A 72,089-nucleotide genomic window follows, 5' to 3' on the forward strand; every position below is an offset into this window, starting at 1 on the left:
GAGCAGCGAATTTCTACTTAACCACCTGCTATCATGAGAGACATCAGGGCTGCATGTTTTGAGCCCAGTACTGAGCCTGAAAAGTGTTTGCAACCCCACTTACAAGTAAAACTTGCTAAAATGTGCCTGGCTGCTCTTCACTGAAAAGCTCATTCTACGTACATTTTTCGCATATGTTTGCTCCTGCTGGATCAGCCGAGCAGCGAATTTCTACTAACCACCTGCTATCATGAGAGACATCAGGGCTGCATCTTTTGAGCCCAGTATTGAGTATGGGAAAGCGTTTCCAACCCCCCTTACAAGTAAAACTTGCTAAAATGTGCCAGGCTGCTCTTCACTGAAAATCTCATTCTACGAACATTTTAGCATACGTTTGCTCCTGCAGGGTCAGCCGAGCAGCGAATTTCTACTTAACCACCTGCTATCATGAGAGACATCAGGGCTGCATCTTTTGAGCCCAGTACTGAGCCTAAAAAGCGTTTCCATCCCCACTTACAAGTAAAACTTGCTAAAATGTGCCTGGCTGCTCTTCACTGAAAAACTCATTCTACGAACATTTTTCGCATACGTTTGCTCCTGCTGGTTCAACCGAGCAGCGAATTTCTACTTAACCACCTCCTATCATGAGAGACATCAGGACTGCATGTTTTGAGCCCAGTACTGAGCCTGAAAAGCATTTCCAACCCCACTTACAAGTAAAACTTGCTAAAAATGTGCCTGGCTGCTCTTCACTGAAAAGCTCATTCTACGTACATTTTTCGCATATGTTTGCTCCTGCTGGATCAGCCGAGCAGCAAATTTCTACTTAACCACCTGCTATCATGAGAGACATCAGGGCTGCATCTTTTGAGCCCAGTATTGAGCCTGAAAAGCGTTTCCAACCCCACTTACAAGTAAAACTTGCTAAAATGTGCCTGGCTGCTATTCACTGAAAAACTCATTCTAAGAACATTTTTCGCATACGTTTGCTCCTGTTGGTTCAACCGAGCAGCGAATTTCTACTTAACCACCTCCTATCATGAGAGACATCAGGACTGCATGTTTTGAGCCCAGTACTGAGCCTGAAAAGCGTTTCCAACCCCACTTACAAGTAAAACTTGCTAAAAATGTGCCTGGCTGCTGTTCACTGAAAAGCTCATTCTACGTACATTTTTGGCATATGTTTGCTCCTGCTGGATCAGCCGAGCAGCGAATTTCTACTTAACCACCTGCTATCATGAGAGACATCAGGGCTGCATCTTTTGAGCCCAGTATTGAGTATGGAAAAGCGTTTCCAACCCCCCTTACAAGTAAAACTTGCTCAAATGTGCCAGGCTGCTCTTCACTGAAAATCTCATTCTACGAACATTTTTAGCATACGTTTGATCCTGCAGGGTCAGCCGAGCAGCGAATTTCTACTTAACCACCTGCTATCATGAGAGACATCAGGGCTGCATCTTTTGAGCCCAGTACTGAGCCTGAAAAGCGTTTCCAACCCCACTTACAAGTAAAACTTGCTAAAATGTGCCTGGCTGCTCTTCACTGAAAAGCTCATTCTACAAACATTTTTAGCATACGTTTGCTCCTGCAGGGTCAGCCGAGCAGCGAATTTCTACTTAACCACCTGCTATCATGAGAGACATCAGGGCTGCATATTTTGAGCCCAGTATTGAGCCTGAAAAGCGTTTCCAACCCCACTTACAAGTAAAACTTGCTAAAATGTGCCTGGCTGCTCTTCACTGAAAAAGCTCATTCTACGAACATTTTTAGCATACGTTTGCTCCTGCCGGGTCAGCTGAGCAGCGAATTTCTACTTAACCACCTGCTATCATGAGAGACATCAGGGCTGCATCTTTTGAGCCCAGTATTGAGCCTGAAAAGCGTTTCCAACCCCACTTACAAGTAAAACTTGCTAAAATGTGCCTGGCTGCTCTTCACTGAAAATCTCATTCTACGAACATTTTTAGCATATGTTTGCTCCTGCAGGGTCAGCCGAGCAGCGAATTTCTACGTAACCACCTGCTATCATGAGAGACATCAGGGCTGCATCTTTTGAGCCCAGTATTGAGCCTGAAAAGCGTTTCCAACCCCACTTACAAGTAAAACTTGCTAAAATGTGCCTGGCTGCTCTTCACTGAAAATCTCATTCTACGAGCATTTTTAGCATACTTTTGATCCTGCAGGGTCAGCCGAGCAGCGAATTTCTACTTAACCACCTGCTATCATGAGAGACATCAGGGCTGCATCTTTTGAGCCCAGTACTGAGCCTGAAAAGCGTTTCCAACCCCACTTACAAGTAAAATTTGCTAAAATGTGCCTGGCTGCTCTTCACTGAAAAAGCTCATTCTACGTACATTTTTCGCATATGTTTGCTCCTGCTGGATCAGCTGAAAAGCGAATTTCTACTTAACCACCTGCTATCATAAGAGACATCAGGGCTGCATCTTTTGAGCCCAGTATTGAGCCTGAAAAGCGTTTCCAACCCCACTTACAAGTAAAACTTGCTAAAATGTGCCTGGCTGCTCTTCACTGAAAATCTCATTCTACGAACATTTTTAGCATACGTTTGCTCCTGCAGGGTCAGCCGAGCAGCGAATTTCTACTTAACCACCTGCTATCATGAGAGACATCAGGGCTGCATCTTTTGAGCCCAGTATTGAGCCTGAAAAGCGTTTCCAACCCCACTTACAAGTAAAACTTGCTAAAATGTGCAAGGCTGCTCTTCACTGAAAATCTCATTCTACGAACATTTTTAGCATACTTTTGCTCCTGCAGGGTCAGCCGAGCAGCGAATTTCTACTTAACCACCTGCTATCATGAGAGACATCAGGGCTGCATCTTTTGAGCCCAGTACTGAGCATGAAAAGTGTTTCCAACCCCACATACAAGTAAAATTTGCTAAAATGTGCCTGGCTGCTCTTCCCTGAAAAGCTCATTCTACGAACATTTTTAGCATACGTTTGCTCCTGCTGGATCAGCCGAGCAGCGAATTTCTACTTAACCACCTGCTATCATGAGAGACATCAGGGCTGTATCTTTTGAGCCCAGTATTGAGTATGGAAAAGCGTTTCCAACCCCCCTTACAAGTAAAACTTGCTAAAATGTGCCGGGCTGCTCTTCACTGAAAATCTCATTCTATGAACATTTTTGGCATACGTTTGCTCCTGCAGGGTCAGCCGAGCAGCGAATTCTACTTAACCACCTGCTATCATGAGAAACATCAGGGCTGCATCTTTTTAGCCCAGTACTGAGCCTGAAAAGCATTTCCAACCCCACTTACAAGTAAAACTTGCTAAAATGTGCCTGGCTGCTCTTCACTGAAAAGCTCATTCTACGTGCATTTTTCGCATATGTTTGCTCCTGCTGGATCAGCCGAGCAGCGAATTTCTACTTAACCACCTGCTATCATGAGAGACATCAGGGCTGCATCTTTTGAGCCCAGTATTGAGCCTGAAAAGCGTTTCCAACACCACTTACAAGTAAAACTTGCTAAAATGTGCCTGGCTGCTCTTCACTGAAAATCTCATTCTACGAACTTTTTTAGCATATGTTTGCTCCTGCAGGGTCAGCCGAGCAGCAAATTTCTACTTAACCACATGCTATCATGAGAGACATCAGGGCTGCATCTTTTGAGCCAAGTATTGATCCTGAAAAGCGTTTCCAACCCCACTTACAAGTAAAACTTGCTAAAATGTGCCTGGCTGCTCTTCACTGAAAATCTCATTCTACGAACATTTTTAGCATACATTTGGTCCTGCTGGGTCAGCCGAGCAGCGAATTTCTACTTAACCACCTGCTATCATGAGAGACATCAGGGCTGCATCTTTTGAGCCCAGTACTGAGCCTGAAAAGCGTTTCCAACCCCACATACAAGTAAAACTTGCTAAAATGTGCCTGGCTGCTCTTCACTGAAAAGCTCATTCTACGAACATTTTTAGCATACGTTTGCTCCTGCTGGATCAGCCGAGCAGTGAATTTCTACTTAACCACCTGCTATCATGAGAGACATCAGGGCTGTATCTTTTGAGCCCAGTATTGAGTATGGAAAAGCGTTTCCAACCCCCCTTACAAGTAAAAATTGCTAAAATGTGCCGGGCTGCTCTTCACTGAAAATCTCATTCTACGAACATTTTTGGCATACGTTTGCTCCTGCAGGGTCAGCCGAGCAGCGAATTCTACTTAACCACCTGCTATCATGAGAGACATCAGGGCTGCATCTTTTGAGCCCAGTACTGAGCCTGAAAAGCATTTCCAACCCCACTTACAAGTAAAACTTGCTAAAATGTGCCTGGCTGCTCTTCACTGAAAAGCTCATTCTACGAACATTTTTAGCATACGTTTGCTCCTGCAGGGTCAGCCGAGCAGCGAATTTCTACTTAACCACCTGCTATCATGAGAGACATCAGGGCTGCATGTTTTGAGCCCAGTATTGAGCCTGAAAAGCGTTTCTAACCCCACTTACAAGTAAAACTTGCTAAAATGTGCCTGGCTGCTCTTCACTGAAAATCTCATTCTACGAACATTTTTAGCATACGTTTGCTCCTGCAGGGTCAGATGAGCAGCGAATTTCTACTTACCACCTGCTATCATGAGAGACATTAGGGCTGCATATTTTGAGCCCAGTACTGAGCCTGAAAAGCGTTTCCAACCCCACTTACAAGTAAAACTTTCTAAAATGTGCCTGGCTGCTCTTCACTGAAAATCTCATTCTACGAAAATTTTTAGCATACGTTTGCTCCTGCAGGGTCAGCCGAGCAGCGAATTTCTACTTAACCACCTGCTATCATGAGAGACATCAGGGCTGCATCTTTTGAGCCCAGTACTGAGCCTGAAAAGCGTTTCCACCCCCTCTTACAAGTAAAACTTGCTAAAATGTGCCTGGCTGCTCTTCACTGAAAAGCTCATTTTACGAACATTTTTAGCATACGTTTGCTCCTGCAGGGTCAGCCGAGCAGCGAATTTCTACTTAACCACCTGCTATCATGAGAGACATCAGGGCTGCATCTTTTGAGCCCAGTACTGAGCCTAAAAAGCGTTTCCAACCCCACTTACAAGTAAAACTTGCTAAAATGTGCCTGGCTGCTCTTCACTGAAAATCTCATTCTACGAACATTTTTGGCATACGTTTGCTCCTGCTGGATCAGCCGAGCAACGAATTTCTACTTAACCACCTGCTATCATGAGAGACATCAGGGCTGCATGTTTTGAGCCCAGTATTGAGCCTGAAAAGCGTTTCCAACCCCACTTACAAGTAAAACTTGCTAAAATGTGCCTGGCTGCTCTTCACTGAAAAAGCTCATTCTACGAACATTTTTAGCATACGTTTGCTCCTGCCGGGTCAGCTGAGCAGCGAATTTCTACTTAACCACCTGCTATCATGAGAGACATCAGGGCTGCATCTTTTGAGCCCAGTATTGAGCCTGAAAAGCGTTTCCAACCCCACTTACAAGTAAAACTTGCTAAAATGTGCCTGGCTGCTCTTCACTGAAAATCTCATTCTACGAACATTTTTAGCATACGTTTGCTCCTGCAGGGTCAGCCGAGCAGCGAATTTCTACGTAACCACCTGCTATCATGAGAGACATCAGGGCTGCATCTTTTGAGCCCAGTACTGAGCCTAAAAAGCGTTTCCAACCCCACTTACAAGTAAAACTTGCTAAAATGTGCCTGGCTGCTCTTCACTGAAAAAGCTCATTCTACGAACATTTTTAGCATACGTTTGCTCCTGCCGGGTCAGCCGAGCAGCGAATTTCTACTTAACCACCTGCTATCATGAGAGACATCAGGGCTGCATCTTTTGAGCCCAGTACTGAGCCTGAAAAGCGTTTCCAACCCCACTTACAAGTAAAACTTGCTAAAATGTGCCTGGCTGCTCTTCACTGAAAATCTCATTCTACGAACATTTTTAGCATACGTTTGCTCCTGCAGGGTCAGATGAGCAGCGAATTTCTACTTACCACCTGCTATCATGAGAGACATTAGGGCTGCATATTTTGAGCCCAGTACTGAGCCTGAAAAGCGTTTCCAACCCCACTTACAAGTAAAACTTGCTAAAATGTGCCTGGCTGCTCTTCACTGAAAATCTCATTCTACGAACATTTTTAGCATACGTTTGCTCCTGCAGGGTCAGCCGAGCAGCGAATTTCTACTTAACCACCTGCTATCATGAGAGACATCAGGGCTGCATGTTTTGAGCCCAGTACTGAGCCTGAAAAGCGTTTCCACCCCCTCTTACAAGTAAAACTTGCTAAAATGTGCCTGGCTGCTCTTCACTGAAAAGCTCATTTTACGAACATTTTTAGCATACGTTTGCTCCTGCAGGGTCAGCCGAGCAGCGAATTTCTACTTAACCACCTGCTATCATGAGAGACATCAGGGCTGCATCTTTTGAGCCCAGTACTGAGCCTAAAAAGCGTTTCCAACCCCACTTACAAGTAAAACTTGCTAAAATGTGCCTGGCTGCTCTTCACTGAAAATCTCATTCTACGAACATTTTTGGCATACGTTTGCTCCTGCTGGATCAGCCGAGCAATGAATTTCTACTTAACCACCTGCTATCATGAGAGACATCAGGGCTGCATGTTTTGAGCCCAGTATTGAGCCTGAAAAGCGTTTCCAACCCCACTTACAAGTAAAACTTGCTAAAATGTGCCTGGCTGCTCTTCACTGAAAAAGCTCATTCTACGAACATTTTTAGCATACGTTTGCTCCTGCCGGGTCAGCTGAGCAGCGAATTTCTACTTAACCACCTGCTATCATGAGAGACATCAGGGCTGCATCTTTTGAGCCCAGTATTGAGCCTGAAAAGCGTGTCCAACCCCACTTACAAGTAAAACTTGCTAAAATGTGCCTGGCTGCTCTTCACTGAAAATCTCATTCTACGAACATTTTTAGCATATGTTTGCTCCTGCAGGGTCAGCCGAGCAGCGAATTTCTACGTAACCACCTGCTATCATGAGAGACATCAGGGCTGCATCTTTTGAGCCCAGTATTGAGCCTGAAAAGCGTTTCCAACCCCACTTACAAGTAAAACTTGCTAAAATGTGCCTGGCTGCTCTTCACTGAAAATCTCATTCTACGAGCATTTTTAGCATACTTTTAATCCTGCAGGGTCAGCCGAGCAGCGAATTTCTACTTAACCACCTGCTATCATGAGAGACATCAGGGCTGCATCTTTTGAGCCCAGTACTGAGCCTGAAAAGCGTTTCCAACCCCACTTACAAGTAAAATTTGCTAAAATGTGCCTGGCTGCTCTTCACTGAAAAAGCTCATTCTACGTACATTTTTCGCATATGTTTGCTCCTGCTGGATCAGCTGAAAAGCGAATTTCTACTTAACCACCTGCTATCATAAGAGACATCAGGGCTGCATCTTTTGAGCCCAGTATTGAGCCTGAAAAGCGTTTCCAACCCCACTTACAAGTAAAACTTGCTAAAATGTGCCTGGCTGCTCTTCACTGAAAATCTCATTCTACGAACATTTTTAGCATACGTTTGCTCCTGCAGGGTCAGCCGAGCAGCGAATTTCTACTTAACCACCTGCTATCATGAGAGACATCAGGGCTGCATCTTTTGAGCCCAGTATTGAGCCTGAAAAGCGTTTCCAACCCCACTTACAAGTAAAACTTGCTAAAATGTGCAAGGCTGCTCTTCACTGAAAATCTCATTCTACGAACATTTTTAGCATACTTTTGCTCCTGCAGGGTCAGCCGAGCAGCGAATTTCTACTTAACCACCTGCTATCATGAGAGACATCAGGGCTGTATCTTTTGAGCCCAGTATTGAGTATGGAAAAGCGTTTCCAACCCCCCTTACAAGTAAAACTTGCTAAAATGTGCCGGGCTGCTCTTCACTGAAAATCTCATTCTATGAACATTTTTGGCATACGTTTGCTCCTGCAGGGTCAGCCGAGCAGCGAATTCTACTTAACCACCTGCTATCATGAGAGACATCAGGGCTGCATCTTTTTTGCCCAGTACTGAGCCTGAAAAGCATTTCCAACCCCACTTACAAGTAAAACTTGCTAAAATGTGCCTGGCTGCTCTTCACTGAAAAGCTCATTCTACGTGCATTTTTCGCATATGTTTGCTCCTGCTGGATCAGCCGAGCAGCGAATTTCTACTTAACCACCTGCTATCATGAGAGACATCAGGGCTGCATCTTTTGAGCCCAGTATTGAGTATGGGTTTCCAACCCCACTTACAAGTAAAACTTGCTAAAATGTGCCTGGCTGCTCTTCACTGAAAAACTCATTCTACGAACATTTTTCGCATACGTTTGCTCCTGCAGGGTCAGCCGAGCAGCGAATTTCTACTTAACCACCTGCTATCATGAGAGACATCAGGGCTGCATATTTTGAGCCCAGTACTGAGCCTGAAAAGCGTTTCCAACCCCACTTACAAGTAAAACTTGCTAAAATGTGCCTGGCTGCTCTTCACTGAAAATCTCATTCTACGAACATTTTTAGCATACGTTTGCTCCTGCAGGGTCAGCCGAGCAGCGAATTTCTACTTAACCACCTGCTATCATGAGAGACATCAGGGCTGCATCTTTTGAGCCCAGTACTGAGCCTGAAAAGCGTTTCCACCCCCTCTTACAAGTAAAACTTGCTAAAATGTGCCTGGCTGCTCTTCACTGAAAAGCTCATTTTACGAACATTTTTAGCATACGTATGCTCCTGCAGGGTCAGCCGAGCGGCGAATTTCTACTTAACCACCTGCTATCATGAGAGACATCAGGGCTGCATCTTTTGAGCCCAGTACTGAGCCTAAAAAGCGTTTCCAACCCCACTTACAAGTAAAACTTGCTAAAATGTGCCTGGCTGCTCTTCACTGAAAATCTCATTCTACGAACATTTTTGGCATACGTTTGCTCCTGCTGGATCAGCCGAGCAACGAATTTCTACTTAACCACCTGCTATCATGAGAGACATCAGGGCTGCATGTTTTGAGCCCAGTATTGAGCCTGAAAAGCGTTTCCAACCCCACTTACAAGTAAAACTTGCTAAAATGTGCCTGGCTGCTCTTCACTGAAAAAGCTCATTCTACGAACATTTTTAGCATACGTTTGCTCCTGCCGGGTCAGCTGAGCAGCGAATTTCTACTTAACCACCTGCTATCATGAGAGACATCAGGGCTGCATCTTTTGAGCCCAGTATTGAGCCTGAAAAGCGTTTCCAACCCCACTTACAAGTAAAACTTGCTAAAATGTGCCTGGCTGCTCTTCACTGAAAATCTCATTCTACGAACTTTATTAGCATATGTTTGCTCCTGCAGGGTCAGCCGAGCAGCGAATTTCTACTTAACCACATGCTATCATGAGAGACATCAGGGCTGCATCTTTTGAGCCAAGTATTGATCCTGAAAAGCGTTTCCAACCCCACTTACAAGTAAAACTTGCTAAAATGTGCCAGGCTGCTCTTCACTGAAAATCTCATTCTACGAACATTTTTAGCATACGTTTGGTCCTGCTGGGTCAGCCGAGCAGCGAATTTCTACTTAACCACCTGCTATCATGAGAGACATCAGGGCTGTATCTTTTGAGCCCAGTATTGAGTATGGAAAAGCGTTTCCAACCCCCCTTACAAGTAAAACTTGCTAAAATGTGCCGCCTGCTCTTCACTGAAAATCTCATTCTACGAACATTTTTGGCATACGTTTGCTCCTGCAGGGTCAGCCGAGCAGCGAATTCTACTTAACCACCTGCTATCATGAGAGACATCAGGGCTGCATCTTTTGAGCCCAGTACTGAGCCTGAAAAGCATTTCAAACCCCACTTACAAGTAAAACTTGCTTAAATGTGCCTGGCTGCTCTTCACTGAAAAGCTCATTCTACGAACATTTTTAGCATACGTTTGCTCCTGCAGGGTCAGCCGAGCAGCGAATTTCTACTTAACCACCTGCTATCATGAGAGACATCAGGGCTGCATGTTTTGAGCCCAGTACTGAGCCTAAAAAGCGTTTCCAACCCCACTTACAAGTAAAACTTGCTAAAATGTGCCTGGCTGCTCTTCACTGAAAATCTCATTCTACGAACATTTTTGGCATACGTTTGCTCCTGCTGGATCAGCCGAGCAACGAATTTCTACTTAACCACCTGCTATCATGAGAGACATCAGGGCTGCATGTTTTGAGCCCAGTATTGAGCCTGAAAAGCGTTTCCAACCCCACTTACAAGTAAAACTTGCTAAAATGTGCCTGGCTGCTCTTCACTGAAAAGCTCATTTTACGAACATTTTTAGCATACGTTTGCTCCTGCAGGGTCAGCCGAGCAGCGAATTTCTACTTAACCACCTGCTATCATGAGAGACATCAGGGCTGCATCTTTTGAGCCCAGTACTGAGCCTAAAAAGCGTTTCCAACCCCACTTACAAGTAAAACTTGCTAAAATGTGCCTGGCTGCTCTTCACTGAAAATCTCATTCTACGAACATTTTTGGCATACGTTTGCTCCTGCTGGATCAGCCGAGCAACGAATTTCTACTTAACCACCTGCTATCATGAGAGACATCAGGGCTGCATGTTTTGAGCCCAGTATTGAGCCTGAAAAGCGTTTCCAACCCCACTTACAAGTAAAACTTGCTAAAATGTGCCTGGCTGCTCTTCACTGAAAAAGCTCATTCTACGAACATTTTTAGCATACGTTTGCTCCTGCCGGGTCAGCTGAGCAGCGAATTTCTACTTAACCACCTGCTATCATGAGAGACATCAGGGCTGCATCTTTTGAGCCCAGTATTGAGCCTGAAAAGCGTTTCCAACCCCACTTACAAGTAAAACTTGCTAAAATGTGCCTGGCTGCTCTTCACTGAAAATCTCATTCTACGAACATTTTTAGCATATGTTTGCTCCTGCAGGGTCAGCCGAGCAGCGAATTTCTACTTAACCACCTGCTATCATGAGAGACATCAGGGCTGCATCTTTTGAGCCCAGTACTGAGCCTAAAAAGCGTTTCCAACCCCACTTACAAGTAAAACTTGCTAAAATGTGCCTGGCTGCTCTTCACTGAAAATCTCATTCTACGAACATTTTTGGCATACGTTTGCTCCTGCTGGATCAGCCGAGCAACGAATTTCTACTTAACCACCTGCTATCATGAGAGACATCAGGGCTGCATGTTTTGAGCCCAGTATTGAGCCTGAAAAGCGTTTCGAACCCCACTTACAAGTAAAACTTGCTAAAATGTGCCTGGCTGCTCTTCACTGAAAAAGCTCATTCTACGAACATTTTTAGCATACGTTTGCTCCTGCCGGGTCAGCTGAGCAGCGAATTTCTAAGTAACCACCTGCTATCATGAGAGACATCAGGGCTGCATCTTTTGAGCCCAGTATTGAGCCTGAAAAGCGTTTCCAACCCCACTTACAAGTAAAACTTGCTAAAATGTGCCTGGCTGCTCTGCACTGAAAATCTCATTCTACGAACATTTTTAGCATACGTTTGCTCCTGCAGGGTCAGCCGAGCAGCGAATTTCTACTTAACCACCTGCTATCATGAGAGACATCAGGGCTGCATGTTTTGAGCCCAGTATTGAGCCTGAAAAGCGTTTCCAACCCCACTTACAAGTAAAACTTGCTAAAATGTGCCTGGCTGCTCTTCACTGAAAAACCTCATTCTACGAACATTTTTAGCATACGTTTGCTCCTGCCGGGTCAGCTGAGCAGCGAATTTCTACTTAACCACCTGCTATCATGAGAGACATCAGGGCTGCATCTTTTTTGCCCAGTATTGAGCCTGAAAAGCGTTTCCAACCCCACTTACAAGTAAAACTTGCTAAAATGTGCCTGGCTGCTCTTCACTGAAAATCTCATTCTACGAACATTTTTAGCATATGTTTGCTCCTGCAGGGTCAGCCGAGCAGCGAATTTCTACTTAACCACCTGCTATCATGAGAGACATCAGGGCTGCATCTTTTGAGCCCAGTACTGAGCCTGAAAAGCGTTTCCAACCCCACTTACAAGTAAAACTTGCTAAAATGTGCCTGGCTGCTGTTCACTGAAAATCTCATTCTACAAACATTTTTAGCATACGTTTGCTCCTGCAGGGTCAGCCGAGCAGCGAATTTCTACTTAACCACCTGCTATCATGAGAGACATCAGGGCTGCATCTTTTGAGCCCAGCACTGAGCCTGAAAAGCGTTTCCACCCCCTCTTACAAGTAAAACTTGCTAAAATGTGCCTCTCTGCTCTTCACTGAAAATCTCATTCTACGTACATTTTTAGCATATGTTTGCTCCTGCAGGGTCAGCCGAGCAGCGAATTTCTACTTAACCACCTGCTATCATGAGAGACATCAGGGCTGCATCTTTTGAGCCCAGTACTGAGCCTGAAGCGTTTCCTACCCCACTTACAAGTAAAACCTGCTAAAATGTGTCTGGCTGCTCTTCACTGAAAATCTCATTCTACGAGCATTTTTAGCATACTTTTGATCCTGCAGGGTCAGCCGAGCAGCGAATTTCTACTTAACCACCTGCTATCATGAGAGACATCAGGGCTGCATCTTTTGAGCCCAGTACTGAGCCTGAAAAGCGTTTCCAACCCCACTTACAAGTAAAATTTGCTAAAATGTGCCTGGCTGCTCTTCACTGAAAAAGCTCATTCTACGTACATTTTTCGCATATGTTTGCTCCTGCTGGATCAGCTGAGCAGCGAATTTCTACTTAACCACCTGCTATCATAAGAGACATCAGGGCTGCATCTTTTGAGCCCAGTATTGAGCCTGAAAAGCGTTTCCAACCCCACTTACAAGTAAAACTTGCTAAAATGTGCCTGGCTGCTCTTCACTGAAAATCTCATTCTACGAACATTTTTAGCATACGTTTGCTCCTGCAGGGTCAGCCGAGCAGCGAATTTCTACTTAACCACCTGCTATCATGAGAGACATCAGGGCTGCATCTTTTGAGCCCAGTACTGAGCCTGAAAAGCGTTTCCACCCCCTCTTACAAGTAAAACTTGCTAAAATGTGCCTGGCTGCTCTTCACTGAAAAGCTCATTTTACGAACATTTTTAGCATACGTTTGCTCCTGCAGGGTCAGCCGAGCAGCGAATTTCTACTTAACCACCTGCTATCATGAGAGACATCAGGGCTGCATCTTTTGAGCCCAGTACTGAGCCTAAAAAGCGTTTCCAACCCCACTTACAAGTAAAACTTGCTAAAATGTGCCTGGCTGCTCTCACTGAAAATCTCATTCTACGAACATTTTTGGCATACGTTTGCTCCTGCTGGATCAGCCGAGCAACGAATTTCTACTTAACCACCTGCTATCATGAGAGACATCAGGGCTGCATGTTTTGAGCCCAGTATTGAGCCTGAAAAGCGTTTCCAACCCCACTTACAAGTAAAACTTGCTAAAATGTGCCTGGCTGCTCTTCACTGAAAAAGCTCATTCTACGAACATTTTTAGCATACGTTTGCTCCTGCCGGGTCAGCTAAGCAGCGAATTTCTACTTAACCACCTGCTATCATGAGAGACATCAGGGCTGCATCTTTTGAGCCCAGTATTGAGCCTGAAAAGCATTTCCAACACCACTTACAAGTAAAACTTGCTAAAATGTGCCTGGCTGCTCTTCACTGAAAATCTCATTCTACGAACTTTTTTAGCATATGTTTGCTCCTGCAGGGTCAGCCGAGCAGCAAATTTCTACTTAACCACATGCTATCATGAGAGACATCAGGGCTGCATCTTTTGAGCCAAGTATTGATCCTGAAAAGCGTTTCCAACCCCACTTACAAGTAAAACTTGCTAAAATGTGCCTGGCTGCTCTTCACTGAAAATCTCATTCTACGAACATTTTTAGCATACATTTGGTCCTGCTGGGTCAGCCGAGCAGCGAATTTCTACTTAACCACCTGCTATCATGAGAGACATCAGGGCTGCATCTTTTGAGCCCAGTACTGAGCCTGAAAAGCGTTTCCAACCCCACATACAAGTAAAACTTGCTAAAATGTGCCTGGCTGCTCTTCACTGAAAAGCTCATTCTACGAACATTTTTAGCATACGTTTGCTCCTGCTGGATCAGCCGAGCAGTGAATTTCTACTTAACCACCTGCTATCATGAGAGACATCAGGGCTGTATCTTTTGAGCCCAGTATTGAGTATGGAAAAGCGTTTCCAACCCCCCTTACAAGTAAAAATTGCTAAAATGTGCCGGGCTGCTCTTCACTGAAAATCTCATTCTACGAACATTTTTGGCATACGTTTGCTCCTGCAGGGTCAGCCGAGCAGCGAATTCTACTTAACCACCTGCTATCATGAGAGACATCAGGGCTGCATCTTTTGAGCCCAGTACTGAGCCTGAAAAGCATTTCCAACCCCACTTACAAGTAAAACTTGCTAAAATGTGCCTGGCTGCTCTTCACTGAAAAGCTCATTCTACGAACATTTTTAGCATACGTTTGCTCCTGCAGGGTCAGCCGAGCAGCGAATTTCTACTTAACCACCTGCTATCATGAGAGACATCAGGGCTGCATGTTTTGAGCCCAGTATTGAGCCTGAAAAGCGTTTCTAACCCCACTTACAAGTAAAACTTGCTAAAATGTGCCTGGCTGCTCTTCACTGAAAATCTCATTCTACGAACATTTTTAGCATACGTTTGCTCCTGCAGGGTCAGATGAGCAGCGAATTTCTACTTACCACCTGCTATCATGAGAGACATTAGGGCTGCATATTTTGAGCCCAGTACTGAGCCTGAAAAGCGTTTCCAACCCCACTTACAAGTAAAACTTTCTAAAATGTGCCTGGCTGCTCTTCACTGAAAATCTCATTCTACGAACATTTTTAGCATACGTTTGCTCCTGCAGGGTCAGCCGAGCAGCGAATTTCTACTTAACCATCTGCTATCATGAGAGACATCAGGGCTGCATCTTTTGAGCCCAGTACTGAGCCTGAAAAGCGTTTCCACCCCCTCTTACAAGTAAAACTTGCTAAAATGTGCCTGGCTGCTCTTCACTGAAAAGCTCATTTTACGAACATTTTTAGCATACGTTTGCTCCTGCAGGGTCAGCCGAGCAGCGAATTTCTACTTAACCACCTGCTATCATGAGAGACATCAGGGCTGCATCTTTTGAGCCCAGTACTGAGCCTAAAAAGCGTTTCCAACCCCACTTACAAGTAAAACTTGCTAAAATGTGCCTGGCTGCTCTTCACTGAAAAAGCTCATTCTACGAACATTTTTAGCATACGTTTGCTCCTGCCGGGTCAGCTGAGCAGCGAATTTCTACTTAACCACCTGCTATCATGAGAGACATCAGGGCTGCATCTTTTGAGCCCAGTATTGAGCCTGAAAAGCGTTTCCAACCCCACTTACAAGTAAAACTTGCTAAAATGTGCCTGGCTGCTCTTCACTGAAAAAGCTCATTCTACGAACATTTTTAGCATACGTTTGCTCCTGCCGGGTCAGCTGAGCAGCGAATTTCTACTTAACCACCTGCTATCATGAGAGACATCAGGGCTGCATCTTTTGAGCCCAGTATTGAGCCTGAAAAGCGTTTCCAACCCCACTTACAAGTAAAACTTGCTAAAATGTGCCTGGCTGCTCTTCACTGAAAATCTCATTCTACGAACATTTTTAGCATACGTTTGCTCCTGCAGGGTCAGCCGAGCAGCGAATTCTACTTAACCACCTGCTATCATGAGAGACATCAGGGCTGCATCTTTTGAGCCCAGTACTGAGCCTGAAAAGCGTTTCCAACCCCACTTACAAGTAAAACTTGCTAAAATGTGCCTGGCTGCTCTTCACTGAAAATCTCATTCTACGAACATTTTTAGCATACGTTTGCTCCTGCAGGGTCAGATGAGCAGCGAATTTCTACTTACCACCTGCTATCATGAGAGACATTAGGGCTGCATATTTTGAGCCCAGTACTGAGCCTGAAAAGCGTTTCCAACCCCACTTACAAGTAAAACTTGCTAAAATGTGCCTGGCTGCTCTTCACTGAAAATCTCATTCTACGAACATTTTTAGCATACGTTTGCTCCTGCAGGGTCAGCCGAGCAGCGAATTTCTACTTAACCACCTGCTATCATGAGAGACATCAGGGCTGCATCTTTTGAGCCCAGTACTGAGCCTGAAAAGCGTTTCCACCCCCTCTTACAAGTAAAACTTGCTAAAATGTGCCTGGCTGCTCTTCACTGAAAAGCTCATTTTACGAACATTTTTAGCATACGTTTGCTCCTGCAGGGTCAGCCGAGCAGCGAATTTCTACTTAACCACCTGCTATCATGAGAGACATCAGGGCTGCATCTTTTGAGCCCAGTATTGAGCCTGAAAAGCGTTTCCAACCCCACTTACAAGTAAAACTTGCTAAAATGTGCCTGGCTGCTCTTCACTGAAAAAGCTCATTCTACGAACATTTTTAGCATACGTTTGCTCCTGCCGGGTCAGCTGAGCAGCGAATTTCTACTTAACCACCTGCTATCATGAGAGACATCAGGGCTGCATCTTTTGAGCCCAGTATTGAGCCTGAAAAGCGTTTCCAACCCCACTTACAAGTAAAACTTGCTAAAATGTGCCTGGCTGCTCTTCACTGAAAATCTCATTCTACGAACATTTTTAGCATATGTTTGCTCCTGCAGGGTCAGCCGAGCAGCGAATTTCTACGTAACCACCTGCTATCATGAGGGACATCAGGGCTGCATCTTTTGAGCCCAGTATTGAGCCTGAAAAGCGTTTCCAACCCCACTTACAAGTAAAACTTGCTAAAATGTGCCTGGCTGCTCTTCACTGAAAATCTCATTCTACGAGCATTTTTAGCATACTTTTGATCCTGCAGGGTCAGCCGAGCAGCGAATTTCTACTTAACCACCTGCTATCATGAGAGACATCAGGGCTGCATCTTTTGAGCCCAGTACTGAGCCTGAAAAGCGTTTCCAACCCCACTTACAAGTAAAATTTGCTAAAATGTGCCTGGCTGCTCTTCACTGAAAAAGCTCATTCTACGTACATTTTTCGCATATGTTTGCTCCTGCTGGATCAGCTGAAAAGCGAATTTCTTCTTAACCACCTGCTATCATAAGAGACATCAGGGCTGCATCTTTTGAGCCCAGTATTGAGCCTGAAAAGCGTTTCCAACCCCACTTACAAGTAAAACTTGCTAAAATGTGCCTGGCTGCTCTTCACTGAAAATCTCATTCTACGAACATTTTTAGCATACGTTTGCTCCTGCAGGGTCAGCCGAGCAGCGAATTTCTACTTAATCACCTGCTATCATGAGAGACATCAGGGCTGCATATTTTGAGCCCAGTACTGAGCCTGAAAAGCGTTTCCAACCCCACTTACAAGTAAAACTTGCTAAAATGTGCCTGGCTGCTCTTCACTGAAAATCTCATTCTACGAACATTTTTAGCATACGTTTGCTCCTGCAGGGTCAGCCGAGCAGCGAATTTCTACTTAACCACCTGCTATCATGAGAGACATCAGGGCTGTATCTTTTGAGCCCAGTACTGAGCCTGAAAAGCGTTTCCACCCCCTCTTACAAGTAAAACTTCATAAAATGTGCCTGGCTGCTCTTCACTGAAAATCTCATTCTACGAACATTTTTGGCATACGTTTGCTCCTGCAGGGTCAGCCGAGCAGCGAATTTCTACTTAACCACCTGCTATCATGAGAGACATCAGGGCTGCATGTTTTGAGCCCAGTATTGAGCCTGAAAACCGTTTCCAACCCCACTTACAAGTAAAACTTGCTAAAATGTGCCTGGCTGCTCTTCACTGAAAAAGCTCATTCTACGAACATTTTTAGCATACGTTTGCTCCTGCCGGGTCAGCTGAGCAGCGAATTTCTACTTAACCACCTGCTATCATGAGAGACATCAGGGCTGCATCTTTTGAGCCCAGTATTGAGCCTGAAAAGCGTTTCCAACCCCACTTACAAGTAAAACTTGCTAAAATGTGCCTGGCTGCTCTTCACTGAAAATCTCATTCTACGAACATTTTTGGCATACGTTTGCTCCTGCTGGATCAGCCGAGCAACGAATTTCTACTTAACCACCTGCTATCATGAGAGACATCAGGGCTGCATGTTTTGAGCCCAGTATTGAGCCTGAAAAGCGTTTCGAACCCCACTTACAAGTAAAACTTGCTAAAATGTGCCTGGCTGCTCTTCACTGAAAAAGCTCATTCTACGAACATTTTTATCATACGTTTGCTCCTGCCGGGTCAGCTGAGCAGCGAATTTCTAAGTAACCACCTGCTATCATGAGAGACATCAGGGCTGCATCTTTTGAGCCCAGTATTGAGCCTGAAAAGCGTTTCCAACCCCACTTACAAGTAAAACTTGCTAAAATGTGCCTGGCTGCTCTGCACTGAAAATCTCATTCTACGAACATTTTTAGCATACGTTTGCTCCTGCAGGGTCAGCCGAGCAGCGAATTTCTACTTAACCACCTGCTATCATGAGAGACATCAGGGCTGCATCTTTTGAGCCCAGTACTGAGCCTGAAAAGCGTTTCCAACCCCACTTACAAGTAAAACTTGCTAAAATGTTCCAGGCTGCTCTTCACTGAAAATCTCATTCTACGAACTTTTTTAGCATACGTTTGCTCCTGCAGGGTCAGCCGAGCAGCGAATTTCTACTTAACCACCTGCTATCATGAGAGACATCAGGGCTGCATCTTTTGAGCCCAGTATTGAGTATGGAAAAGCGTTTCCAACCCCCCTTACAAGTAAAACTTGCTAAAATGTGCCAGGCTGCTCTTCACTGAAAATCTCAGTCTACGAACATTTTTAGCATACGTTTGCTCCTGCAGGGTCAGCTGAGCAGCGAATTTCTACTTAACCACCTCCTATCATGAGAGACATCAGGACTGCATCTTTGAGCCCAGTACTGAGCCTGAAAAGCGTTTCCAACCCCACTTACAAGTAAAACTTGCTAAAATGTGCCTGGCTGCTCTTCACTGAAAAGCTCATTCTATGAACATTTTTAGCATACGTTTGCTCCTGCAGGGTCAGCCGAGCAGCGAATTTCTACTTAACCACCTGCTATCATGAGAGACATCAGGGCTGCATCTTTTGACCCCAGTACTGAGCCTAAAAAGCGTTTCCATCCCCACTTACAAGTAAAACTTGCTAAAATGTACCTGGCTGCTATTCACTGAAAATCTCATTCTACGTACATTTTTGGCATACATTTGTTCCTGCTGGGTCAGCCGAGCAGCGAATTTCTACTTAACCACCTGCTATCATGAGAGACACCAGGGCTGCATCTTTTGAGCCCAGTATTGAGCCTGAAAAGCGTTTCCAACCCCACTTACAAGTAAAACTTGCTAAATGTGCCAGGCTGCTCTTCACTGAAAAACTCATTCTACGAACATTTTTAGCATACGTTTGCTCCTGCAGGGTCAGCCGAGCAGCGAATTTCTACTTAACCACCTCCTATCATGAGAGACATCAAGGCTGCATCTTTTGAGCCCAGTATTGAGCCTGAAAAGCGTTTCCAACCCCACTTACAAGTAAAACTTGCTAAAATGTGCCTGGCTGCTCTTCACTGAAAATCTCATTCTACGAACATTTTTAGCATACGTTAGCTCCTGCAGGGTCAGCCGAGCAGCGAATTTCTACTTAACCACCTGCTATCATGAGAGACATCAGGGCTGCATCTTTTGAGCCCAGTACTGAGCCTAAAAAGCATTTCCATCCCCACTTACAAGTAAAACTTGCTAAAATGTGCCTGGCTGCTATTCACTGAAAATCTCATTCTACGTACATTTTTGGCATATATTTGTTCCTGCCGGGTCAGCCGAGCAGCGAATTTCTACTTAACCACCTGCTATCATGAGAGACATCAGGGCTGCATCTTTTGAGCCCAGTATTGAGCCTGGAAAGCCTTTCCATCCCCACTTACAAGTAAAACTTGCAAAAATGTGCCTGGCTGCTCTTCACTGAAAATCTCATTCTACGAACATTTTTCGCTTACGTTTGCTCCTGCAGGGTCAGCCGAGCAGCGAATTTCTACTTACCACCTGCTATCATGAGAGACATCAGGGCTGCATCTTTTGAGCCCAGTACTGAGCCTGAAAAGCGTTTCCAACCCCCACTTACAAGTAAAACTTGCTAAAATGTGCCTGGCTGCTCTTCACTGAAAATCTCATTCTACGAACATTTTTAGCATAGTTTGCTCCTGCAGGGTCAGCCGAGCAGCGAATTTCTACTTTACCACCTCCTATCATGAGAGACATCAGGGCTGCATGTTTTGAGCCCAGTACTGAGCCTGAAAAGCGTTTCCAACCCCACTTACAAGTAAAACTTGCTAAAATGTGCCTGGCTGCTCTTCACTGAAAAGCTCATTCTACGTACATTTTTCGCATATGTTTGCTCCTGCAGAGTCAGCCGAGCAGCGAATTTCTACTTAACCACCTGCTATCATGAGAGACATCAGGGCTGCATCTTTTGAGCCCAGTATTGAGTATGGAAAAGCGTTTCCAACCCCCCTTACAAGTAAAACTTGCTAAAATGTGCCAGGCTGCTCTTCACTGAAAATCTCATTCTACGAACATTTTTGGCATACGTTTGCTCCTGCAGGGTCAGCCGAGCAGCGAATTCTACTTAACCACCTGCTATCATGAGAGACATCAGGGCTGCATCTTTTGAGCCCAGTACTGAGCCTGAAAAGCGTTTCCAACCCCACTTACAAGTAAAACTTGCTAAAATGTGCCTGGCTGCTCTTCACTGAAAATCTCATTCTACGAACTTTTTTAGCATACGTTTGCTCCTGCAGGGTCAGCCGAGCAGCGAATTTCTACTTAACCACCTGCTATCATGAGAGACATCAGGGCAGCATCTTTTGAGCCCAGTACTGAGCCTAAAAAGCGTTTCCATCCCCACTTACAAGTAAAACTTGCTAAAATGTGCCTGGCTGCTATTCACTGAAAATCTCATTCTACGTACATTTTTCGCATATGTTTGCTCCTGCTGGATCAGCCGAGCAGCAAATTTCTACTTAACCACCTGCTATCATGAGAGACATCAGGGCTGCATCTTTTGAGCCAAGTACTGAGCCTGAAAAGCGTTTCCAACCCCACTTACAAGTAAAACTTGCTAAAATGTGCCTGGCTGCTCTTCACTGAAAATCTCATTCTACGAACATTTTTAGCATACGTTTGGTCCTGCTGGGTCAGCCGAGCAGCGAATTTCTACCTAACCACCTGCTATCATGAGAGACATCAGGGCTGCATGTTTTGAGGCCAGTACTGAGCCTGAAAAGCGTTTCCAACCCCACGTACAAGTAAAACTTGCTAAAATGTGCCTGGCTGCTCTTCACTGAAAAGCTCATTCTACGAACATTTTTAGCATACGTTTGCTCCTGCCGGGTCAGCTGAGCAGCGAATTTCTACTTAACCACCTGCTATCATGAGAGACATCAGGGCTGCATCTTTTGAGCCCAGTACTGACCCTAAAAAGCGTTTCTATCCCCACTTACAAGTAAAACTTGCTAAAATGTGCCTGGCTGCTATTCACTGAAAATCTCATTCTACGTACATTTTTAGCATATGTTTGCTCCTGCTGGAACAGCCGAGCAGCGAATTTCTACTTAACCACCTGCTATCATGAGAGACATCAGGGCTGCATCTTTTGAGCCCAGTACTGAGCCTGAAAAGCGTTTCCAACCCTACTTACAAGTAAAACTTGTTAAAATGTGCCTGGCTGTTCTTCACTGAAAATCTCATTCTACGAACATTTTTAGCATACGTTTGCTCCTGCAGGGTCAGCCGAGCAGGGAATTTCTACTTAACCACCTGCTATCATGAGAGACATCAGGGCTGCATGTTTTGAGCCCAGTACTGAGCCTGAAAAGCGTTTCCAACCCCACTTACAAGTAAAACTTGCTAAAATGTGCCTATCTGCTCTTCACTGAAAATCTCATTCTACGAACATTTTTAGCATACATTTGCTCCTGCAGGGTCAGCCGAGCAGCGAATTTCTACTTTACCACCTCCTATCATGAGAGACATCAGGACTGCATGTTTTGAGCCCAGTACTGAGCCTGAAAAGCGTTTCCAACCCCACTTACGAGTAAAACTTGCTAAAATGTGCCTGCCTGCTCTTCACTGAAAAGCTCATTCTACGTACATTTTCGCATATGTTTGCTCCTGCTGGATCAGCCGAGCAGCGAATTTCCACTTAACCACCTGCTATCATGAGAGACATCAGGGCTGCATCTTTTGAGCCCAGTATTGAGCCTGAAAAGCGTTTCCAACCCCACATACAAGTAAAACTTGCTAAAATGTGCCTGGCTGCTCTTCACTGAAAAGCTCATTCTACGAACATTTTTAGCATACGTTTGCTCCTGCTGGATCAGCCGAGCAGCGAATTTCTACTTAACCACCTGCTATCATGAGAGACATCAGGGCTGTATCTTTTGAGCCCAGTATTGAGTATGGAAAAGCGTTTCCAACCCCCCTTACAAGTAAAACTTGCTAAAATGTGCCGGGCTGCTCTTCACTGAAAATCTCATTCTACGAACATTTTTGGCATACGTTTGCTCCTGCAGGGTCAGCCGAGCAGCGAATTCTACTTAACCACCTGCTATCATGAGAGACATCAGGGCTGCATCTTTTGAGCCCAGTACTGAGCCTGAAAAGCATTTCCAACCCCACTTACAAGTAAAACTTGCTAAAATGTGCCTGGCTGCTCTTCACTGAAAAGCTCATTCTACGAACATTTTTAGCATACGTTTGCTCCTGCAGGGTCAGCCGAGCAGCGAATTTCTACTTAACCACCTGCTATCATGAGAGACATCAGGGCTGCATGTTTTGAGCCCAGTATTGAGCCTGAAAAGCGTTTCTAACCCCACTTACAAGTAAAACTTGCTAAAATGTGCCTGGCTGCTCTTCACTGAAAATCTCATTCTACGAACATTTTTAGCATACGTTTGCTCCTGCAGGGTCAGCCGAGCAGCGAATTTCTACTTACCACCTGCTATCATGAGAGACATCAGGGCTGCATATTTTGAGCCCAGTACTGAGCCTGAAAAGCGTTTCCAACCCCACTTACAAGTAAAACTTGCTAAAATGTGCCTGGCTGCTCTTCACTGAAAATCTCATTCTACGAACATTTTTAGCATACGTTTGCTCCTGCAGGGTCAGCCGAGCAGCGAATTTCTACTTAACCACCTGCTATCATGAGAGACATCAGGGCTGTATCTTTTGAGCCCAGTACTGAGCCTGAAAAGCGTTTCCACCCCCTCTTACAAGTAAAACTTCATAAAATGTGCCTGGCTGCTCTTCACTGAAAAGCTCATTTTACGAACATTTTTAGCATACGTTTGCTCCTGCAGGGTCAGCCGAGCAGCGAATTTCTACTTTACCACCTCCTATCATGAGAGACATCAGGACTGCATGTTTTGAGCCCAGTACTGAGCCTGAAAAGCGTTTCCAACCCCACTTACGAGTAAAACTTGCTAAAATGTGCCTGCCTGCTCTTCACTGAAAAGCTCATTCTACGTACATTTTCGCATATGTTTGCTCCTGCTGGATCAGCCGAGCAGCGAATTTCCACTTAACCACCTGCTATCATGAGAGACATCAGGGCTGCATCTTTTGAGCCCAGTATTGAGCCTGAAAAGCGTTTCCAACCCCACATACAAGTAAAACTTGCTAAAATGTGCCTGGCTGCTCTTCACTGAAAAGCTCATTCTACGAACATTTTTAGCATACGTTTGCTCCTGCTGGATCAGCCGAGCAGCGAATTTCTACTTAACCACCTGCTATCATGAGAGACATCAGGGCTGTATCTTTTGAGCCCAGTATTGAGTATGGAAAAGCGTTTCCAACCCCCCTTACAAGTAAAACTTGCTAAAATGTGCCGGGCTGCTCTTCACTGAAAATCTCATTCTACGAACATTTTTGGCATACGTTTGCTCCTGCAGGGTCAGCCGAGCAGCGAATTCTACTTAACCACCTGCTATCATGAGAGACATCAGGGCTGCATCTTTTGAGCCCAGTACTGAGCCTGAAAAGCATTTCCAACCCCACTTACAAGTAAAACTTGCTAAAATGTGCCTGGCTGCTCTTCACTGAAAAGCTCATTCTACGAACATTTTTAGCATACGTTTGCTCCTGCAGGGTCAGCCGAGCAGCGAATTTCTACTTACCACCTGCTATCATGAGAGACATCAGGGCTGCATATTTTGAGCCCAGTACTGAGCCTGAAAAGCGTTTCCAACCCCACTTACAAGTAAAACTTGCTAAAATGTGCCTGGCTGCTCTTCACTGAAAATCTCATTCTACGAACATTTTTAGCATACGTTTGCTCCTGCAGGGTCAGCCGAGCAGCGAATTTCTACTTAACCACCTGCTATCATGAGAGACATCAGGGCTGTATCTTTTGAGCCCAGTACTGAGCCTGAAAAGCGTTTCCACCCCCTCTTACAAGTAAAACTTCATAAAATGTGCCTGGCTGCTCTTCACTGAAAAGCTCATTCTACGAACATTTTTAGCATACGTTTGCTCCTGCCGGGTCAGCTGAGCAGCGAATTTCTACTTAACCACCTTCTATCATGAGAGACATCAGGGCTGCATCTTTTGAGCCCAGTATTGAGCCTGAAAAGCGTTTCCAACCCCACTTACAAGTAAAACTTGCTAAAATGTGCCTGGCTGCTCTTCACTGAAAATCTCATTCTACGAACATTTTTAGCATACGTTTGCTCCTGCAGGGTCAGCCGAGCAGCGAATTTCTACTTAACCACCTGCTATCATGAGAGACATCAGGGCTGCATGTTTTGAGCCCAGTATTGAGCCTGAAAAGCGTTTCCAACCCCACTTACAAGTAAAACTTGCTAAAATGTGCCTGGCTGCTCTTCACTGAAAAAGCTCATTCTACGAACATTTTTAGCATACGTTTGCTCCTGCCGGGTCAGCTGAGCAGCGAATTTCTACTTAACCACCTGCTATCATGAGAGACATCAGGGCTGCATCTTTTGAGCCCAGTATTGAGCCTGAAAAGCGTTTCCAACCCCACTTACAAGTAAAACTTGCTAAAATGTGCCTGGCTGCTCTTCACTGAAAATCTCATTCTACGAACATTTTTAGCATACGTTTGCTCCTGCAGGGTCAGCCGAGCAGCGAATTTCTACTTAACCACCTGCTATCATGAGAGACATCAGGGCTGCATCTTTTGAGCCCAGTACTGAGCCTGAAAAGCGTTTCCAACCCCACTTACAAGTAAAACTTGCTAAAATGTTCCAGGCTGCTCTTCACTGAAAATCTCATTCTACGAACTTTTTTAGCATACGTTTGCTCCTGCAGGGTCAGCCGAGCAGCAAATTTCTACTTAACCACCTGCTATCATGAGAGACATCAGGGCTGCATCTTTTGAGCCAAGTATTGAGCCTGAAAAGCGTTTCCAACCCCACTTACAAGTAAAACTTGCTAAAATGTGCCTGGCTGCTCTTCACTGAAAATCTCATTCTACGAACATTTTTAGCATACGTTTGCTCCTGCAGGGTCAGCTGAGCAGCGAATTTCTACTTAACCACCTCCTATCATGAGAGACATCAGGACTGCATCTTTGAGCCCAGTACTGAGCCTGAAAAGCGTTTCCAACCCCACTTACAAGTAAAACTTGCTAAAATGTGCCTGGCTGCTCTTCACTGAAAAGCTCATTCTATGAACATTTTTAGCATACGTTTGCTCCTGCAGGGTCAGCCGAGCAGCGAATTTCTACTTAACCACCTGCTATCATGAGAGACATCAGGGCTGCATCTTTTGACCCCAGTACTGAGCCTAAAAAGCGTTTCCATCCCCACTTACAAGTAAAACTTGCTAAAATGTGCCTGGCTGCTATTCACTGAAAATCTCATTCTACGTACATTTTTGGCATACGTTTGTTCCTGCTGGGTCAGCCGAGCAGTGAATTTCTACTTAACCACCTGCTATCATGAGAGACATCAGGGCTGCATCTTTTGAGCCCAGTATTGAGCCTGAAAAGCGTTTCCAACCCCACTTACAAGTAAAACTTGCTAAATGTGCCAGGCTGCTCTTCACTGAAAAACTCATTCTACGAACATTTTTAGCATACGTTTGCTCCTGCAGGGTCAGCCGAGCAGCGAATTTCTACTTAACCACCTCCTATCATGAGAGACATCAAGGCTGCATCTTTTGAGCCCAGTATTGAGCCTGAAAAGCGTTTCCAACCCCACTTACAAGTAAAACTTGCTAAAATGTGCCTGGCTGCTCTTCACTGAAAATCTCATTCTACGAACATTTTTAGCATACGTTTGCTCCTGCAGGGTCAGCCGAGCAGCGAATTTCTACTTAACCACCTGCTATCATGAGAGACATCAGGGCTGCATCTTTTGAGCCCAGTACTGAGCCTAAAAAGCATTTCCATCCCCACTTACAAGTAAAACTTGCTAAAATGTGCCTGGCTGCTATTCACTGAAAATCTCATTCTACGTACATTTTTGGCATACATTTGTTCCTGCCGGGTCAGCCGAGCAGCGAATTTCTACTTAACCACCTGCTATCATGAGAGACATCAGGGCTGCATCTTTTGAGCCCAGTATTGAGCCTGGAAAGCGTTTCCATCCCCACTTACAAGTAAAACTTGCAAAAATGTGCCTGGCTGCTCTTCACTGAAAATCTCATTCTACGAACATTTTTCGCATACGTTTGCTCCTGCAGGGTCAGCCGAGCAGCGAATTTCTACTTACCACCTGCTATCATGAGAGACATCAGGGCTGCATCTTTTGAGCCCAGTACTGAGCCTGAAAAGCGTTTCCAACCCCCACTTACAAGTAAAACTTGCTAAAATGTGCCTGGCTGCTCTTCACTGAAAATCTCATTCTACGAACATTTTTAGCATACGTTTGCTCCTGCAGGGTCAGCCGAGCAGCGAATTTCTACTTTACCACCTCCTATCATGGAGAGACATCAGGGCTGCATGTTTTGAGCCCAGTACTGAGCCTGAAAAGCGTTTCCAACCCCACTTACAAGTAAAACTTGCTAAAATGTGCCTGGCTGCTCTTCACTGAAAAGCTCATTCTACGTACATTTTTCGCATATGTTTGCTCCTGCAGGGTCAGCCGAGCAGCGAATTTCTACTTAACCACCTGCTATCATGAGAGACATCAGGGCTGCATCTTTTGAGCCCAGTATTGAGTATGGAAAAGCGTTTCCAACCCCCCTTACAAGTAAAACTTGCTAAAATGTGCCAGGCTGCTCTTCACTGAAAATCTCATTCTACGAACATTTTTGGCATACGTTTGCTCCTGCAGGGTCAGCCGAGCAGCGAATTCTACTTAACCACCTGCTATCATGAGAGACATCAGGGCTGCATCTTTTGAGCCCAGTACTGAGCCTGAAAAGCGTTTCCAACCCCACTTACAAGTAAAACTTGCTAAAATGTGCCTGGCTGCTCTTCACTGAAAATCTCATTCTACGAACATTTTTAGCATACGTTTGCTCCTGCAGGGTCAGCCGAGCAGCGAATTTCTACTTAACCACCTGCTATCATGAGAGACATCAGGGCAGCATCTTTTGAGCCCAGTACTGAGCCTAAAAAGCGTTTCCATCCCCACTTACAAGTAAAACTTGCTAAAATGTGCCTGGCTGCTATTCACTGAAAATCTCATTCTACGTACATTTTTCGCATATGTTTGCTCCTGCTGGATCAGCCGAGCAGCAAATTTCTACTTAACCACCTGCTATCATGAGAGACATCAGGGCTGCATCTTTTGAGCCAAGTACTGAGCCTGAAAAGCGTTTCCAACCCCACTTACGAGTAAAACTTGCTAAAATGTGCCTGCCTGCTCTTCACTGAAAAGCTCATTCTACGTACATTTTCGCATATGTTTGCTCCTGCTGGATCAGCCGAGCAGCGAATTTCCACTTAACCACCTGCTATCATGAGAGACATCAGGGCTGCATCTTTTGAGCCCAGTATTGAGCCTGAAAAGCGTTTCCAACCCCACATACAAGTAAAACTTGCTAAAATGTGCCTGGCTGCTCTTCACTGAAAAGCTCATTCTACGAACATTTTTAGCATACGTTTGCTCCTGCTGGATCAGCCGAGCAGCGAATTTCTACTTAAGCACCTGCTATCATGAGAGACATCAGGGCTGTATCTTTTGAGCCCAGTATTGAGTATGGAAAAGCGTTTCCAACCCCCCTTACAAGTAAAACTTGCTAAAATGTGCCGGGCTGCTCTTCACTGAAAATCTCATTCTACGAACATTTTTGGCATACGTTTGCTCCTGCAGGGTCAGCCGAGCAGCGAATTCTACTTAACCACCTGCTATCATGAGAGACATCAGGGCTGCATCTTTTGAGCCCAGTACTGAGCCTGAAAAGCATTTCCAACCCCACTTACAAGTAAAACTTGCTAAAATGTGCCTGGCTGCTCTTCACTGAAAAGCTCATTCTACGAACATTTTTAGCATACGTTTGCTCCTGCAGGGTCAGCCGAGCAGCGAATTTCTACTTAACCACCTGCTATCATGAGAGACATCAGGGCTGCATGTTTTGAGCCCAGTATTGAGCCTGAAAAGCGTTTCTAACCCCACTTACAAGTAAAACTTGCTAAAATGTGCCTGGCTGCTCTTCACTGAAAATCTCATTCTACGAACATTTTTAGCATACGTTTGCTCCTGCAGGGTCAGCCGAGCAGCGAATTTCTACTTACCACCTGCTATCATGAGAGACATCAGGGCTGCATATTTTGAGCCCAGTACTGAGCCTGAAAAGCGTTTCCACCCCCTCTTACAAGTAAAACTTCATAAAATGTGCCTGGCTGCTCTTCACTGAAAAGCTCATTTTACGAACATTTTTAGCATACGTTTGCTCCTGCAGGGTCAGCCGAGCAGCGAATTTCTACTTAACCACCTGCTATCATGAGAGACATCAGGGCTGCATCTTTTGAGCCCAGTACTGAGCCTAAAAAGCGTTTCCAACCCCACTTACAAGTAAAACTTGCTAAAATGTGCCTGGCTGCTCTTCACTGAAAATCTCATTCTACGAACATTTTTGGCATACGTTTGCTCCTGCTGGATCAGCCGAGCAACGAATTTCTACTTAACCACCTGCTATCATGAGAGACATCAGGGCTGCATGTTTTGAGCCCAGTATTGAGCCTGAAAAGCGTTTCCAACCCCACTTACAAGTAAAACTTGCTAAAATGTGCCTGGCTGCTCTTCACTGAAAAAGCTCATTCTACGAACATTTTTAGCATACGTTTGCTCCTGCCGGGTCAGCTGAGCAGCGAATTTCTACTTAACCACCTTCTATCATGAGAGACATCAGGGCTGCATCTTTTGAGCCCAGTATTGAGCCTGAAAAGCGTTTCCAACCCCACTTACAAGTAAAACTTGCTAAAATGTGCCTGGCTGCTCTTCACTGAAAATCTCATTCTACGAACATTTTTAGCATATGTTTGCTCCTGCAGGGTCAGCCGAGCAGCGAATTTCTACTTAACCACCTGCTATCATGAGAGACATCAGGGCTGCATCTTTTGAGCCCAGTACTGAGCCTAAAAAGCGTTTCCAACCCCACTTACAAGTAAAACTTGCTAAAATGTGCCTGGCTGCTCTTCACTGAAAATCTCATTCTACGAACATTTTTGGCATACGTTTGCTCCTGCTGGATCAGCCGAGCAACGAATTTCTACTTAACCACCTGCTATCATGAGAGACATCAGGGCTGCATGTTTTGAGCCCAGTATTGAGCCTGAAAAGCGTTTCCAACCCCACTTACAAGTAAAACTTGCTAAAATGTGCCTGGCTGCTCTTCACTGAAAAAGCTCATTCTACGAACATTTTTAGCATACGTTTGCTCCTGCCGGGTCAGCTGAGCAGCGAATTTCTACTTAACCACCTGCTATCATGAGAGACATCAGGGCTGCATCTTTTGAGCCCAGTATTGAGCCTGAAAAGCGTTTCCAACCCCACTTACAAGTAAAACTTGCTAAAATGTGCCTGGCTGCTCTTCACTGAAAATCTCATTCTACGAACATTTTTAGCATACGTTTGCTCCTGCAGGGTCAGCCGAGCAGCGAATTTCTACTTAACCACCTGCTATCATGAGAGACATCAGGGCTGCATCTTTTGAGCCCAGTACTGAGCCTGAAAAGCGTTTCCAACCCCACTTACAAGTAAAACTTGCTAAAATGTTCCAGGCTGCTCTTCACTGAAAATCTCATTCTACGAACTTTTTTAGCATACGTTTGCTCCTGCAGGGTCAGCCGAGCAGCGAATTTCTACTTAACCACCTGCTATCATGAGAGACATCAGGGCTGCATCTTTTGAGCCAAGTATTGAGCCTGAAAAGCGTTTCCAACCCCACTTACAAGTAAAACTTGCTAAAATGTGCCTGGCTGCTCCTCACTGAAAATCTCATTCTACGAACATTTTTAGCATACGTTTGGTCCTGCTGGGTCAGCCGAGCAGCGAATTTCTACTTAACCACCTGCTATCATGAGAGACATCAGGGCTGCATCTTTTGAGCCCAGTATTGAGTATGGAAAAGCGTTTCCAACCCCCCTTACAAGTAAAACTTGCTAAAATGTGCCAGGCTGCTCTTCACTGAAAATCTCAGTCTACGAACATTTTTAGCATACGTTTGCTCCTGCAGGGTCAGCCGAGCAGCGAATTCTACTTAACCCGCTGCTATCATGAGAGACATCAGGGCTGCATCTTTTGAGCCCAGTACTGAGCCTGAAAAGCGTTTCCAACCCCACTTACAAGTAAAACTTGCTAAAATGTGCCTGGCTGCTCTTCACTGAAAATCTCATTCTATGAACATTTTTAGCATACGTTTGCTCCTGCAGGGTCAGCCGAGCAGCGAATTTCTACTTAACCACCTGCTATCATGAGAGACATCAGGGCTGCATCTTTTGAGCCCAGTATTGAGCCTGAAAAGCGTTTCCAACCCCACTTACAAGTAAAACTTGCTAAAATGTGCCTGGCTGCTCTTCACTGAAAATCTCATTCTACGAACATTTTTAGCATACGTTTGCTCCTGCAGGGTCAGCTGAGCAGCGAATTTCTACTTAACCACCTCCTATCATGAGAGACATCAGGACTGCATCTTTGAGCCCAGTACTGAGCCTGAAAAGCGTTTCCAACCCCACTTACAAGTAAAACTTGCTAAAATGTGCCTGGCTGCTCTTCACTGAAAAGCTCATTCTATGAACATTTTTAGCATACGTTTGCTCCTGCAGGGTCAGCCGAGCAGCGAATTTCTACTTAACCACCTGCTATCATGAGAGACATCAGGGCTGCATCTTTTGACCCCAGTACTGAGCCTAAAAAGCGTTTCCATCCCCACTTACAAGTAAAACTTGCTAAAATGTGCCAGGCTGCTATTCACTGAAAATCTCATTCTACGTACATTTTTGGCATACGTTTGCTCCTGCTGGGTCAGCCGAGCAGCGAATTTCTACTTAACCACCTGCTATCAGGAGAGACATCAGGGCTGCATCTTTTGAGCCCAGTATTGAGCCTGAAAAGCGTTTCCAACCCCACTTACAAGTAAAACTTGCTAAAATGTGCCAGGCTGCTCTTCACTGAAAAACTCATTCTACGAACATTTTTAGCATACGTTTGCTCCTGCAGGGTCAGCCGAGCAGCGAATTTCTACTTAACCACCTGCTATCATGAGAGACATCAAGGCTGCATCTTTTGAGCCCAGTACTGAGCCTAAAAAGCATTTCCATCCCCACTTACAAGTAAAACTTGCTAAAATGTGCCTGGCTGCTATTCACTGAAAATCTCATTCTACGTACATTTTTGGCATACATTTGTTCCTGCCGGGTCAGCCGAGCAGCGAATTTCTACTTAACCACCTGCTATCATGAGAGACATCAGGGCTGCATCTTTTGAGCCCAGTATTGAGCCTGGAAAGCGTTTCCATCCCCACTTACAAGTAAAACTTGCAAAAATGTGCCTGGCTGCTCTTCACTGAAAATCTCATTCTACGAACATTTTTCGCATACGTTTGCTCCTGCAGGGTCAGCCGAGCAGCGAATTTCTACTTACCACCTGCTATCATGAGAGACATCAGGGCTGCATCTTTTGAGCCCAGTACTGAGCCTGAAAAGCGTTTCCAACCCCCACTTACAAGTAAAACTTGCTAAAATGTGCCTGGCTGCTCTTCACTGAAAATCTCATTCTACGAACATTTTTAGCATACGTTTGCTCCTGCAGGGTCAGCCGAGCAGCGAATTTCTACTTAACCACCTCCTATCATGAGAGACATCAGGGCTGCATGTTTTGAGCCCAGTACTGAGCCTGAAAAGCGTTTCCAACCCCACTTACAAGTAAAACTTGCTAAAATGTGCCTGGCTGCTCTTCACTGAAAAGCTCATTCTACGTACATTTTTCGCATATGTTTGCTCCTGCAGGGTCAGCCGAGCAGCGAATTTCTACTTAACCACCTGCTATCATGAGAGACATCAGGGCTGCATCTTTTGAGCCCAGTATTGAGTATGGAAAAGCGTTTCCAACCCCCCTTACAAGTAAAACTTGCTAAAATGTGCCAGGCTGCTCTTCACTGAAAATCTCATTCTACGAACATTTTTGGCATACGTTTGCTCCTGCAGGGTCAGCCGAGCAGCGAATTCTACTTAACCACCTGCTATCATGAGAGACATCAGGGCTGCATCTTTTGAGCCCAGTACTGAGCCTGAAAAGCGTTTCCAACCCCACTTACAAGTAAAACTTGCTAAAATGTGCCTGGCTGCTCTTCACTGAAAATCTCATTCTACGAACATTTTTAGCATACGTTTGCTCCTGCAGGGTCAGCCGAGCAGCGAATTTCTACTTAACCACCTGCTATCATGAGAGACATCAGGGCAGCATCTTTTGAGCCCAGTACTGAGCCTAAAAAGCGTTTCCATCCCCACTTACAAGTAAAACTTGCTAAAATGTGCCTGGCTGCTATTCACTGAAAATCTCATTCTACGTACATTTTTCGCATATGTTTGCTCCTGCTGGATCAGCCGAGCAGCAAATTTCTACTTAACCACCTGCTATCATGAGAGACATCAGGGCTGCATCTTTTGAGCCAAGTACTGAGCCTGAAAAGCGTTTCCAACCCCACTTACGAGTAAAACTTGCTAAAATGTGCCTGCCTGCTCTTCACTGAAAAGCTCATTCTACGTACATTTTCGCATATGTTTGCTCCTGCTGGATCAGCCGAGCAGCGAATTTCCACTTAACCACCTGCTATCATGAGAGACATCAGGGCTGTATCTTTTGAGCCCAGTATTGAGTATGGAAAAGCGTTTCCAACCCCCCTTACAAGTAAAACTTGCTAAAATGTGCCGGGCTGCTCTTCACTGAAAATCTCATTCTACGAACATTTTGGGCATACGTTTGCTCCTGCAGGGTCAGCCGAGCAGCGAATTCTACTTAACCACCTGCTATCATGAGAGACATCAGGGCTGCATCTTTTGAGCCCAGTACTGAGCCTGAAAAGCATTTCCAACCGCACTTACAAGTAAAACTTGCTAAAATGTGCCTGGCTGCTCTTCACTGAAAAGCTCATTCTACGAACATTTTTAGCATACGTTTGCTCCTGCAGGGTCAGCCGAGCAGCGAATTTCTACTTAACCACCTGCTATCATGAGAGACATCAGGGCTGCATGTTTTGAGCCCAGTATTGAGCCTGAAAAGCGTTTCTAACCCCACTTACAAGTAAAACTTGCTAAAATGTGCCTGGCTGCTCTTCACTGAAAATCTCATTCTACGAACATTTTTAGCATACGTTTGCTCCTGCAGGGTCAGCCGAGCAGCGAATTTCTACTTACCACCTGCTATCATGAGAGACATCAGGGCTGCATATTTTGAGCCCAGTACTGAGCCTGAAAAGCGTTTCCAACCCCACTTACAAGTAAAACTTGCTAAAATGTGCCTGGCTGCTCTTCACTGAAAATCTCATTCTACGAACATTTTTAGCATACGTTTGCTCCTGCAGGGTCAGCCGAGCAGCGAATTTCTACTTAACCACCTGCTATCATGAGAGACATCAGGGCTGTATCTTTTGAGCCCAGTACTGAGCCTGAAAAGCGTTTCCACCCCCTCTTACAAGTAAAACTTCATAAAATGTGCCTGGCTGCTCTTCACTGAAAAGCTCATTTTACGAACATTTTTAGCATACGTTTGCTCCTGCAGGGTCAGCCGAGCAGCGAATTTCTACTTAACCACCTGCTATCATGAGAGACATCAGGGCTGCATCTTTTGAGCCCAGTACTGAGCCTAAAAAGCGTTTCCAACCCCACTTACAAGTAAAACTTGCTAAAATGTGCCTGGCTGCTCTTCACTGAAAATCTCATTCTACGAACATTTTTGGCATACGTTTGCTCCTGCTGGATCAGCCGAGCAACGAATTTCTACTTAACCACCTGCTATCATGAGAGACATCAGGGCTGCATGTTTTGAGCCCAGTATTGAGCCTGAAAAGCGTTTCCAACCCCACTTACAAGTAAAACTTGCTAAAATGTGCCTGGCTGCTCTTCACTGAAAAAGCTCATTCTACGAACATTTTTAGCATACGTTTGCTCCTGCCGGGTCAGCCGAGCAGCGAATTTCTACTTAACCACCTTCTATCATGAGAGACATCAGGGCTGCATCTTTTGAGCCCAGTACTGAGCCTGAAAAGCGTTTCCAACCCCACTTACAAGTAAAACTTGCTAAAATGTGCCTGGCTGCTCTTCACTGAAAATCTCATTCTACGAACATTTTTAGCATATGTTTGCTCCTGCAGGGTCAGCCGAGCAGCGAATTTCTACTTAACCACCTGCTATCATGAGAGACATCAGGGCTGCATCTTTTGAGCCCAGTATTGAGCCTGAAAAGCGTTTCCAACCCCACTTACAAGTAAAACTTGCTAAAATGTGCCTGGCTGCTCTTCACTGAAAAAGCTCATTCTACGAACATTTTTAGCATACGTTTGCTCCTGCCAGGTCAGCTGAGCAGCGAATTTCTACTTAACCACCTGCTATCATGAGAGACATCAGGGCTGCATCTTTTGAGCCCAGTATTGAGCCTGAAAAGCGTTTCCAACCCCACTTACAAGTAAAACTTGCTAAAATGTGCCTGGCTGCTCTTCACTGAAAATCTCATTCTACGAACATTTTTAGCATACGTTTGCTCCTGCAGGGTCAGCCGAGCAGCGAATTTCTACTTAACCACCTGCTATCATGAGAGACATCAGGGCTGCATCTTTTGAGCCCAGTACTGAGCCTGAAAAGCGTTTCCAACCCCACTTACAAGTAAAACTTGCTAAAATGTTCCAGGCTGCTCTTCACTGAAAATCTCATTCTACGAACTTTTTTAGCATACGTTTGCTCCTGCAGGGTCAGCCGAGCAGCGAATTTCTACTTAACCACCTGCTATCATGAGAGACATCAGGGCTGCATCTTTTGAGCCAAGTATTGAGCCTGAAAAGCGTTTCCAACCCCACTTACAAGTAAAACTTGCTAAAATGTGCCTGGCTGCTCCTCACTGAAAATCTCATTCTACGAACATTTTTAGCATACGTTTGGTCCTGCTGGGTCAGCCGAGCAGCGAATTTCTACTTAACCACCTGCTATCATGAGAGACATCAGGGCTGCATCTTTTGAGCCCAGTATTGAGTATGGAAAAGCGTTTCCAACCCCCCTTACAAGTAAAACTTGCTAAAATGTGCCAGGCTGCTCTTCACTGAAAATCTCAGTCTACGAACATTTTTAGCATACGTTTGCTCCTGCAGGGTCAGCCGAGCAGCGAATTCTACTTAACCCGCTGCTATCATGAGAGACATCAGGGCTGCATCTTTTGAGCCCAGTACTGAGCCTGAAAAGCGTTTCCAACCCCACTTACAAGTAAAACTTGCTAAAATGTGCCTGGCTGCTCTTCACTGAAAATCTCATTCTATGAACATTTTTAGCATACGTTTGCTCCTGCAGGGTCAGCCGAGCAGCGAATTTCTACTTAACCACCTGCTATCATGAGAGACATCAGGGCTGCATCTTTTGAGCCCAGTATTGAGCCTGAAAAGCGTTTCCAACCCCACTTACAAGTAAAACTTGCTAAAATGTGCCTGGCTGCTCTTCACTGAAAATCTCATTCTACGAACATTTTTAGCATACGTTTGCTCCTGCAGGGTCAGCTGAGCAGCGAATTTCTACTTAACCACCTCCTATCATGAGAGACATCAGGACTGCATCTTTGAGCCCAGTACTGAGCCTGAAAAGCGTTTCCAACCCCACTTACAAGTAAAACTTGCTAAAATGTGCCTGGCTGCTCTTCACTGAAAAGCTCATTCTATGAACATTTTTAGCATACGTTTGCTCCTGCAGGGTCAGCCGAGCAGCGAAATTCTACTTAACCACCTGCTATCATGAGAGACATCAGGGCTGCATCTTTTGAGCCCAGTATTGAGCCTGAAAAGCGTTTCCAACCCCACTTACAAGTAAAACTTGCTAAATGTGCCAGGCTGCTCTTCACTGAAAAACTCATTCTACGAACATTTTTAGCATACGTTTGCTCCTGCAGGGTCAGCCGAGCAGCGAATTTCTACTTAACCACCTCCTATCATGAGAGACATCAAGGCTGCATCTTTTGAGCCCAGTATTGAGCCTGAAAAGCGTTTCCAACCCCACTTACAAGTAAAACTTGCTAAAATGTGCCTGGCTGCTCTTCACTGAAAATCTCATTCTACGAACATTTTTAGCATACGTTTGCTCCTGCAGGGTCAGCCGAGCAGCGAATTTCTACTTAACCACCTGCTATCATGAGAGACATCAGGGCTGCATCTTTTGAGCCCAGTACTGAGCCTAAAAAGCATTTCCATCCCCACTTACAAGTAAAACTTGCTAAAATGTGCCTGGCTGCTATTCACTGAAAATCTCATTCTACGTACATTTTTGGCATACATTTGTTCCTGCCGGGTCAGCCGAGCAGCGAATTTCTACTTAACCACCTGCTATCATGAGAGACATCAGGGCTGCATCTTTTGAGCCCAGTATTGAGCCTGGAAAGCGTTTCCATCCCCACTTACAAGTAAAACTTGCAAAAATGTGCCTGGCTGCTCTTCACTGAAAATCTCATTCTACGAACATTTTTCGCATACGTTTGCTCCTGCAGGGTCAGCCGAGCAGCGAATTTCTACTTACCACCTGCTATCATGAGAGACATCAGGGCTGCATCTTTTGAGCCCAGTACTGAGCCTGAAAAGCGTTTCCAACCCCCACTTACAAGTAAAACTTGCTAAAATGTGCCTGGCTGCTCTTCACTGAAAATCTCATTCTACGAACATTTTTAGCATACGTTTGCTCCTGCAGGGTCAGCCGAGCAGCGAATTTCTACTTTACCACCTCCTATCATGAGAGACATCAGGGCTGCATGTTTTGAGCCCAGTACTGAGCCTGAAAAGCGTTTCCAACCCCACTTACAAGTAAAACTTGCTAAAATGTGCCTGGCTGCTCTTCACTGAAAAGCTCATTCTACGTACATTTTTCGCATATGTTTGCTCCTGCAGGGTCAGCCGAGCAGCGAATTTCTACTTAACCACCTGCTATCATGAGAGACATCAGGGCTGCATCTTTTGAGCCCAGTATTGAGTATGGAAAAGCGTTTCCAACCCCCCTTACAAGTAAAACTTGCTAAAATGTGCCAGGCTGCTCTTCACTGAAAATCTCATTCTACGAACATTTTTGGCATACGTTTGCTCCTGCAGGGTCAGCCGAGCAGCGAATTCTACTTAACCACCTGCTATCATGAGAGACATCAGGGCTGCATCTTTTGAGCCCAGTACTGAGCCTGAAAAGCGTTTCCAACCCCACTTACAAGTAAAACTTGCTAAAATGTGCCTGGCTGCTCTTCACTGAAAATCTCATTCTACGAACATTTTTAGCATACGTTTGCTCCTGCAGGGTCAGCCGAGCAGCGAATTTCTACTTAACCACCTGCTATCATGAGAGACATCAGGGCAGCATCTTTTGAGCCCAGTACTGAGCCTAAAAAGCGTTTCCATCCCCACTTACAAGTAAAACTTGCTAAAATGTGCCTGGCTGCTATTCACTGAAAATCTCATTCTACGTACATTTTTCGCATATGTTTGCTCCTGCTGGATCAGCCGAGCAGCAAATTTCTACTTAACCACCTGCTATCATGAGAGACATCAGGGCTGCATCTTTTGAGCCAAGTACTGAGCCTGAAAAGCGTTTCCAACCCCACTTACAAGTAAAACTTGCTAAAATGTGCCTGGCTGCTCTTCACTGAAAATCTCATTCTACGAACTTTTTTAGCATATGTTTGCTCCTGCAGGGTCAGCCGAGCAGCGAATTTCTACTTAACCACATGCTATCATGAGAGACATCAGGGCTGCATCTTTTGAGCCAAGTATTGAGCCTGAAAAGCGTTTCCAACCCCACTTACAAGTAAAACTTGCTAAAATGTGCCTGGCTGCTCTTCACTGAAAATCTCATTCTACGAACATTTTTAGCATACGTTTGGTCCTGCTGGGTCAGCCGAGCAGCGAATTTCTACTTAACCACCTGCTATCATGAGAGACATCAGGGCTGCATCTTTTGAGCCCAGTACTGAGCCTGAAAAGCGTTTCCAACCCCACATACAAGTAAAACTTGCTAAAATGTGCCTGGCTGCTCTTCACTGAAAAGCTCATTCTACGAACATTTTTAGCATGCGTTTGCTCCTGCTGGAACAGCCGAGCAGCGAATTTCTACTTAACCACCTGCTATCATGAGAGACATCAGGGCTGTATCTTTTGAGCCCAGTATTGAGTATGGAAAAGCGTTTCCAACCCCCCTTACAAGTAAAACTTGCTAAAATGTGCCGGGCTGCTCTTCACTGAAAATCTCATTCTACGAACATTTTTGGCATACGTTTGCTCCTGCAGGGTCAGCCGAGCAGCGAATTCTACTTAACCACCTGCTATCATGAGAGACATCAGGGCTGCATCTTTTGAGCCCAGTACTGAGCCTGAAAAGCATTTCAAACCCCACTTACAAGTAAAACTTGCTAAAATGTGCCTGGCTGCTCTTCACTGAAAAGCTCATTCTACGAACATTTTTAGCATACGTTTGCTCCTGCAGGGTCAGCCGAGCAGCGAATTTCTACTTAACCACCTGCTATCATGAGAGACATCAGGGCTGCATGTTTTGAGCCCAGTATTGAGCCTGAAAAGCGTTTCTAACCCCACTTACAAGTAAAACTTGCTAAAATGTGCCTGGCTGCTCTTCACTGAAAATCTCATTCTACGAACATTTTTAGCATACGTTTGCTCCTGCAGGGTCAGCCGAGCAGCGAATTTCTACTTTACCACCTCCTATCATGAGAGACATCAGGGCTGCATGTTTTGAGCCCAGTACTGAGCCTGAAAAGCGTTTCCAACCCCACTTACAAGTAAAACTTGCTAAAATGTGCCTGGCTGCTCTTCACTGAAAAGCTCATTCTACGTACATTTTTCGCATATGTTTGCTCCTGCAGGGTCAGCCGAGCAGCGAATTTCTACTTAACCACCTGCTATCATGAGAGACATCAGGGCTGCATCTTTTGAGCCCAGTATTGAGTATGGAAAAGCGTTTCCAACCCCCCTTACAAGTAAAACTTGCTAAAATGTGCCAGGCTGCTCTTCACTGAAAATCTCATTCTACGAACATTTTTGGCATACGTTTGCTCCTGCAGGGTCAGCCGAGCAGCGAATTCTACTTAACCACCTGCTATCATGAGAGACATCAGGGCTGCATCTTTTGAGCCCAGTACTGAGCCTGAAAAGCGTTTCCAACCCCACTTACAAGTAAAACTTGCTAAAATGTGCCTGGCTGCTCTTCACTGAAAATCTCATTCTACGAACATTTTTAGCATACGTTTGCTCCTGCAGGGTCAGCCGAGCAGCGAATTTCTACTTAACCACCTGCTATCATGAGAGACATCAGGGCAGCATCTTTTGAGCCCAGTACTGAGCCTAAAAAGCGTTTCCATCCCCACTTACAAGTAAAACTTGCTAAAATGTGCCTGGCTGCTATTCACTGAAAATCTCATTCTACGTACATTTTTCGCATATGTTTGCTCCTGCTGGATCAGCCGAGCAGCAAATTTCTACTTAACCACCTGCTATCATGAGAGACATCAGGGCTGCATCTTTTGAGCCAAGTACTGAGCCTGAAAAGCGTTTCCAACCCCACTTACAAGTAAAACTTGCTAAAATGTGCCTGGCTGCTCTTCACTGAAAATCTCATTCTACGAACATTTTTAGCATACGTTTGGTCCTGCTGGGTCAGCCGAGCAGCGAATTTCTACCTAACCACCTGCTATCATGAGAGACATCAGGGCTGCATGTTTTGAGGCCAGTACTGAGCCTGAAAAGCGTTTCCAACCCCACGTACAAGTAAAACTTGCTAAAATGTGCCTGGCTGCTCTTCACTGAAAAGCTCATTCTACGAACATTTTTTGCATACATTTGCTCCTGCCGGGTCAGCTGAGCAGCGAATTTCTACTTAACCACCTGCTATCATGAGAGACATCAGGGCTGCATCTTTTGAGCCCAGTACTGACCCTAAAAAGCGTTTCTATCCCCACTTACAAGTAAAACTTGCTAAAATGTGCCTGGCTGCTATTCACTGAAAATCTCATTCTACGTACATTTTTAGCATATGTTTGCTCCTGCTGGAACAGCCGAGCAGCGAATTTCTACTTAACCACCTGCTATCATGAGAGACATCAGGGCTGCATCTTTTGAGCCCAGTACTGAGCCTGAAAAGCGTTTCCAACCCTACTTACAAGTAAAACTTGTTAAAATGTGCCTGGCTGTTCTTCACTGAAAATCTCATTCTACGAACATTTTTAGCATACGTTTGCTCCTGCAGGGTCAGCCGAGCAGCGAATTTCTACTTAACCACCTGCTATCATGAGAGACATCAGGGCTGCATCTTTTGAGCCCAGTACTGAGCCTGAAAAGCGTTTCCACCCCCTCTTACAAGTAAAACTTGCTAAAATGTGCCTGGCTGCTCTTCACTGAAAAGCTCATTTTACGAACATTTTTAGCATACGTATGCTCCTGCAGGGTCAGCCGAGCATCGAATTTCTACTTAACCACCTGCTATCATGAGAGACATCAGGGCTGCATCTTTTGAGCCCAGTACTGAGCCTAAAAAGCGTTTCCAACCCCACTTACAAGTAAAACTTGCTAAAATGTGCCTGGCTGCTCTTCACTGAAAATCTCATTCTACGAACATTTTTGGCATACGTTTGCTCCTGCTGGATCAGCCGAGCAACGAATTTCTACTTAACCACCTGCTATCATGAGAGACATCAGGGCTGCATGTTTTGAGCCCAGTATTGAGCCTGAAAAGCGTTTCCAACCTCACTTACAAGTAAAACTTGCTAAAATGTGCCTGGCTGCTCTTCACTGAAAAAGCTCATTCTACGAACATTTTTAGCATACGTTTGCTCCTGCCGGGTCAGCTGAGCAGTGAATTTCTACTTAACCACCTGCTATCATGAGAGACATCAGGGCTGCATCTTTTGAGCCCAGTATTGAGCCTGAAAAGCGTTTCCAACCCCACTTACAAGTAAAACTTGCTAAAATGTGCCTGGCTGCTCTTCACTGAAAATCTCATTCTACGAACTTTTTTAGCATATGTTTGCTCCTGCAGGGTCAGCCGAGCAGCGAATTTCTACTTAACCACATGCTATCATGAGAGACATCAGGGCTGCATCTTTTGAGCCAAGTATTGATCCTGAAAAGCGTTTCCAACCCCACTTACAAGTAAAACTTGCTAAAATGTGCCTGGCTGCTCTTCACTGAAAATCTCATTCTACGAACATTTTTAGCATACGTTTGGTCCTGCTGGGTCAGCCGAGCAGCGAATTTCTACTTAACCACCTGCTATCATGAGAGACATCAGGGCTGCATCTTTTGAGCCCAGTACTGAGCCTGAAAAGCGTTTCCAACCCCACATACAAGTAAAACTTGCTAAAATGTGCCTGGCTGCTCTTCACTGAAAAGCTCATTCTACGAACATTTTTAGCATGCGTTTGCTCCTGCTGGATCAGCCGAGCAGCGAATTTCTACTTAACCACCTGCTATCATGAGAGACATCAGGGCTGTATCTTTTGAGCCCAGTATTGAGTATGGAAAAGCGTTTCCAACCCCCCTTACAAGTAAAACTTGCTAAAATGTGCCGGGCTGCTCTTCACTGAAAATCTCATTCTACGAACATTTTTGGCATACGTTTGCTCCTGCAGGGTCAGCCGAGCAGCGAATTCTACTTAACCACCTGCTATCATGAGAGACATCAGGGCTGCATCTTTTGAGCCAAGTATTGAGCCTGAAAAGCGTTTCCAACCCCACTTACAAGTAAAACTTGCTAAAATGTGCCTGGCTGCTCTTCACTGAAAATCTCATTCTACGAACATTTTTAGCATATGTTTGCTCCTGCAGGGTCAGCCGAGCAGCGAATTTCTACTTAACCACCTGCTATCATGAGAGACATCAGGGCTGCATCTTTTGAGCCCAGTACTGAGCCTAAAAAGCGTTTCCAACCCCACTTACAAGTAAAACTTGCTAAAATGTGCCTGGCTGCTCTTCACTGAAAATCTCATTCTACGAACATTTTTGGCATACGTTTGCTCCTGCTGGATCAGCCGAGCAACGAATTTCTACTTAACCACCTGCTATCATGAGAGACATCAGGGCTGCATGTTTTGAGCCCAGTATTGAGCCTGAAAAGCGTTTCGAACCCCACTTACAAGTAAAACTTGCTAAAATGTGCCTGGCTGCTCTTCACTGAAAAAGCTCATTCTACGAACATTTTTAGCATACGTTTGCTCCTGCCGGGTCAGCTGAGCAGCGAATTTCTAAGTAACCACCTGCTATCATGAGAGACATCAGGGCTGCATCTTTTGAGCCCAGTATTGAGCCTGAAAAGCGTTTCCAACCCCACTTACAAGTAAAACTTGCTAAAATGTGCCTGGCTGCTCTTCACTGAAAATCTCATTCTACGAACATTTTTGGCATACGTTTGCTCCTGCTGGATCAGCCGAGCAACAAATTTCTACTTAACCACCTGCTATCATGAGAGACATCAGGGCTGCATCTTTTGAGCCCAGTACTGAGCCTGAAAAGCGTTTCCAACCCCACTTACAAGTAAAACTTGCTAAAATGTGCCTGGCTGCTCTGCACTGAAAATCTCATTCTACGAACATTTTTAGCATACGTTTGCTCCTGCAGGGTCAGCCGAGCAGCGAATTTCTACTTAACCACCTGCTATCATGAGAGACATCAGGGCTGCATCTTTTGAGCCCAGTACTGAGCCTGAAAAGCGTTTCCAACCCCACTTACAAGTAAAACTTGCTAAAATGTTCCAGGCTGCTCTTCACTGAAAATCTCATTCTACGAACTTTTTTAGCATACGTTTGCTCCTGCAGGGTCAGCCGAGCAGCGAATTTCTACTTAACCACCTGCTATCATGAGAGACATCAGGGCTGCATCTTTTGAGCCAAGTATTGAGCCTGAAAAGCGTTTCCAACCCCACTTACAAGTAAAACTTGCTAAAATGTGCCTGGCTGCTCCTCACTGAAAATCTCATTCTACGAACATTTTTAGCATACGTTTGGTCCTGCTGGGTCAGCCGAGCAGCGAATTTCTACTTAACCACCTGCTATCATGAGAGACATCAGGGCTGCATCTTTTGAGCCCAGTATTGAGTATGGAAAAGCGTTTCCAACCCCCCTTACAAGTAAAACTTGCTAAAATGTGCCAGGCTGCTCTTCACTGAAAATCTCAGTCTACGAACATTTTTAGCATACGTTTGCTCCTGCAGGGTCAGCCGAGCAGCGAATTCTACTTAACCCGCTGCTATCATGAGAGACATCAGGGCTGCATCTTTTGAGCCCAGTACTGAGCCTGAAAAGCGTTTCCAACCCCACTTACAAGTAAAACTTGCTAAAATGTGCCTGGCTGCTCTTCACTGAAAATCTCATTCTACGTACATTTTTGGCATACATTTGTTCCTGCCGGGTCAGCCGAGCAGCGAATTTCTACTTAACCACCTGCTATCATGAGAGACATCAGGGCTGCATCTTTTGAGCCCAGTATTGAGCCTGGAAAGCGTTTCCATCCCCACTTACAAGTAAAACTTGCAAAAATGTGCCTGGCTGCTCTTCACTGAAAATCTCATTCTACGAACATTTTTCGCATACGTTTGCTCCTGCAGGGTCAGCCGAGCAGCGAATTTCTACTTACCACCTGCTATCATGAGAGACATCAGGGCTGCATCTTTTGAGCCCAGTACTGAGCCTGAAAAGCGTTTCCAACCCCCACTTACAAGTAAAACTTGCTAAAATGTGCCTGGCTGCTCTTCACTGAAAATCTCATTCTACGAACATTTTTAGCATACGTTTGCTCCTGCAGGGTCAGCCGAGCAGCGAATTTCTACTTAACCACCTCCTATCATGAGAGACATCAGGGCTGCATGTTTTGAGCCCAGTACTGAGCCTGAAAAGCGTTTCCAACCCCACTTACAAGTAAAACTTGCTAAAATGTGCCTGGCTGCTCTTCACTGAAAAGCTCATTCTACGTACATTTTTCGCATATGTTTGCTCCTGCAGGGTCAGCCGAGCAGCGAATTTCTACTTAACCACCTGCTATCATGAGAGACATCAGGGCTGCATCTTTTGAGCCCAGTATTGAGTATGGAAAAGCGTTTCCAACCCCCCTTACAAGTAAAACTTGCTAAAATGTGCCAGGCTGCTCTTCACTGAAAATCTCATTCTACGAACATTTTTGGCATACGTTTGCTCCTGCAGGGTCAGCCGAGCAGCGAATTCTACTTAACCACCTGCTATCATGAGAGACATCAGGGCTGCATCTTTTGAGCCCAGTACTGAGCCTGAAAAGCGTTTCCAACCCCACTTACAAGTAAAACTTGCTAAAATGTGCCTGGCTGCTCTTCACTGAAAATCTCATTCTACGAACATTTTTAGCATACGTTTGCTCCTGCAGGGTCAGCCGAGCAGCGAATTTCTACTTAACCACCTGCTATCATGAGAGACATCAGGGCAGCATCTTTTGAGCCCAGTACTGAGCCTAAAAAGCGTTTCCATCCCCACTTACAAGTAAAACTTGCTAAAATGTGCCTGGCTGCTATTCACTGAAAATCTCATTCTACGTACATTTTTCGCATATGTTTGCTCCTGCTGGATCAGCCGAGCAGCAAATTTCTACTTAACCACCTGCTATCATGAGAGACATCAGGGCTGCATCTTTTGAGCCAAGTACTGAGCCTGAAAAGCGTTTCCAACCCCACTTACGAGTAAAACTTGCTAAAATGTGCCTGCCTGCTCTTCACTGAAAAGCTCATTCTACGTACATTTTCGCATATGTTTGCTCCTGCTGGATCAGCCGAGCAGCGAATTTCCACTTAACCACCTGCTATCATGAGAGACATCAGGGCTGTATCTTTTGAGCCCAGTATTGAGTATGGAAAAGCGTTTCCAACCCCCCTTACAAGTAAAACTTGCTAAAATGTGCCGGGCTGCTCTTCACTGAAAATCTCATTCTACGAACATTTTGGGCATACGTTTGCTCCTGCAGGGTCAGCCGAGCAGCGAATTCTACTTAACCACCTGCTATCATGAGAGACATCAGGGCTGCATCTTTTGAGCCCAGTACTGAGCCTGAAAAGCATTTCCAACCCCACTTACAAGTAAAACTTGCTAAAATGTGCCTGGCTGCTCTTCACTGAAAAGCTCATTCTACGAACATTTTTAGCATACGTTTGCTCCTGCAGGGTCAGCCGAGCAGCGAATTTCTACTTAACCACCTGCTATCATGAGAGACATCAGGGCTGCATGTTTTGAGCCCAGTATTGAGCCTGAAAAGCGTTTCTAACCCCACTTACAAGTAAAACTTGCTAAAATGTGCCTGGCTGCTCTTCACTGAAAATCTCATTCTACGAACATTTTTAGCATACGTTTGCTCCTGCAGGGTCAGCCGAGCAGCGAATTTCTACTTACCACCTGCTATCATGAGAGACATCAGGGCTGCATATTTTGAGCCCAGTACTGAGCCTGAAAAGCGTTTCCAACCCCACTTACAAGTAAAACTTGCTAAAATGTGCCTGGCTGCTCTTCACTGAAAATCTCATTCTACGAACATTTTTAGCATACGTTTGCTCCTGCAGGGTCAGCCGAGCAGCGAATTTCTACTTAACCACCTGCTATCATGAGAGACATCAGGGCTGTATCTTTTGAGCCCAGTACTGAGCCTGAAAAGCGTTTCCACCCCCTCTTACAAGTAAAACTTCATAAAATGTGCCTGGCTGCTCTTCACTGAAAAGCTCATTTTACGAACATTTTTAGCATACGTTTGCTCCTGCAGGGTCAGCCGAGCAGCGAATTTCTACTTAACCACCTGCTATCATGAGAGACATCAGGGCTGCATCTTTTGAGCCCAGTACTGAGCCTAAAAAGCGTTTCCAACCCCACTTACAAGTAAAACTTGCTAAAATGTGCCTGGCTGCTCTTCACTGAAAATCTCATTCTACGAACATTTTTGGCATACGTTTGCTCCTGCTGGATCAGCCGAGCAACGAATTTCTACTTAACCACCTGCTATCATGAGAGACATCAGGGCTGCATGTTTTGAGCCCAGTATTGAGCCTGAAAAGCGTTTCCAACCCCACTTACAAGTAAAACTTGCTAAAATGTGCCTGGCTGCTCTTCACTGAAAAAGCTCATTCTACGAACATTTTTAGCATACGTTTGCTCCTGCCGGGTCAGCCGAGCAGCGAATTTCTACTTAACCACCTTCTATCATGAGAGACATCAGGGCTGCATCTTTTGAGCCCAGTACTGAGCCTGAAAAGCGTTTCCAACCCCACTTACAAGTAAAACTTGCTAAAATGTGCCTGGCTGCTCTTCACTGAAAATCTCATTCTACGAACATTTTTAGCATATGTTTGCTCCTGCAGGGTCAGCCGAGCAGCGAATTTCTACTTAACCACCTGCTATCATGAGAGACATCAGGGCTGCATCTTTTGAGCCCAGTATTGAGCCTGAAAAGCGTTTCCAACCCCACTTACAAGTAAAACTTGCTAAAATGTGCCTGGCTGCTCTTCACTGAAAAAGCTCATTCTACGAACATTTTTAGCATACGTTTGCTCCTGCCAGGTCAGCTGAGCAGCGAATTTCTACTTAACCACCTGCTATCATGAGAGACATCAGGGCTGCATCTTTTGAGCCCAGTATTGAGCCTGAAAAGCGTTTCCAACCCCACTTACAAGTAAAACTTGCTAAAATGTGCCTGGCTGCTCTTCACTGAAAATCTCATTCTACGAACATTTTTAGCATACGTTTGCTCCTGCAGGGTCAGCCGAGCAGCGAATTTCTACTTAACCACCTGCTATCATGAGAGACATCAGGGCTGCATCTTTTGAGCCCAGTACTGAGCCTGAAAAGCGTTTCCAACCCCACTTACAAGTAAAACTTGCTAAAATGTTCCAGGCTGCTCTTCACTGAAAATCTCATTCTACGAACTTTTTTAGCATACGTTTGCTCCTGCAGGGTCAGCCGAGCAGCGAATTTCTACTTAACCACCTGCTATCATGAGAGACATCAGGGCTGCATCTTTTGAGCCAAGTATTGAGCCTGAAAAGCGTTTCCAACCCCACTTACAAGTAAAACTTGCTAAAATGTGCCTGGCTGCTCCTCACTGAAAATCTCATTCTACGAACATTTTTAGCATACGTTTGGTCCTGCTGGGTCAGCCGAGCAGCGAATTTCTACTTAACCACCTGCTATCATGAGAGACATCAGGGCTGCATCTTTTGAGCCCAGTATTGAGTATGGAAAAGCGTTTCCAACCCCCCTTACAAGTAAAACTTGCTAAAATGTGCCAGGCTGCTCTTCACTGAAAATCTCAGTCTACGAACATTTTTAGCATACGTTTGCTCCTGCAGGGTCAGCCGAGCAGCGAATTCTACTTAACCCGCTGCTATCATGAGAGACATCAGGGCTGCATCTTTTGAGCCCAGTACTGAGCCTGAAAAGCGTTTCCAACCCCACTTACAAGTAAAACTTGCTAAAATGTGCCTGGCTGCTCTTCACTGAAAATCTCATTCTATGAACATTTTTAGCATACGTTTGCTCCTGCAGGGTCAGCCGAGCAGCGAATTTCTACTTAACCACCTGCTATCATGAGAGACATCAGGGCTGCATCTTTTGAGCCCAGTATTGAGCCTGAAAAGCGTTTCCAACCCCACTTACAAGTAAAACTTGCTAAAATGTGCCTGGCTGCTCTTCACTGAAAATCTCATTCTACGAACATTTTTAGCATACGTTTGCTCCTGCAGGGTCAGCTGAGCAGCGAATTTCTACTTAACCACCTCCTATCATGAGAGACATCAGGACTGCATCTTTGAGCCCAGTACTGAGCCTGAAAAGCGTTTCCAACCCCACTTACAAGTAAAACTTGCTAAAATGTGCCTGGCTGCTCTTCACTGAAAAGCTCATTCTATGAACATTTTTAGCATACGTTTGCTCCTGCAGGGTCAGCCGAGCAGCGAAATTCTACTTAACCACCTGCTATCATGAGAGACATCAGGGCTGCATCTTTTGAGCCCAGTATTGAGCCTGAAAAGCGTTTCCAACCCCACTTACAAGTAAAACTTGCTAAATGTGCCAGGCTGCTCTTCACTGAAAAACTCATTCTACGAACATTTTTAGCATACGTTTGCTCCTGCAGGGTCAGCCGAGCAGCGAATTTCTACTTAACCACCTCCTATCATGAGAGACATCAAGGCTGCATCTTTTGAGCCCAGTATTGAGCCTGAAAAGCGTTTCCAACCCCACTTACAAGTAAAACTTGCTAAAATGTGCCTGGCTGCTCTTCACTGAAAATCTCATTCTACGAACATTTTTAGCATACGTTTGCTCCTGCAGGGTCAGCCGAGCAGCGAATTTCTACTTAACCACCTGCTATCATGAGAGACATCAGGGCTGCATCTTTTGAGCCCAGTACTGAGCCTAAAAAGCATTTCCATCCCCACTTACAAGTAAAACTTGCTAAAATGTGCCTGGCTGCTATTCACTGAAAATCTCATTCTACGTACATTTTTGGCATACATTTGTTCCTGCCGGGTCAGCCGAGCAGCGAATTTCTACTTAACCACCTGCTATCATGAGAGACATCAGGGCTGCATCTTTTGAGCCCAGTATTGAGCCTGGAAAGCGTTTCCATCCCCACTTACAAGTAAAACTTGCAAAAATGTGCCTGGCTGCTCTTCACTGAAAATCTCATTCTACGAACATTTTTCGCATACGTTTGCTCCTGCAGGGTCAGCCGAGCAGCGAATTTCTACTTACCACCTGCTATCATGAGAGACATCAGGGCTGCATCTTTTGAGCCCAGTACTGAGCCTGAAAAGCGTTTCCAACCCCCACTTACAAGTAAAACTTGCTAAAATGTGCCTGGCTGCTCTTCACTGAAAATCTCATTCTACGAACATTTTTAGCATACGTTTGCTCCTGCAGGGTCAGCCGAGCAGCGAATTTCTACTTTACCACCTCCTATCATGAGAGACATCAGGGCTGCATGTTTTGAGCCCAGTACTGAGCCTGAAAAGCGTTTCCAACCCCACTTACAAGTAAAACTTGCTAAAATGTGCCTGGCTGCTCTTCACTGAAAAGCTCATTCTACGTACATTTTTCGCATATGTTTGCTCCTGCAGGGTCAGCCGAGCAGCGAATTTCTACTTAACCACCTGCTATCATGAGAGACATCAGGGCTGCATCTTTTGAGCCCAGTATTGAGTATGGAAAAGCGTTTCCAACCCCCCTTACAAGTAAAACTTGCTAAAATGTGCCAGGCTGCTCTTCACTGAAAATCTCATTCTACGAACATTTTTGGCATACGTTTGCTCCTGCAGGGTCAGCCGAGCAGCGAATTCTACTTAACCACCTGCTATCATGAGAGACATCAGGGCTGCATCTTTTGAGCCCAGTACTGAGCCTGAAAAGCGTTTCCAACCCCACTTACAAGTAAAACTTGCTAAAATGTGCCTGGCTGCTCTTCACTGAAAATCTCATTCTACGAACATTTTTAGCATACGTTTGCTCCTGCAGGGTCAGCCGAGCAGCGAATTTCTACTTAACCACCTGCTATCATGAGAGACATCAGGGCAGCATCTTTTGAGCCCAGTACTGAGCCTAAAAAGCGTTTCCATCCCCACTTACAAGTAAAACTTGCTAAAATGTGCCTGGCTGCTATTCACTGAAAATCTCATTCTACGTACATTTTTCGCATATGTTTGCTCCTGCTGGATCAGCCGAGCAGCAAATTTCTACTTAACCACCTGCTATCATGAGAGACATCAGGGCTGCATCTTTTGAGCCAAGTACTGAGCCTGAAAAGCGTTTCCAACCCCACTTACAAGTAAAACTTGCTAAAATGTGCCTGGCTGCTCTTCACTGAAAATCTCATTCTACGAACTTTTTTAGCATATGTTTGCTCCTGCAGGGTCAGCCGAGCAGCGAATTTCTACTTAACCACATGCTATCATGAGAGACATCAGGGCTGCATCTTTTGAGCCAAGTATTGAGCCTGAAAAGCGTTTCCAACCCCACTTACAAGTAAAACTTGCTAAAATGTGCCTGGCTGCTCTTCACTGAAAATCTCATTCTACGAACATTTTTAGCATACGTTTGGTCCTGCTGGGTCAGCCGAGCAGCGAATTTCTACTTAACCACCTGCTATCATGAGAGACATCAGGGCTGCATCTTTTGAGCCCAGTACTGAGCCTGAAAAGCGTTTCCAACCCCACATACAAGTAAAACTTGCTAAAATGTGCCTGGCTGCTCTTCACTGAAAAGCTCATTCTACGAACATTTTTAGCATGCGTTTGCTCCTGCTGGAACAGCCGAGCAGCGAATTTCTACTTAACCACCTGCTATCATGAGAGACATCAGGGCTGTATCTTTTGAGCCCAGTATTGAGTATGGAAAAGCGTTTCCAACCCCCCTTACAAGTAAAACTTGCTAAAATGTGCCGGGCTGCTCTTCACTGAAAATCTCATTCTACGAACATTTTTGGCATACGTTTGCTCCTGCAGGGTCAGCCGAGCAGCGAATTCTACTTAACCACCTGCTATCATGAGAGACATCAGGGCTGCATCTTTTGAGCCCAGTACTGAGCCTGAAAAGCATTTCAAACCCCACTTACAAGTAAAACTTGCTAAAATGTGCCTGGCTGCTCTTCACTGAAAAGCTCATTCTACGAACATTTTTAGCATACGTTTGCTCCTGCAGGGTCAGCCGAGCAGCGAATTTCTACTTAACCACCTGCTATCATGAGAGACATCAGGGCTGCATGTTTTGAGCCCAGTATTGAGCCTGAAAAGCGTTTCTAACCCCACTTACAAGTAAAACTTGCTAAAATGTGCCTGGCTGCTCTTCACTGAAAATCTCATTCTACGAACATTTTTAGCATACGTTTGCTCCTGCAGGGTCAGCCGAGCAGCGAATTTCTACTTTACCACCTCCTATCATGAGAGACATCAGGGCTGCATGTTTTGAGCCCAGTACTGAGCCTGAAAAGCGTTTCCAACCCCACTTACAAGTAAAACTTGCTAAAATGTGCCTGGCTGCTCTTCACTGAAAAGCTCATTCTACGTACATTTTTCGCATATGTTTGCTCCTGCAGGGTCAGCCGAGCAGCGAATTTCTACTTAACCACCTGCTATCATGAGAGACATCAGGGCTGCATCTTTTGAGCCCAGTATTGAGTATGGAAAAGCGTTTCCAACCCCCCTTACAAGTAAAACTTGCTAAAATGTGCCAGGCTGCTCTTCACTGAAAATCTCATTCTACGAACATTTTTGGCATACGTTTGCTCCTGCAGGGTCAGCCGAGCAGCGAATTCTACTTAACCACCTGCTATCATGAGAGACATCAGGGCTGCATCTTTTGAGCCCAGTACTGAGCCTGAAAAGCGTTTCCAACCCCACTTACAAGTAAAACTTGCTAAAATGTGCCTGGCTGCTCTTCACTGAAAATCTCATTCTACGAACATTTTTAGCATACGTTTGCTCCTGCAGGGTCAGCCGAGCAGCGAATTTCTACTTAACCACCTGCTATCATGAGAGACATCAGGGCAGCATCTTTTGAGCCCAGTACTGAGCCTAAAAAGCGTTTCCATCCCCACTTACAAGTAAAACTTGCTAAAATGTGCCTGGCTGCTATTCACTGAAAATCTCATTCTACGTACATTTTTCGCATATGTTTGCTCCTGCTGGATCAGCCGAGCAGCAAATTTCTACTTAACCACCTGCTATCATGAGAGACATCAGGGCTGCATCTTTTGAGCCAAGTACTGAGCCTGAAAAGCGTTTCCAACCCCACTTACAAGTAAAACTTGCTAAAATGTGCCTGGCTGCTCTTCACTGAAAATCTCATTCTACGAACATTTTTAGCATACGTTTGGTCCTGCTGGGTCAGCCGAGCAGCGAATTTCTACCTAACCACCTGCTATCATGAGAGACATCAGGGCTGCATGTTTTGAGGCCAGTACTGAGCCTGAAAAGCGTTTCCAACCCCACGTACAAGTAAAACTTGCTAAAATGTGCCTGGCTGCTCTTCACTGAAAAGCTCATTCTACGAACATTTTTTGCATACATTTGCTCCTGCCGGGTCAGCTGAGCAGCGAATTTCTACTTAACCACCTGCTATCATGAGAGACATCAGGGCTGCATCTTTTGAGCCCAGTACTGACCCTAAAAAGCGTTTCTATCCCCACTTACAAGTAAAACTTGCTAAAATGTGCCTGGCTGCTATTCACTGAAAATCTCATTCTACGTACATTTTTAGCATATGTTTGCTCCTGCTGGAACAGCCGAGCAGCGAATTTCTACTTAACCACCTGCTATCATGAGAGACATCAGGGCTGCATCTTTTGAGCCCAGTACTGAGCCTGAAAAGCGTTTCCAACCCTACTTACAAGTAAAACTTGTTAAAATGTGCCTGGCTGTTCTTCACTGAAAATCTCATTCTACGAACATTTTTAGCATACGTTTGCTCCTGCAGGGTCAGCCGAGCAGCGAATTTCTACTTAACCACCTGCTATCATGAGAGACATCAGGGCTGCATCTTTTGAGCCCAGTACTGAGCCTGAAAAGCGTTTCCACCCCCTCTTACAAGTAAAACTTGCTAAAATGTGCCTGGCTGCTCTTCACTGAAAAGCTCATTTTACGAACATTTTTAGCATACGTATGCTCCTGCAGGGTCAGCCGAGCATCGAATTTCTACTTAACCACCTGCTATCATGAGAGACATCAGGGCTGCATCTTTTGAGCCCAGTACTGAGCCTAAAAAGCGTTTCCAACCCCACTTACAAGTAAAACTTGCTAAAATGTGCCTGGCTGCTCTTCACTGAAAATCTCATTCTACGAACATTTTTGGCATACGTTTGCTCCTGCTGGATCAGCCGAGCAACGAATTTCTACTTAACCACCTGCTATCATGAGAGACATCAGGGCTGCATGTTTTGAGCCCAGTATTGAGCCTGAAAAGCGTTTCCAACCTCACTTACAAGTAAAACTTGCTAAAATGTGCCTGGCTGCTCTTCACTGAAAAAGCTCATTCTACGAACATTTTTAGCATACGTTTGCTCCTGCCGGGTCAGCTGAGCAGTGAATTTCTACTTAACCACCTGCTATCATGAGAGACATCAGGGCTGCATCTTTTGAGCCCAGTATTGAGCCTGAAAAGCGTTTCCAACCCCACTTACAAGTAAAACTTGCTAAAATGTGCCTGGCTGCTCTTCACTGAAAATCTCATTCTACGAACTTTTTTAGCATATGTTTGCTCCTGCAGGGTCAGCCGAGCAGCGAATTTCTACTTAACCACATGCTATCATGAGAGACATCAGGGCTGCATCTTTTGAGCCAAGTATTGATCCTGAAAAGCGTTTCCAACCCCACTTACAAGTAAAACTTGCTAAAATGTGCCTGGCTGCTCTTCACTGAAAATCTCATTCTACGAACATTTTTAGCATACGTTTGGTCCTGCTGGGTCAGCCGAGCAGCGAATTTCTACTTAACCACCTGCTATCATGAGAGACATCAGGGCTGCATCTTTTGAGCCCAGTACTGAGCCTGAAAAGCGTTTCCAACCCCACATACAAGTAAAACTTGCTAAAATGTGCCTGGCTGCTCTTCACTGAAAAGCTCATTCTACGAACATTTTTAGCATGCGTTTGCTCCTGCTGGATCAGCCGAGCAGCGAATTTCTACTTAACCACCTGCTATCATGAGAGACATCAGGGCTGTATCTTTTGAGCCCAGTATTGAGTATGGAAAAGCGTTTCCAACCCCCCTTACAAGTAAAACTTGCTAAAATGTGCCGGGCTGCTCTTCACTGAAAATCTCATTCTACGAACATTTTTGGCATACGTTTGCTCCTGCAGGGTCAGCCGAGCAGCGAATTCTACTTAACCACCTGCTATCATGAGAGACATCAGGGCTGCATCTTTTGAGCCAAGTATTGAGCCTGAAAAGCGTTTCCAACCCCACTTACAAGTAAAACTTGCTAAAATGTGCCTGGCTGCTCTTCACTGAAAATCTCATTCTACGAACATTTTTAGCATATGTTTGCTCCTGCAGGGTCAGCCGAGCAGCGAATTTCTACTTAACCACCTGCTATCATGAGAGACATCAGGGCTGCATCTTTTGAGCCCAGTACTGAGCCTAAAAAGCGTTTCCAACCCCACTTACAAGTAAAACTTGCTAAAATGTGCCTGGCTGCTCTTCACTGAAAATCTCATTCTACGAACATTTTTGGCATACGTTTGCTCCTGCTGGATCAGCCGAGCAACGAATTTCTACTTAACCACCTGCTATCATGAGAGACATCAGGGCTGCATGTTTTGAGCCCAGTATTGAGCCTGAAAAGCGTTTCGAACCCCACTTACAAGTAAAACTTGCTAAAATGTGCCTGGCTGCTCTTCACTGAAAAAGCTCATTCTACGAACATTTTTAGCATACGTTTGCTCCTGCCGGGTCAGCTGAGCAGCGAATTTCTAAGTAACCACCTGCTATCATGAGAGACATCAGGGCTGCATCTTTTGAGCCCAGTATTGAGCCTGAAAAGCGTTTCCAACCCCACTTACAAGTAAAACTTGCTAAAATGTGCCTGGCTGCTCTTCACTGAAAATCTCATTCTACGAACATTTTTGGCATACGTTTGCTCCTGCTGGATCAGCCGAGCAACAAATTTCTACTTAACCACCTGCTATCATGAGAGACATCAGGGCTGCATCTTTTGAGCCCAGTACTGAGCCTGAAAAGCGTTTCCAACCCCACTTACAAGTAAAACTTGCTAAAATGTGCCTGGCTGCTCTGCACTGAAAATCTCATTCTACGAACATTTTTAGCATACGTTTGCTCCTGCAGGGTCAGCCGAGCAGCGAATTTCTACTTAACCACCTGCTATCATGAGAGACATCAGGGCTGCATCTTTTGAGCCCAGTACTGAGCCTGAAAAGCGTTTCCAACCCCACTTACAAGTAAAACTTGCTAAAATGTTCCAGGCTGCTCTTCACTGAAAATCTCATTCTACGAACTTTTTTAGCATACGTTTGCTCCTGCAGGGTCAGCCGAGCAGCGAATTTCTACTTAACCACCTGCTATCATGAGAGACATCAGGGCTGCATCTTTTGAGCCAAGTATTGAGCCTGAAAAGCGTTTCCAACCCCACTTACAAGTAAAACTTGCTAAAATGTGCCTGGCTGCTCCTCACTGAAAATCTCATTCTACGAACATTTTTAGCATACGTTTGGTCCTGCTGGGTCAGCCGAGCAGCGAATTTCTACTTAACCACCTGCTATCATGAGAGACATCAGGGCTGCATCTTTTGAGCCCAGTATTGAGTATGGAAAAGCGTTTCCAACCCCCCTTACAAGTAAAACTTGCTAAAATGTGCCAGGCTGCTCTTCACTGAAAATCTCAGTCTACGAACATTTTTAGCATACGTTTGCTCCTGCAGGGTCAGCCGAGCAGCGAATTCTACTTAACCCGCTGCTATCATGAGAGACATCAGGGCTGCATCTTTTGAGCCCAGTACTGAGCCTGAAAAGCGTTTCCAACCCCACTTACAAGTAAAACTTGCTAAAATGTGCCTGGCTGCTCTTCACTGAAAATCTCATTCTATGAACATTTTTAGCATACGTTTGCTCCTGCAGGGTCAGCCGAGCAGCGAATTTCTACTTAACCACCTGCTATCATGAGAGACATCAGGGCTGCATCTTTTGAGCCCAGTATTGAGCCTGAAAAGCGTTTCCAACCCCACTTACAAGTAAAACTTGCTAAAATGTGCCTGGCTGCTCTTCACTGAAAATCTCATTCTACGAACATTTTTAGCATACGTTTGCTCCTGCAGGGTCAGCTGAGCAGCGAATTTCTACTTAACCACCTCCTATCATGAGAGACATCAGGACTGCATCTTTGAGCCCAGTACTGAGCCTGAAAAGCGTTTCCAACCCCACTTACAAGTAAAACTTGCTAAAATGTGCCTGGCTGCTCTTCACTGAAAAGCTCATTCTATGAACATTTTTAGCATACGTTTGCTCCTGCAGGGTCAGCCGAGCAGCGAATTTCTACTTAACCACCTGCTATCATGAGAGACATCAGGGCTGCATCTTTTGACCCCAGTACTGAGCCTAAAAAGCGTTTCCATCCCCACTTACAAGTAAAACTTGCTAAAATGTGCCTGGCTGCTATTCACTGAAAATCTCATTCTACGTACATTTTTGGCATACATTTGTTCCTGCTGGGTCAGCCGAGCAGCGAATTTCTACTTAACCACCTGCTATCATGAGAGACACCAGGGCTGCATCTTTTGAGCCCAGTATTGAGCCTGAAAAGCGTTTCCAACCCCACTTACAAGTAAAACTTGCAAAAAATGTGCCTGGCTGCTCTTCACTGAAAAAGCTCATTCTACGAACATTTTTAGCATACGTTTGCTCCTGCCGGGTCAGCTGAGCAGTGAATTTCTACTTAACCACCTGCTATCATGAGAGACATCAGGGCTGCATGTTTTGAGCCCAGTATTGAGCCTGAAAAGCGTTTCCAACCCCACTTACAAGTAAAACTTGCTAAAATGTGCCTGGCTGCTCTTCACTGAAAATCTCATTCTACGAACTTTTTTAGCATATGTTTGCTCCTGCAGGGTCAGCCGAGCAGCGAATTTCTACTTAACCACATGCTATCATGAGAGACATCAGGGCTGCATCTTTTGAGCCAAGTATTGATCCTGAAAAGCGTTTCCAACCCCACTTACAAGTAAAACTTGCTAAAATGTGCCTGGCTGCTCTTCACTGAAAATCTCATTCTACGAACATTTTTAGCATACGTTTGGTCCTGCTGGGTCAGCCGAGCAGCGAATTTCTACTTAACCACCTGCTATCATGAGAGACATCAGGGCTGCATCTTTTGAGCCCAGTACTGAGCCTGAAAAGCGTTTCCAACCCCACATACAAGTAAAACTTGCTAAAATGTGCCTGGCTGCTCTTCACTGAAAAGCTCATTCTACGAACATTTTTAGCATGCGTTTGCTCCTGCTGGATCAGCCGAGCAGCGAATTTCTACTTAACCACCTGCTATCATGAGAGACATCAGGGCTGTATCTTTTGAGCCCAGTATTGAGTATGGAAAAGCGTTTCCAACCCCCCTTACAAGTAAAACTTGCTAAAATGTGCCGGGCTGCTCTTCACTGAAAATCTCATTCTACGAACATTTTTGGCATACGTTTGCTCCTGCAGGGTCAGCCGAGCAGCGAATTCTACTTAACCACCTGCTATCATGAGAGACATCAGGGCTGCATCTTTTGAGCCCAGTACTGAGCCTGAAAAGCATTTCAAACCCCACTTACAAGTAAAACTTGCTAAAATGTGCCTGGCTGCTCTTCACTGAAAAGCTCATTCTACGAACATTTTTAGCATACGTTTGCTCCTGCAGGGTCAGCCGAGCAGCGAATTTCTACTTAACCACCTGCTATCATGAGAGACATCAGGGCTGCATGTTTTGAGCCCAGTATTGAGCCTGAAAAGCGTTTCTAACCCCACTTACAAGTAAAACTTGCTAAAATGTGCCTGGCTGCTCTTCACTGAAAATCTCATTCTACGAACATTTTTAGCATACGTTTGCTCCTGCAGGGTCAGCCGAGCAGCGAATTTCTACTTTACCACCTCCTATCATGAGAGACATCAGGGCTGCATGTTTTGAGCCCAGTACTGAGCCTGAAAAGCGTTTCCAACCCCACTTACAAGTAAAACTTGCTAAAATGTGCCTGGCTGCTCTTCACTGAAAAGCTCATTCTACGTACATTTTTCGCATATGTTTGCTCCTGCAGGGTCAGCCGAGCAGCGAATTTCTACTTAACCACCTGCTATCATGAGAGACATCAGGGCTGCATCTTTTGAGCCCAGTATTGAGTATGGAAAAGCGTTTCCAACCCCCCTTACAAGTAAAACTTGCTAAAATGTGCCAGGCTGCTCTTCACTGAAAATCTCATTCTACGAACATTTTTGGCATACGTTTGCTCCTGCAGGGTCAGCCGAGCAGCGAATTCTACTTAACCACCTGCTATCATGAGAGACATCAGGGCTGCATCTTTTGAGCCCAGTACTGAGCCTGAAAAGCGTTTCCAACCCCACTTACAAGTAAAACTTGCTAAAATGTGCCTGGCTGCTCTTCACTGAAAATCTCATTCTACGAACATTTTTAGCATACGTTTGCTCCTGCAGGGTCAGCCGAGCAGCGAATTTCTACTTAACCACCTGCTATCATGAGAGACATCAGGGCAGCATCTTTTGAGCCCAGTACTGAGCCTAAAAAGCGTTTCCATCCCCACTTACAAGTAAAACTTGCTAAAATGTGCCTGGCTGCTATTCACTGAAAATCTCATTCTACGTACATTTTTCGCATATGTTTGCTCCTGCTGGATCAGCCGAGCAGCAAATTTCTACTTAACCACCTGCTATCATGAGAGACATCAGGGCTGCATCTTTTGAGCCAAGTACTGAGCCTGAAAAGCGTTTCCAACCCCACTTACAAGTAAAACTTGCTAAAATGTGCCTGGCTGCTCTTCACTGAAAATCTCATTCTACGAACATTTTTAGCATACGTTTGGTCCTGCTGGGTCAGCCGAGCAGCGAATTTCTACCTAACCACCTGCTATCATGAGAGACATCAGGGCTGCATGTTTTAAGGCCAGTACTGAGCCTGAAAAGCGTTTCCAACCCCACGTACAAGTAAAACTTGCTAAAATGTGCCTGGCTGCTCTTCACTGAAAAGCTCATTCTACGAACATTTTTTGCATACGTTTGCTCCTGCCGGGTCAGCTGAGCAGCGAATTTCTACTTAACCACCTGCTATCATGAGAGACATCAGGGCTGCATCTTTTGAGCCCAGTACTGACCCTAAAAAGCGTTTCTATCCCCACTTACAAGTAAAACTTGCTAAAATGTGCCTGGCTGCTATTCACTGAAAATCTCATTCTACGTACATTTTTAGCATATGTTTGCTCCTGCTGGAACAGCCGAGCAGCGAATTTCTACTTAACCACCTGCTATCATGAGAGACATCAGGGCTGCATCTTTTGAGCCCAGTACTGAGCCTGAAAAGCGTTTCCAACCCTACTTACAAGTAAAACTTGTTAAAATGTGCCTGGCTGTTCTTCACTGAAAATCTCATTCTACGAACATTTTTAGCATACGTTTGCTCCTGCAGGGTCAGCCGAGCAGCGAATTTCTACTTAACCACCTGCTATCATGAGAGACATCAGGGCTGCATCTTTTGAGCCCAGTACTGAGCCTGAAAAGCGTTTCCACCCCCTCTTACAAGTAAAACTTGCTAAAATGTGCCTGGCTGCTCTTCACTGAAAAGCTCATTTTACGAACATTTTTAGCATACGTATGCTCCTGCAGGGTCAGCCGAGCAGCGAATTTCTACTTAACCACCTGCTATCATGAGAGACATCAGGGCTGCATCTTTTGAGCCCAGTACTGAGCCTAAAAAGCGTTTCCAACCCCACTTACAAGTAAAACTTGCTAAAATGTGCCTGGCTGCTCTTCACTGAAAATCTCATTCTACGAACATTTTTGGCATACGTTTGCTCCTGCTGGATCAGCCGAGCAACGAATTTCTACTTAACCACCTGCTATCATGAGAGACATCAGGGCTGCATGTTTTGAGCCCAGTATTGAGCCTGAAAAGCGTTTCCAACCTCACTTACAAGTAAAACTTGCTAAAATGTGCCTGGCTGCTCTTCACTGAAAAAGCTCATTCTACGAACATTTTTAGCATACGTTTGCTCCTGCCGGGTCAGCTGAGCAGTGAATTTCTACTTAACCACCTGCTATCATGAGAGACATCAGGGCTGCATCTTTTGAGCCCAGTATTGAGCCTGAAAAGCGTTTCCAACCCCACTTACAAGTAAAACTTGCTAAAATGTGCCTGGCTGCTCTTCACTGAAAATCTCATTCTACGAACTTTTTTAGCATATGTTTGCTCCTGCAGGGTCAGCCGAGCAGCGAATTTCTACTTAACCACATGCTATCATGAGAGACATCAGGGCTGCATCTTTTGAGCCAAGTATTGATCCTGAAAAGCGTTTCCAACCCCACTTACAAGTAAAACTTGCTAAAATGTGCCTGGCTGTTCTTCACTGAAAATCTCATTCTACGAACATTTTTAGCATACGTTTGGTCCTGCTGGGTCAGCCGAGCAGCGAATTTCTACTTAACCACCTGCTATCATGAGAGACATCAGGGCTGCATCTTTTGAGCCCAGTACTGAGCCTGAAAAGCGTTTCCAACCCCACATACAAGTAAAACTTGCTAAAATGTGCCTGGCTGCTCTTCACTGAAAAGCTCATTCTACGAACATTTTTAGCATGCGTTTGCTCCTGCTGGATCAGCCGAGCAGCGAATTTCTACTTAACCACCTGCTATCATGAGAGACATCAGGGCTGTATCTTTTGAGCCCAGTATTGAGTATGGAAAAGCGTTTCCAACCCCCCTTACAAGTAAAACTTGCTAAAATGTGCCGGGCTGCTCTTCACTGAAAATCTCATTCTACGAACATTTTTGGCATACGTTTGCTCCTGCAGGGTCAGCCGAGCAGCGAATTCTACTTAACCACCTGCTATCATGAGAGACATCAGGGCTGCATCTTTTGAGCCCAGTACTGAGCCTGAAAAGCATTTCAAACCCCACTTACAAGTAAAACTTGCTAAAATGTGCCTGGCTGCTCTTCACTGAAAAGCTCATTCTACGAACATTTTTAGCATACGTTTGCTCCTGCAGGGTCAGCCGAGCAGCGAATTTCTACTTAACCACCTGCTATCATGAGAGACATCAGGGCTGCATGTTTTGAGCCCAGTATTGAGCCTGAAAAGCGTTTCTAACCCCACTTACAAGTAAAACTTGCTAAAATGTGCCTGGCTGCTCTTCACTGAAAATCTCATTCTACGAACATTTTTAGCATACGTTTGCTCCTGCAGGGTCAGCCGAGCAGCGAATTTCTACTTACCACCTGCTATCATGAAAGACATCAGGGCTGCATATTTTGAGCCCAGTACTGAGCCTGAAAAGCGTTTCCAACCCCACTTACAAGTAAAACTTGCTAAAATGTGCCTGGCTGCTCTTCACTGAAAATCTCATTCTACGAACATTTTTAGCATACGTTTGCTCCTGCAGGGTCAGCCGAGCAGCGAATTTCTACTTAACCACCTGCTATCATGAGAGACATCAGGGCTGTATCTTTTGAGCCCAGTACTGAGCCTGAAAAGCGTTTCCACCCCCTCTTACAAGTAAAACTTCATAAAATGTGCCTGGCTGCTCTTCACTGAAAAGCTCATTTTACGAACATTTTTAGCATACGTTTGCTCCTGCAGGGTCAGCCGAGCAGCGAATTTCTACTTAACCACCTGCTATCATGAGAGACATCAGGGCTGCATCTTTTGAGCCCAGTACTGAGCCTAAAAAGCGTTTCCAACCCCACTTACAAGTAAAACTTGCTAAAATGTGCCTGGCTGCTCTTCACTGAAAATCTCATTCTACGAACATTTTTGGCATACGTTTGCTCCTGCTGGATCAGCCGAGCAACGAATTTCTACTTAACCACCTGCTATCATGAGAGACATCAGGGCTGCATGTTTTGAGCCCAGTATTGAGCCTGAAAAGCGTTTCCAACCCCACTTACAAGTAAAACTTGCTAAAATGTGCCTGGCTGCTCTTCACTGAAAAAGCTCATTCTACGAACATTTTTAGCATACGTTTGCTCCTGCCGGGTCAGCTGAGCAGCGAATTTCTACTTAACCACCTGCTATCATGAGAGACATCAGGGCTGCATCTTTTGAGCCCAGTATTGAGCCTGAAAAGCGTTTCCAACCCCACTTACAAGTAAAACTTGCTAAAATGTGCCTGGCTGCTCTTCACTGAAAATCTCATTCTACGAACATTTTTAGCATATGTTTGCTCCTGCAGGGTCAGCCGAGCAGCGAATTTCTACTTAACCACCTGCTATCATGAGAGACATCAGGGCTGCATCTTTTGAGCCCAGTACTGAGCCTAAAAAGCGTTTCCAACCCCACTTACAAGTAAAACTTGCTAAAATGTGCCTGGCTGCTCTTCACTGAAAATCTCATTCTACGAACATTTTTGGCATACGTTTGCTCCTGCTGGATCAGCCGAGCAACGAATTTCTACTTAACCACCTGCTATCATGAGAGACATCAGGGCTGCATGTTTTGAGCCCAGTATTGAGCCTGAAAAGCGTTTCGAACCCCACTTACAAGTAAAACTTGCTAAAATGTGCCTGGCTGCTCTTCACTGAAAAAGCTCATTCTACGAACATTTTTAGCATACGTTTGCTCCTGCCGGGTCAGCTGAGCAGCGAATTTCTAAGTAACCACCTGCTATCATGAGAGACATCAGGGCTGCATCTTTTGAGCCCAGTATTGAGCCTGAAAAGCGTTTCCAACCCCACTTACAAGTAAAACTTGCTAAAATGTGCCTGGCTGCTCTGCACTGAAAATCTCATTCTACGAACATTTTTAGCATACGTTTGCTCCTGCAGGGTCAGCCGAGCAGCGAATTTCTACTTAACCACCTGCTATCATGAGAGACATCAGGGCTGCATCTTTTGAGCCCAGTACTGAGCCTGAAAAGCGTTTCCAACCCCACTTACAAGTAAAACTTGCTAAAATGTGCCTGGCTGCTCTGCACTGAAAATCTCATTCTACGAACATTTTTAGCATACGTTTGCTCCTGCAGGGTCAGCCGAGCAGCGAATTTCTACTTAACCACCTGCTATCATGAGAGACATCAGGGCTGCATCTTTTGAGCCCAGTACTGAGCCTGAAAAGCGTTTCCAACCCCACTTACAAGTAAAACTTGCTAAAATGTTCCAGGCTGCTCTTCACTGAAAATCTCATTCTACGAACTTTTTTAGCATACGTTTGCTCCTGCAGGGTCAGCCGAGCAGCGAATTTCTACTTAACCACCTGCTATCATGAGAGACATCAGGGCTGCATCTTTTGAGCCAAGTATTGAGCCTGAAAAGCGTTTCCAACCCCACTTACAAGTAAAACTTGCTAAAATGTGCCTGGCTGCTCCTCACTGAAAATCTCATTCTACGAACATTTTTAGCATACGTTTGGTCCTGCTGGGTCAGCCGAGCAGCGAATTTCTACTTAACCACCTGCTATCATGAGAGACATCAGGGCTGCATCTTTTGAGCCCAGTATTGAGTATGGAAAAGCGTTTCCAACCCCCCTTACAAGTAAAACTTGCTAAAATGTGCCAGGCTGCTCTTCACTGAAAATCTCAGTCTACGAACATTTTTAGCATACGTTTGCTCCTGCAGGGTCAGCCGAGCAGCGAATTCTACTTAACCCGCTGCTATCATGAGAGACATCAGGGCTGCATCTTTTGAGCCCAGTACTGAGCCTGAAAAGCGTTTCCAACCCCACTTACAAGTAAAACTTGCTAAAATGTGCCTGGCTGCTCTTCACTGAAAATCTCATTCTATGAACATTTTTAGCATACGTTTGCTCCTGCAGGGTCAGCCGAGCAGCGAATTTCTACTTAACCACCTGCTATCATGAGAGACATCAGGGCTGCATCTTTTGAGCCCAGTATTGAGCCTGAAAAGCGTTTCCAACCCCACTTACAAGTAAAACTTGCTAAAATGTGCCTGGCTGCTCTTCACTGAAAATCTCATTCTACGAACATTTTTAGCATACGTTTGCTCCTGCAGGGTCAGCTGAGCAGCGAATTTCTACTTAACCACCTCCTATCATGAGAGACATCAGGACTGCATCTTTGAGCCCAGTACTGAGCCTGAAAAGCGTTTCCAACCCCACTTACAAGTAAAACTTGCTAAAATGTGCCTGGCTGCTCTTCACTGAAAAGCTCATTCTATGAACATTTTTAGCATACGTTTGCTCCTGCAGGGTCAGCCGAGCAGCGAATTTCTACTTAACCACCTGCTATCATGAGAGACATCAGGGCTGCATCTTTTGACCCCAGTACTGAGCCTAAAAAGCGTTTCCATCCCCACTTACAAGTAAAACTTGCTAAAATGTGCCTGGCTGCTATTCACTGAAAATCTCATTCTACGTACATTTTTGGCATACATTTGTTCCTGCTGGGTCAGCCGAGCAGCGAATTTCTACTTAACCACCTGCTATCATGAGAGACACCAGGGCTGCATCTTTTGAGCCCAGTATTGAGCCTGAAAAGCGTTTCCAACCCCACTTACAAGTAAAACTTGCTAAATGTGCCAGGCTGCTCTTCACTGAAAAACTCATTCTACGAACATTTTTAGCATACGTTTGCTCCTGCAGGGTCAGCCGAGCAGCGAATTTCTACTTAACCACCTGCTATCATGAGAGACATCAGGGCTGCATCTTTTGAGCCCAGTACTGAGCCTAAAAAGCATTTCCATCCCCACTTACAAGTAAAACTTGCTAAAATGTGCCTGGCTGCTATTCACTGAAAATCTCATTCTACGTACATTTTTGGCATATATTTGTTCCTGCCGGGTCAGCCGAGCAGCGAATTTCTACTTAACCACCTGCTATCATGAGAGACATCAGGGCTGCATCTTTTGAGCCCAGTATTGAGCCTGGAAAGCGTTTCCATCCCCACTTACAAGTAAAACTTGCAAAAATGTGCCTGGCTGCTCTTCACTGAAAATCTCATTCTACGAACATTTTTCGCATACGTTTGCTCCTGCAGGGTCAGCCGAGCAGCGAATTTCTACTTACCACCTGCTATCATGAGAGACATCAGGGCTGCATCTTTTGAGCCCAGTACTGAGCCTGAAAAGCGTTTCCAACCCCCACTTACAAGTAAAACTTGCTAAAATGTGCCTGGCTGCTCTTCACTGAAAATCTCATTCTACGAACATTTTTAGCATAGTTTGCTCCTGCAGGGTCAGCCGAGCAGCGAATTTCTACTTTACCACCTCCTATCATGAGAGACATCAGGGCTGCATGTTTTGAGCCCAGTACTGAGCCTGAAAAGCGTTTCCAACCCCACTTACAAGTAAAACTTGCTAAAATGTGCCTGGCTGCTCTTCACTGAAAAGCTCATTCTACGTACATTTTTCGCATATGTTTGCTCCTGCAGAGTCAGCCGAGCAGCGAATTTCTACTTAACCACCTGCTATCATGAGAGACATCAGGGCTGCATCTTTTGAGCCCAGTATTGAGTATGGAAAAGCGTTTCCAACCCCCCTTACAAGTAAAACTTGCTAAAATGTGCCAGGCTGCTCTTCACTGAAAATCTCATTCTACGAACATTTTTGGCATACATTTGCTCCTGCAGGGTCAGCCGAGCAGCGAATTCTACTTAACCACCTGCTATCATGAGAGACATCAGGGCTGCATCTTTTGAGCCCAGTACTGAGCCTGAAAAGCGTTTCCAACCCCACTTACAAGTAAAACTTGCTAAAATGTGCCTGGCTGCTCTTCACTGAAAATCTCATTCTACGAACATTTTTAGCATACGTTTGCTCCTGCAGGGTCAGCCGAGCAGCGAATTTCTACTTAACCACCTGCTATCATGAGAGACATCAGGGCAGCATCTTTTGAGCCCAGTACTGAGCCTAAAAAGCGTTTCCATCCCCACTTACAAGTAAAACTTGCTAAAATGTGCCTGGCTGCTATTCACTGAAAATCTCATTCTACGTACATTTTTCGCATATGTTTGCTCCTGCTGGATCAGCCGAGCAGCAAATTTCTACTTAACCACCTGCTATCATGAGAGACATCAGGGCTGCATCTTTTGAGCCAAGTACTGAGCCTGAAAAGCGTTTCCAACCCCACTTACAAGTAAAACTTGCTAAAATGTGCCTGGCTGCTCTTCACTGAAAATCTCATTCTACGAACATTTTTAGCATACGTTTGGTCCTGCTGGGTCAGCCGAGCAGCGAATTTCTACCTAACCACCTGCTATCATGAGAGACATCAGGGCTGCATGTTTTGAGGCCAGTACTGAGCCTGAAAAGCGTTTCCAACCCCACGTACAAGTAAAACTTGCTAAAATGTGCCTGGCTGCTATTCACTGAAAATCTCATTCTACGTACATTTTTAGCATATGTTTGCTCCTGCTGGAACAGCCGAGCAGCGAATTTCTACTTAACCACCTGCTATCATGAGAGACATCAGGGCTGCATCTTTTGAGCCCAGTACTGAGCCTGAAAAGCGTTTCCAACCCTACTTACAAGTAAAACTTGTTAAAATGTGCCTGGCTGTTCTTCACTGAAAATCTCATTCTACGAACATTTTTAGCATACGTTTGCTCCTGCAGGGTCAGCCGAGCAGGGAATTTCTACTTAACCACCTGCTATCATGAGAGACATCAGGCCTGCATGTTTTGAGCCCAGTACTGAGCCTGAAAAGCGTTTCCAACCCCACTTACAAGTAAAACTTGCTAAAATGTGCCTATCTGCTCTTCACTGAAAATCTCATTCTACGAACATTTTTAGCATACATTTGCTCCTGCAGGGTCAGCCGAGCAGCGAATTTCTACTTTACCACCTCCTATCATGAGAGACATCAGGACTGCATGTTTTGAGCCCAGTACTGAGCCTGAAAAGCGTTTCCAACCCCACTTACGAGTAAAACTTGCTAAAATGTGCCTGCCTGCTCTTCACTGAAAAGCTCATTCTACGTACATTTTCGCATATGTTTGCTCCTGCTGGATTAGCCGAGCAGCGAATTTCCACTTAACCACCTGCTATCATGAGAGACATCAGGGCTGCATCTTTTGAGCCCAGTATTGAGCCTGAAAAGCGTTTCCAACCCCACATACAAGTAAAACTTGCTAAAATGTGCCTGGCTGCTCTTCACTGAAAAGCTCATTCTACGAACATTTTTAGCATACGTTTGCTCCTGCTGGATCAGCCGAGCAGCGAATTTCTACTTAACCACCTGCTATCATGAGAGACATCAGGGCTGTATCTTTTGAGCCCAGTATTGAGTATGGAAAAGCGTTTCCAACCCCCCTTACAAGTAAAACTTGCTAAAATGTGCCGGGCTGCTCTTCACTGAAAATCTCATTCTACGAACATTTTTGGCATACGTTTGCTCCTGCAGGGTCAGCCGAGCAGCGAATTCTACTTAACCACCTGCTATCATGAGAGACATCAGGGCTGCATGTTTTGAGCCCAGTATTGAGCCTGAAAAGCGTTTCTAACCCCACTTACAAGTAAAACTTGCTAAAATGTGCCTGGCTGCTCTTCACTGAAAATCTCATTCTACGAACATTTTTAGCATACGTTTGCTCCTGCAGGGTCAGCCGAGCAGCGAATTTCTACTTACCACCTGCTATCATGAGAGACATCAGGGCTGCATATTTTGAGCCCAGTACTGAGCCACAAAAGCGTTTCCAACCCTACTTACAAGTAAAACTTGCTAAAATGTGCCTGGCTGCTCTTCACTGAAAATCTCATTCTACGAACATTTTTAGCATACGTTTGCTCCTGCAGGGTCAGCCGAGCAGCGAATTTCTACTTAACCACCTGCTATCATGAGAGACATCAGGGCTGTATCTTTTGAGCCCAGTACTGAGCCTGAAAAGCGTTTCCACCCCCTCTTACAAGTAAAACTTCATAAAATGTGCCTGGCTGCTCTTCACTGAAAAGCTCATTTTACGAACATTTTTAGCATACGTTTGCTCCTGCAGGGTCAGCCGAGCAGCGAATTTCTACTTAACCACCTGCTATCATGAGAGACATCAGGGCTGCATCTTTTGAGCCCAGTACTGAGCCTAAAAAGCGTTTCCAACCCCACTTACAAGTAAAACTTGCTAAAATGTGCCTGGCTGCTCTTCACTGAAAATCTCATTCTACGAACATTTTTGGCATACGTTTGCTCCTGCTGGATCAGCCGAGCAACGAATTTCTACTTAACCACCTGCTATCATGAGAGACATCAGGGCTGCATGTTTTGAGCCCAGTATTGAGCCTGAAAAGCGTTTCCAACCCCACTTACAAGTAAAACTTGCTAAAATGTGCCTGGCTGCTCTTCACTGAAAAAGCTCATTCTACGAACATTTTTAGCATACGTTTGCTCCTGCCGGGTCAGCCGAGCAGCGAATTTCTACTTAACCACCTGCTATCATGAGAGACATCAGGGCTGCATCTTTTGAGCCCAGTACTGAGCCTAAAAAGCATTTCCATCCCCACTTACAAGTAAAACTTGCTAAAATGTGCCTGGCTGCTATTCACTGAAAATCTCATTCTACGTACATTTTTGGCATACATTTGTTCCTGCCGGGTCAGCCGAGCAGCGAATTTCTACTTAACCACCTGCTATCATGAGAGACATCAGGGCTGCATCTTTTGAGCCCAGTATTGAGCCTGGAAAGCGTTTCCATCCCCACTTACAAGTAAAACTTGCAAAAATGTGCCTGGCTGCTCTTCACTGAAAATCTCATTCTACGAACATTTTTCGCATACGTTTGCTCCTGCAGGGTCAGCCGAGCAGCGAATTTCTACTTACCACCTGCTATCATGAGAGACATCAGGGCTGCATCTTTTGAGCCCAGTACTGAGCCTGAAAAGCGTTTCCAACCCCCACTTACAAGTAAAACTTGCTAAAATGTGCCTGGCTGCTCTTCACTGAAAATCTCATTCTACGAACATTTTTAGCATACGTTTGCTCCTGCAGGGTCAGCCGAGCAGCGAATTTCTACTTTACCACCTCCTATCATGAGAGACATCAGGGCTGCATGTTTTGAGCCCAGTACTGAGCCTGAAAAGCGTTTCCAACCCCACTTACAAGTAAAACTTGCTAAAATGTGCCTGGCTGCTCTTCACTGAAAAGCTCATTCTACGTACATTTTTCGCATATGTTTGCTCCTGCAGGGTCAGCCGAGCAGCGAATTTCTACTTAACCACCTGCTATCATGAGAGACATCAGGGCTGCATCTTTTGAGCCCAGTATTGAGTATGGAAAAGCGTTTCCAACCCCCCTTACAAGTAAAACTTGCTAAAATGTGCCAGGCTGCTCTTCACTGAAAATCTCATTCTACGAACATTTTTGGCATACGTTTGCTCCTGCAGGGTCAGCCGAGCAGCGAATTCTACTTAACCACCTGCTATCATGAGAGACATCAGGGCTGCATCTTTTGAGCCCAGTACTGAGCCTGAAAAGCGTTTCCAACCCCACTTACAAGTAAAACTTGCTAAAATGTGCCTGGCTGCTCTTCACTGAAAATCTCATTCTACGAACATTTTTAGCATACGTTTGCTCCTGCAGGGTCAGCCGAGCAGCGAATTTCTACTTAACCACCTGCTATCATGAGAGACATCAGGGCAGCATCTTTTGAGCCCAGTACTGAGCCTAAAAAGCGTTTCCATCCCCACTTACAAGTAAAACTTGCTAAAATGTGCCTGGCTGCTATTCACTGAAAATCTCATTCTACGTACATTTTTCGCATATGTTTGCTCCTGCTGGATCAGCCGAGCAGCAAATTTCTACTTAACCACCTGCTATCATGAGAGACATCAGGGCTGCATCTTTTGAGCCAAGTACTGAGCCTGAAAAGCGTTTCCAACCCCACTTACAAGTAAAACTTGCTAAAATGTGCCTGGCTGCTCTTCACTGAAAATCTCATTCTACGAACATTTTTAGCATACGTTTGGTCCTGCTGGGTCAGCCGAGCAGCGAATTTCTACCTAACCACCTGCTATCATGAGAGACATCAGGGCTGCATGTTTTGAGGCCAGTACTGAGCCTGAAAAGCGTTTCCAACCCCACGTACAAGTAAAACTTGCTAAAATGTGCCTGGCTGCTCTTCACTGAAAAGCTCATTCTACGAACATTTTTAGCATACGTTTGCTCCTGCCGGGTCAGCTGAGCAGCGAATTTCTACTTAACCACCTGCTATCATGAGAGACATCAGGGCTGCATCTTTTGAGCCCAGTACTGACCCTAAAAAGCGTTTCTATCCCCACTTACAAGTAAAACTTGCTAAAATGTGCCTGGCTGCTATTCACTGAAAATCTCATTCTACGTACATTTTTAGCATATGTTTGCTCCTGCTGGAACAGCCGAGCAGCGAATTTCTACTTAACCACCTGCTATCATGAGAGACATCAGGGCTGCATCTTTTGAGCCCAGTACTGAGCCTGAAAAGCGTTTCCAACCCTACTTACAAGTAAAACTTGTTAAAATGTGCCTGGCTGTTCTTCACTGAAAATCTCATTCTACGAACATTTTTAGCATACGTTTGCTCCTGCAGGGTCAGCCGAGCAGCGAATTTCTACTTAACCACCTGCTATCATGAGAGACATCAGGGCTGCATCTTTTGAGCCCAGTACTGAGCCTGAAAAGCGTTTCCACCCCCTCTTACAAGTAAAACTTGCTAAAATGTGCCTGGCTGCTCTTCACTGAAAAGCTCATTTTACGAACATTTTTAGCATACGTATGCTCCTGCAGGGTCAGCCGAGCAGCGAATTTCTACTTAACCACCTGCTATCATGAGAGACATCAGGGCTGCATCTTTTGAGCCCAGTACTGAGCCTAAAAAGCGTTTCCAACCCCACTTACAAGTAAAACTTGCTAAAATGTGCCTGGCTGCTCTTCACTGAAAATCTCATTCTACGAACATTTTTGGCATACGTTTGCTCCTGCTGGATCAGCCGAGCAACGAATTTCTACTTAACCACCTGCTATCATGAGAGACATCAGGGCTGCATGTTTTGAGCCCAGTATTGAGCCTGAAAAGCGTTTCCAACCCCACTTACAAGTAAAACTTGCTAAAATGTGCCTGGCTGCTCTTCACTGAAAAAGCTCATTCTACGAACATTTTTAGCATACGTTTGCTCCTGCCGGGTCAGCTGAGCAGTGAATTTCTACTTAACCACCTGCTATCATGAGAGACATCAGGGCTGCATCTTTTGAGCCCAGTATTGAGCCTGAAAAGCGTTTCCAACCCCACTTACAAGTAAAACTTGCTAAAATGTGCCTGGCTGCTCTTCACTGAAAATCTCATTCTACGAACTTTTTTAGCATATGTTTGCTCCTGCAGGGTCAGCCGAGCAGCGAATTTCTACTTAACCACATGCTATCATGAGAGACATCAGGGCTGCATCTTTTGAGCCAAGTATTGATCCTGAAAAGCGTTTCCAACCCCACTTACAAGTAAAACTTGCTAAAATGTGCCTGGCTGCTCTTCACTGAAAATCTCATTCTACGAACATTTTTAGCATACGTTTGGTCCTGCTGGGTCAGCCGAGCAGCGAATTTCTACTTAACCACCTGCTATCATGAGAGACATCAGGGCTGCATCTTTTGAGCCCAGTACTGAGCCTGAAAAGCGTTTCCAACCCCACATACAAGTAAAACTTGCTAAAATGTGCCTGGCTGCTCTTCACTGAAAAGCTCATTCTACGAACATTTTTAGCATGCGTTTGCTCCTGCTGGATCAGCCGAGCAGCGAATTTCTACTTAACCACCTGCTATCATGAGAGACATCAGGGCTGTATCTTTTGAGCCCAGTATTGAGTATGGAAAAGCGTTTCCAACCCCCCTTACAAGTAAAACTTGCTAAAATGTGCCGGGCTGCTCTTCACTGAAAATCTCATTCTACGAACATTTTTGGCATACGTTTGCTCC

This window comes from Lissotriton helveticus, chromosome 3_1 (assembly GCF_964261635.1).
Source record: "Lissotriton helveticus chromosome 3_1, aLisHel1.1, whole genome shotgun sequence".
NCBI classification, from domain to species: Eukaryota; Metazoa; Chordata; class Amphibia; order Caudata; family Salamandridae; genus Lissotriton; species Lissotriton helveticus.